General features: G+C 45.4%; 2 protein-coding genes across 4 annotated transcripts; one reads left to right on the forward strand and one right to left on the reverse strand.

Moving 5' to 3' along the window:
* Window positions 1–11396: 11396 nt before the first annotated feature.
* Window positions 11397–40704, forward strand: LOC143943286 (cholinesterase-like). 3 transcript variants are annotated; one of them, XM_077464934.1, is made up of 4 exons: window positions 11397–11486; window positions 33662–35180; window positions 37747–37910; window positions 39824–40704. In XM_077464934.1, exons 1-4 carry the CDS (start codon window positions 11441–11443, stop codon window positions 39928–39930), a joined length of 1836 nt encoding a protein of 611 aa, XP_077321060.1. In that variant the 5' UTR covers window positions 11397–11440; the 3' UTR covers window positions 39931–40704. The 3 variants fall into 3 exon arrangements, with proteins under 3 accessions (XP_077321060.1, XP_077321062.1, XP_077321061.1); XM_077464936.1 differs by lacking the exon at window positions 11397–11486 and adding an exon at window positions 25299–25328; XM_077464935.1 differs by lacking the exon at window positions 11397–11486 and adding an exon at window positions 31890–32015.
* A 20744-nt stretch (window positions 40705–61448) lies between these two features.
* On the reverse strand, window positions 61449–62351 carry LOC143942238 (taste receptor type 2 member 10-like). Its single transcript, XM_077463487.1, has one exon. The coding sequence runs from the start codon at window positions 62349–62351 to the stop codon at window positions 61449–61451; it is 903 nt and encodes a 300-aa protein (XP_077319613.1).
* Between the last annotated feature and the right edge of the window lie 9738 nt (window positions 62352–72089).

Consider the following 72089-nt stretch of genomic DNA (forward strand, 5'->3'; position numbering starts at 1 on the left):
TAATGTGTTAATGGTACATGATAATGTGGTGCCCAAAGGTACAGGTAAACCTGGTAATCAATTAGTGACTGCTGAGTCAGGTACCAGAAATAAGAGGTGGGTTTCCGTTCTAAACACTATAGAAATAGGCCCCCTACAGTCTCAGAACAGTACTGCTGAGAAAGTTTTGGGGAAACCTGGGAACCTGAAGCGTGGAGGCAGAAGGGTTGGTAGAAAGACCAACGGGAACCCATTAAGATTTCAGGAGAGGAAGTGCTTATGGAAATGCACTCGGAAGAAAAGTTGGGAAGGTTGCATCAAAGCTCATAGCAGAGTGACAGTAAGGCTTAGAGGGAGACACCAAAGGAGGCATTGGGTAGAGTTCCCCGTTAGGAGAAGCGAGGTTGGACAGGAGTGTACTTCTGTAAATGGTATCTGGCACAGAGGTGCCAAAAGTAACTTGGGGGTTCCGCCCTCTGGGTCGAAACAAAGGGGGGGAATGTTCCTGGAAGCACACCCGGAAAAAGGTTGGGCCTATGTGGCTGACAGCCAGCACAGAGGTGTCCCAACCATCATGATGGGTGCTGGTGTTCCTCCCTCCGGATCGAAACAAAGGGGGGGGGATATGTGACAGAGCGAGACTCTGTCCCTATAAAATTGGAGGAAAAAGGGATCTCCAACCCTGTGTCCAGGTCTGGATGATAACGAGCAGGGTGTGTGCCCAGCTGCAGACAGGCCATATAATGAAAGGATGTTGGGAGTAGAGTGTGGAGGATGGTGGAGTGGAGTAGCTTGAAGCTGTGTGCATGTCCAAAGAGCCCAAAGCTGTGTGCATTGAAGGGTTGAAGCTGTGTGCATGTCCAAAGAGCCCAAAGCTGTGTGCGTTGAAGGGTTGAAGCTGTGTGCGTCCAAGGAGTCCAAAACTGTGTGTTAAAGGGCTTGAAGCTGTGTGCGTCCAAGGAGCCTAAGACTGTGTGTATCCAAGCAGCTCGTTTGAGGAGCAAGTACCTATAGCAGCACTACTGCTGAAGAGTAGCCAGGTGGGCTAGCATTTTCGTTTGGATTTTTCTGTATTTAATTTAAGCTTGGACCCCTGCGTGGGATTACTGGATGGACTAATATTTAGTTTTTCTTATAATAAACGTGGGCTACCAGGCCCTTAACCATCAACGCCTGCCTGATGTGGACTAAAAAATGCATCTACCAATTGAGTTAAACACCCCAATGTTACAATATATATATATATATATATATATATATATATATACGTATGCCAGCATGGTTGCTGTCGCATTTTGCCTGCGCCTTCCCCTCTCTCTTTTTTTTTACCTGGGAAAGATAACGTCCAAGCTGGTGCAGGGTGGACCTACTGAACTTGACTGACCTGGAGAAAGAAAAAACAGATGACAACTGATGAGGAGCCTGACAAGTAAACTGATGGGTGGCGTAAACGGCTGGCTGATATGACCGAGGTACACCGGTGAGTAGACAGTTTTCCGCAGTAATTCTCTCATTTTTTTCCTTTTTTTTTTTTTCTTGCCTTTTTTTTTTTTTTGTATTCTCCTGTCCCAATCTGACGTGTCTTTGCGCAAAGGACGAAATGTGGGATGATCCATGTCAAGCGTGGGAGCACGAATAAGTGCTATAATTGTGAACGTAAAAATAAGACAACCTGTGGAAAAAGTGAAATGTGGCCGATCCATCTGGGGCATCCGGAAACGAATCGATGCACCACGGATGCTACTGGATTCGAATCGGAGCGCGGTAAGTGATAGTGAAATGAAGCATGATTGCCATGACAGAGGCACGAAATGGTCGTGTCGCCAGAGCAACAAACCGGACTCTGGAGCATGTACTGAAATGTGGGAAATAACCTGGGGCGGGCCGGAACGAATCGGTGCGTGTTTAGACACGACTGGATTCGAACCGGAGCGCGGAGCGTGACAGTGAAATGAAACTAACAACTTATGTCATGACAGAGGCCTAGATCGTCCAGCCGCGAACTGTGACTGGAAAACGAACTGGACTCTGGAGCATGCACTGAAATGAGGCTGAAAAAAATACCTGGGGGACGTCCAGACGAATCGACGCACAGGGATGCGATCGAATTCGAACGGAGCGCATTACGTGATAATGAAATGAAATGATATCCCATGATAGAGACACGAATCGAGGAGGTCGCAAAACCTGCGACTAACAACGAGCGGGCTCTAGAGCATGTACTGAAATGAGGCATACTCATAACGCAACTGGGACACGCCGATCGAACCTGTGCATTGCGAATGCGACTGGTTTCGAGTCAGGACGTAATAGGTGACAGTGAAATGATTCCCATGACAGAGACCCGGATCGATAAGCCGAAGGCTACGACTAACAACGAGTGGGCTCTGGAGCATGTACCGAAATGAGACCGAGCAACTTGGGGCACACCGGGACGAATTGGCGCATTGCGGATGCGACTGGATTCGAAATGGAGCGCAGTATGTAACAGAAATGAGTGAAATGTTTGAAATTATAAAATCAAATGATCCAAGTGAGCCAGCCATGGCAGAGGCACGAATCGTTGTGCCATGTGATGCGACTGGCAACGATTTGTCTGTGGAACACGGTGTCGAGGCAGACAATACAATAAGCTGCAGGAATAGTGCAATATTTTCAGTTTAAGCAATTCTACTGAAATGAGGCCCGTGCAATGGAGCAAGCTGCAATAATAGTGCGTTCGAGTGACTTAACGACCCGTTTTCACAACGAATGACCCGAGAGTTTAGTGTCGAGTTTCGGGTTTTAAGACACTCAATAGAAATGTTTTTAGTAGAGGAAGGTCAATCGAGACCCTTACCTGCGGCAGTCGAGCCAGAGACGTTGTACAAAAAACAGGAACGGGAACAAAAACCACGAGACTTCTTGTAGAGAGAAGTTTATCCGAATGGCAACGAAACTCGAGCAGTCGGCCTAGTGACGTAGTATTGCGCACAGGAAACCGACAAAGACCACAGGCGAGTGGGCTGGTTAAATACCCCCCGGGCTCCTCCCATAAATTCAGGCCACCATACTGGCCTTCTTACATATATATATATATATATATATATATATATATATATATATATATATATATATATATATATTGGTGCCTTGCAAAAGTATTCACCTCCCTTGGATTTTTATCTATTTTGTTACATTACAGCCTTCAGTTCAGTGTTTTTTTTAAATCTGAATTATATGTGATGGATCAGAACACATTAGTCTAATGCCGCGTACACACGATCGGACATTCCAACAACAAAATCCATGTTTTTTTTTTCCGACGGATGTTGGCTCAAACTTGTCTTCCATACACACGGTCACACAAAGTTGGTCGGAAATTCCGAACGTCAAGAACGCGGTGACATACAACACGTATGACGAGCCGAGAAAATTGAAGTTGAATAGCCAGTGCGGCTCTTCTGCTTGATTGTGAGCATGCGTGGAACTCTGTGCATTGAATATATAAAGAAAGTGTTGCGGTAAATACAATAAATATGTGCAAAGAAAAAATCTCTGTCCAAAATATATACTTATACCTATTTAACAGGTTGCCCCAATACTAATTCTATCAACTGTGTATATATATAAATATTACACATAAGTGAAATAAAATTAAAATAAAAACGTGCAAAAAAGAAAATGTAAATTGTTTGTCAAAGTCCTCAGGTGAAGGTTGGTGCAATATCTGCACGAGAGACCATCAATAGTCCCCCTCAACGTGAAGAATAGTGACAAATATCTTCCAGAGAATCCAAAAAATGTGCACAGTACACCCTTATGTGAACCTTGCTAACCTGGAACAGATTTTAGGCTTACCGGACGCCTGTGACCCAAACAGACATACGCCCGAAGGGTCTAAACGGCTTTGGTTTAAAACGGTTAAGTGGCCTCCAGGGAACCATAGAGCGTGGAACTGGTTGATGCAGAAACTCCTCCAAAACCAAACCTGATGCCAAATATCCTCCAATCAACAGAACAGATCACACTCCGCAAGACGATCATACAGAATAAAGGAATGGAACCAAAATAGCGTAATTCCGTAAAAACGTATACATTTATTTAAAAAGTATCAAACTTACATTTATGCAGTTGACAAAGCGCTTTCATATAAAAATAACAGCAGTGAGGTTCCACTGACGCATTTCGTCTCCTAGAACGTCGTCTGGGTGTCCCCCCACTGCTGCGGTACTCACTTATATAATTCTTTGTGTCAAATATTACTCCTCTGTGTGTCCCCACGGGTTACTTCCGGTTTCGGCCAAAATGGCCGCTACGCGTGTGTTCCAAGCCTCGCTTTGGACACTTTATATTACTACAATCATTAGGTTATTCCTAGATCAAAATAGGTTAGATCTTAGCCCACAGAACACAGGGTGATCACAATTATATTATCATGTGGAGTTACTCGAATCTCAGGTGCGGCTCGGCGTATCAAACTGATAGTAATCCGCTGAACCGCACAACGAGGGCGACGAACATCCAAAGCCGTTTAGACCCTTCGGGCGTATGTCTGTTTGGGTCATAGGCGTCCAGTAAGCCTAAAATCTGTTCCAGGTGGCGGTGTTCACATAAGGGTGTACTGTGCACATTTTTTGGATTCTCTGGAAGATTATATATATACACAGTTGATACAATTAGTATTGGGGCAACCTGTTAAATAAGTATAAGTATATATTTTGGACAGAGATTTCTTTCTTTGCACATATTTATTGTGATTAGCGCAACACTTTCTTTATATATTGATTGTACTAGAAATTTCCACTTTTAGTGTGTTAGCGGCTGGCGTGTTATGCCCCGTACACACAACCAGACTTTTCAACATCAAAAGTCTGACAGAATGATTCCGGCAGACTATTCGAACGTGTGTGGGCTGCAGCGGACTTTTGATTTGCAAAAGTCTGACAGACTTTAGAAATGGAACATGTTTCAAATTTTTCCGACAGAACTGCCGGACCCAGTTCCTACTGAGAAATCCGCTCGTGTGTGTGCTAGTCTGACGGACTAAAACCGACGCTAGGGCAGCTATTGGCTACTGGCTATGAACTTCCTTATTCTAGTCCAGTCGTACGTCATCACGTTAGAATCCGTCGGACTTTGGTGTGATTGTGTGTGGCCAAGTCTGTTCATTCGGAAAGTCCGTCAGAACTCTGTCAGAACTCCGTCAGAACTCCGTCGAAAGTCTGCCGGACTTAAGTCCTGACGTGTGTACGCGGCATAAGAGATAGTGCAGTGTTTTTTTCTATTTAAATTATAACTCTGTGCATTGGAATTGTGTACACACGATCGGAATTTCCGACAATGGATTTTTTTTGTCGGAAAATTTGAAATCCAGATCTCAACTTGTGTGTCGTAAATTCAGATGGAAAATGTCCGATGGAGCCTACACACGGTCGGAATTTCCGACAGCAAGCACCCATCAAACATTTTCCTTCGGAAAATCCTATCATGTGTACAGGGCATAAGTTAGTGAAGAAAAAATTAGAAAAATATATACATACATACAACTATTCTTCAGAAATAAAAAACTGATAATTGGCATGTGCGTATGTATTCACCCCCTTTGTCGTAAAGCCCATAAAAAATCTCTGGTGAAACCAATTACCTTCAGAAGTAACATAATTAGTGAAATGATGTCCACTTGTGTGCAATCTGCATGTCACATGATCTGTCATTACAGATACACACCTTTTTGAAAGGCCCCAGAGGCTGCAACACCTAAGCAAGAGGCATCACTAACCAAACACCTCCATGAAGACCAAGGAAATCTCCAAACAAGTAAGGGACAATGTTGTTACAAAGTACAAGTCAGGGTTAGGTTGTAAAAAAATATCCAAATCTTTGATATCCCTAGGAGGACCATCAAATCTAACATAACCAAATGGAAAGAACATGGCACAACAGCAAACCTGCCAAAAGATGGACACCAAAACTCACGGACCGGACAAGGAGGGCATTAATCAGAGAGGCAGCATAGATACCTAAGGTAAGCCTGGAGGAGCTGCAGAGTTCCACAGCAGAGACTGGAGTATCTGTACATAGAACGAAAATAAGCCGTATGCTCCATAGAGTTGGGTTTTATGGCAGAGTGGCCAGAAGAAAGCCATTACTTTCAGCAAAAAACAAAATGCCACGTTTTGAGTTTGCGAAAAAGGCATGTGGGAGACTCCCAAAATGTATGAAGGAAGGTGCTCTGGTCTGAAGAGACTAAAATTTTATGTTTTGGCCATCAAAGAAAATGCTATGTCTGGTGCAAAACCCAACACATCACATACCCAAAGAACACCATCCCCCAAGCAGTCCGGACTGGGAAACTGGTCAGAGTTGAAGAAAAGATGAATGGTGCTAAATACAGAGATATTCTTGAGCAAAAACTGTACTACTCTGTGCATGATTTGAGGCTAGGATGGAGGTTCACCTTCCAGCAGGACAATGACCCCAAACACACTGATAAAGCAACACTTGAGTGGTTTAAGAGAATTGGAGCTGTGATAGCCGCAAAAGCTGGCTCTACAAAGTATTGACTTTAGGTGGTAAATAGTTATGCACATTGACTTTTTCTGGTATTGTGTCCTATTTGTTGTTTGCTTCACAATAAAAAAAAATCTTCAAAGTTGTGGGCATATTCTGTAAATTAAATGATGCAAATCCTCAAACAATCCATGTTAATTCCAGGTTGTGAGGCAACAAAACACGAAAAATGCCAAGAGGGTGAGGGGGTGAATACTTTTGCAAGGCACTGTATATATAAAACGCTGTTTTATTGTTTTTGGAAGCCTTGTGTTGATTTAAGGTTTATGTCTGTATATCTTGGACAGCGCACCATTTTCTTATTTACATTTTATTGTTTTAGTGGTTGGAGTTCACTATAATAGTGGTTGCAGTAGTTCAGCAAACTTTCACAATAACCTTTGGCACATTTCTTTTACTTTTGTAGGAATATACCTTGTGATACACATAGCAGCACATTAGTATTTGCATAAATAATTCTGGAGATCTCCTGTGCCACTCTACCCGAGAGCGCTGCACTGCTAAACATTCCTGTTTAGGTGATGTGCATTCTGAGTGGTCCTGGAGACCACCCGTGACGAAGTCGGAAAGGAACGAAACGTATGTCGGGTGTAACTGGACGTGAGAGCTATTTGTGTTTCCCTGGATAGTTACAGTATCATCCAGCATGGAGGTGGTGAGACTGAAGGGGATCGATTGATTATGTCATGTGCTCTACAATGTTTGATACAAGATGTTTTAAATGTGAGTGGATTGGGTATTGTTTTTAGGTTAAAGATTGAGCTTTACAATATTACACTAATGGAGCCTTTCTTTTTCATGTACCCATGGATATGCACCATTTCTACAAGGAACTGTGGAGAAGTGGAATTGCTTATTAAGGAATCTTTGAACAACTGATTCTTATGGCTTACTAGCCTAACCATGAGAATGATGGACAAATATATTTGGTGAGTTTCAACCTGATGGGATCATCACATTTTTTTTGTTGTTTTTTGTTCGTCTTTTCGCTTTAACTGACAATTGCGTGGTCTTGCAACGTTGTACCCAAACAAAATTTATGTCTTTTTCCCCACAAATAGAGCTTTGTTTTTGGTGGTATTTGATCATCTCTGCATATCTATATATATATATATACACACACACACAGTATCTCACAAAAGTGAGTACACCCCTCACATTTTTGTAAATTGTTTCTAATATCTTTTCATGTGACAACACTGAAAAAAATACACTTTGCTACAATGTAGTAGTAGTAGTGAGTGTACAGCTTGTATAACAGTGTAAATCTGCTGTCCCCTCAAAATAACTCAACACACACCGCTGGCAACAAAAGTGAATACACCCATAAGTGAAAATGTCCAATTTGGGCTCAATTAGCCATTTTCCCTCCCAGTGTCATGTGACTCATTCGTGTTACAAGGTCTCAGGTGTGAATGGGGAGCAGGTGTGTTAAACTTGGTGTTATTGCTCTCTTTCTCTCTAAAGCCGCGTACACACGGGGCGGACTGTCTGGCCAACTTAGTCCGTCAGACAATCCGACGGACAGTCCGTCATACTTTCGAATGAATGGACTTGACCACACACACCACTTTTTGAGCGGACTAATACAGCGTACTATGTCCGCCATACTATCCGCCCTACTTTTAAAATGAACGGACTCGCCCACACACACAGAGGAAAGTCCGCTCATTTCGAGCGCGTCTCCAGGTAGGCGGGGCCCGCGAAGGAGACGTCGCTGACCCCGCCGCCTGGAATGGACTTAAAGGGGAACCCCAACGCCGAAAAAAATCGGCGTGGGGGTCCCCCCCAAGTCCACAACAGACCCTTGTCCGAGCACGCTACCCGGCCGACCAGGATAGGGGGGCGAGCGAGCGCCCCTCCTCCTGAGCCGTACCAGGCCGCGTGCCCTCAACATGGGGGGGTGCCTTGGGGAAGGGGGGCCGCACCAGGCCACCTCAAAGCACCTTGTCCCCATGTTGATGAGGACAAGGTCCTCTTCCCGACAACCCTGGCCGTTGGTTGTCGGGCTCTGCGGGCGGGGGGCTTATCGGAATCCGGGAGCCCCCTTTAATAAGGGGGCCCCCGGATACCGGCCCCCCACTATGTGAATGAGTATGGGGTACAATGTACCCCTACCCATTCACCTGTAAAATAAAAGTACAAAAAAAAACACAACACACAAGATAAAATACTTTATTGCACAGCTCCGGGGGTCTTCCGTCTTCGGGGGTCTTCTCGCCGGACTCCTCCGCTATCTTCTTGTAGCTCTTTTACTAGCGGAGGAGTCCGGCTTTCTTCTTCGCCGCCGGCCTCTTCTCCCGAACTTCGGGGGTCTTGTCCCCCTCTTCGGTTCTTCTGCCGGGCCACCGCGCCTTCTTATAGCTCTTTTACAGGCGGTGGCCCGGTCTTCTGTCGCCGCCGTCGCCGCCACCTTCCGTTCTTCTTCTTCTTCTTCTTCTCCAGGAGATGTTGCCTCAACGATCTCTCCGGCCAGAATGCCAGGGCCGCGCTGCGCGGCCACTTATATAGGGACAAGGGGCGGTGTCACATGGCTTTATGTCACATGGGTTGGTCACATGGGTTGATGTCACATGGGGACTATGACATCGTAAGGGGGCGGGGTCACCATGTGACACCAACCCATGTGACATAAAGCCATGTGACACCGCCCCTTGTCCCTATATAAGTGGCCGCGCAGCGCGGCCCTGGCATTCCGGCCGGAGAGATCGTCGAGGCAACATCTCCTGGAGAAGAAGAAGAAGAAGAAGAAGAACGGAAGGCGACGGCGGCGACGGCGGCGACGGCGGCGACAGAAGACCGGGCCACCGCCTGTAAAAGAGCTATAAGAAGGAGCGGTGGCCCGGCAGAAGAACCGAAGAGGGGGACAAGACCCCCGAAGTCGGGAGAAGAGGCCGGCGGCGAGGAAGAAAGCCGGACTCCTCCGCTAGTAAAAGAGCTACAAGAAGATAGCGGAGGAGTCCGGCGAGAAGACCCCCGAAGACGGAAGACCCCCCGAGCTGTGCAATAAAGTATTTTATCTCGTGTGTTGTGTTTTTTTTTGTACTTTTATTTTACAGGTGAATGGGTAGGGGTACATTGTACCCCATACTCATTCACATAGGGTGGGGGGCCGGTATCCGGGGGCCCCCTTATTAAAGGGGGCTCCCAGATTCCGATAAGCCCTCCGCCCGCAGACCCCGACAACCAACGGCCAGGGTTGTCAGGAAGAGGCCCTTGTCCTCATCAACATGGGGACAAGGTGCTTTGGGGTGGGGGGGCTGCGCGGCCCCCCTTCCCCTAGGCACCCCCCCATGTTGAGGGCACACGGCCTGGTATGGCTCAGGAGGGGGGGCGCTCGCTCGCCCCCTTTCCTGGCCGGCCGGGTAGCGTGCTCGGACAAGGGTCTGTTGTGGACTTGGGGGGGACCCCCACGCCGATTTTTTTCGGCGTAGGGGTCCCCTTTAAGTCCATACCAGGCGGCGGGGCGGCGGGGCCAGAGACGTCCCCCTACCTGGATACCCGCTCGAAATGAGTGGACTTTTCTCCGGGCGGGAAAAGTCCGCTCATTTCAAAAGTACGGCGGACTGGCACACACACGGGCGGATTGTCCGCCGAAATTCCAAAATACTTAGTCCGCCAGACTGCACGCTGAAAAAGTCCGCTGAAGCCCACACATGAGCGGACTGTCCGCTGAAATGTGTTTCGGCGGACTAAGTAGGACAGACAGTCCGCCCGTGTGTACGCGGCTTTAGTGGTAACTGGAAGTTCAACATGGCACCTCATGGCAAAGAACTCTCTGAGGATCGGACAAAAAAGAATTGTTGCTCTACATAAAGATGGCCTTAGCTATAAGAAGATCGCCAATACCCTGAAACTGAGCTGCAGCATGGTGGCCAAGATCATACGGTGGTTTAACAGGTTCTAAAGACAAGGTGAAGACAAGACAGGTGAAGACAAGCAGACTAAGGACATGGATTACTGGAACCATGTCCTGTGATCTGATGAGACCAAGATAAACTTATTTGGGTCAGATGGTGCCAAGCGTGTGTGGCGGCAACCAGGTGAGGAGTACAAAGAAAAGTGTGTACAAATACAGTCAAGTATGGTGGTGGGAGTGCCATGGTCTGGGGCTGCATGAGTGCTGCCAGCACTGGGGAGCTACAGTTCATTGAGGGAACTATGAATGCCAACATGTACTGTGACATACTGAAGCAGAGCATGATCCCCTCCCTTTGGAGACTGGGCCACAGGACAGTATTCCAACATAACGACCCCAAACACACCTCCAAGACAACCACTGCCTTGCTAAAGAAGCTGAGGGTAAGCATGTCTCCAGAACTCAACCCTATGGAACATTTTGTGGGGCATCCTCAAACGGAAGGTGGAGGAGCGCAAGGTCTCTAACATCCACCAGCTCAGTGATGTCTTCATGGAGGAGTGGAAGAGGACTCCAGTGGCAATCTGTGAAGCTCTGGTGAACTCAATGCCCAAGGCAGTGCTGTAAAATAATAGCAGCACACAAATTATTGAAAGTTTGGGCCCAATTTGGACATTATCACTTAGGAGTGTACACACTTTTGTTGCCAGCGGTTTAGACATTAATGGCTGTGTGTTGAGTTATTTTGAAGGGACAAATTTACACTGTTATACAAGCTGTACACTCACTACTTTACATTGTAGTAAAGTGTCATTTCTTCAGTGTTGTCACATGAAAAGATATAATACAATTTTTACAAAAATGTGAGGGGTGTACTCACTTTTGTGAGCTACTGTATGATGTAATATATGGTTTTGACATGCAGTATTCCTACCTATATCTGATCTATTAGCCTTGTCATTGATTAACAGTTTACAACCTTAAGTATTATAACAGTTCAATGAATTTTGCCAGTCAGTCATTGCTTATCAGCTTCATAGAGGATATAAAATGGTAAGAACAGAAACCGCTCAAACCTTCAAGAAACAACATCCTGGTAAGTGCTCACAATGGGTTTACAATAATGCTTGCTAAAAATATAAGTTGAAGGGAAAAAATGATCATTGATGAAGTAAGATCACAGTCTAGTGCAGTCAGATTCAATGTAAACATTGATTTACCGAACAATCTATTACCTTACTTAACTGTAGTAGTTACAGTTAAGTAACTTAGTTACTTAACTGTAGCAAAAAATAACATAAATTAGAAGTTTGAAATACTGCTGTAATTAGAGAAACTTTAATGTATTATACCTTTTAACATCTCTATGTATTTTCAGTTTCTCAGTTACAATTTAAGTAAGTATCACTGGGTTCTGTATATAGAACGTTATCATTAGTCCACTAAAGTACAGCTCTACTTTTACACAAAAAAAAAAAAAAAAAAAACACGGTTGATCTACTAAAGTCAAAGAGGCTGTTCGCTTTCTCTCCAGAGCTTAGTGAACAAGGTGAATTTTCACACACAAGAAAAATAAAAGATAGAACTTTTGCTGGCATGTGATAGGATGGTGGAAGTCAACAGTACTCCGTCTAATTTGTTAATCCTAGGAAAAATTCCCTTTCAAAGTGCAAATTCCCCTGCAAAATGGACAGCATATTTGTCTATGCTAAATCAACCTCAGTATGTGCATCCCCCCCCCCCCCCCTTTAACTAGGATATCAAAAAAAGGACCTCCCCTGGTCCATCAAAATAAAGGATGAATGGGCGAAATGAGTACAATGTTTAAATATGCAACACAAAAACCACTTGCTAAAACCACTATTTAGATATCATGTTATATATCTATGCTCTAGATTAGTTTCCTCCCTCTTTTTGCACCCCTGAAGAAGGAATGCACTATATCCCGAAACGCATTGGGTGTAATGAGGTTTTAATATGAAAACTCTTTATTATGGTATTATTTACTGACTGCGTTCAGTTCATCAATGTTTCATATGTGCATACCTTTTTAATCATGTTTGCTCTTTAATAAAAACATGTATTGTTATTATATTATTGTGACAGACCTTTACTCAGTTTCTCTGGTTCTCTTTAAAGTCCATCAAGGGGAATTTCTTCATTTTCTGATTCTGCATTCTTAAATGTGGCACCCAGAGAAACAAGCACACTTCTTGCCATTCGCCCCTTTTTCCTATTCAGATATCCATCCCAAAAGCCAGAGGAAGTTTCCAACATGTTCATTTACCTTAACAGCAGGTTGTCTCTATACGTACTGTATATTATATGTGTTACATTTATAGTATAGCTTCTAATAATAAGGATTTTTCAACTATATTATTTTTCATTGCAGTGGATATAACTGCACTTATTGGAACATCAAACTAAAAATGAATAAGATTAACCACTTGACCACTGGGCACTTAAACACCCTTAATAACCAGACCAATTTTCAGCTTTCGGTGCTCTCACATTTTGAATGACAATTACTCAGTCATGCAACACTGGACCTATATGAAATTTTTGTCCTTTTTTTCACACAAATGGAGCTTTCTTTTGCTGGTATTTAATCACCGCTGGGTTTTTTATTTTTTGTGCTATAAAAGAAAAAATACAGAAAATTCTGTAAAAAAATGAATTTTTCTTTGTTTCTGTTATAAAATTTAGCAGATTAGTAATTTTTTCTTCATAAATTTTGGCCAAAATTTATACTACTACATGTCTTTGGTAAAAATAAGTACAAATTGGTGGATATTATTTGGTCTTTGTGAAAGTTATAAAGTCCACAAGCTATGGTGCCAATATCTGAAAATTGATCACACCTGAAGTACCGACGGCCTATTTGAATTCTTGAGACCCTAACATGCCAGAAAAGTACAAATACCCCCCAAATGACCCCTTTTTGGAAAGAAAACATTCCAAGGTATTTAGTAAGAGGCATGATGAGTTTTTTGAAGTTGTCATTTTTTCCCACAATTCTTTGCAAAATCAAGATTTTTTTTACTTTTTTTTTTTTTCACAAAATTGGCATATTATCAGTTTATTTCTCACACAGCATATGCATACCACAAATTACACCCCAAAACACATTCTGCTATTACTCCCGAGTATGGCGATACCACATGTGTGAGACTTTTACACAGTGTGGCCACATACAGAGGCCCAACATGCAGGGAGCGCCATCAGGCGTTCTGGAGCACCCAGGACAATTCTGACATTTCTCCCCTACATGTAAAAATCATCATTTATTTGCTAGAAAATTACATCGAATCCCAAAACATTATATATGTTTTTTTAGCAAAAACCCTGGAGAATACAATGGTGGTCGTTGCAACTTTTTATCTTGCACGGTATGCTATGAGCGGCCGTTTACCGTGATCCGTGATGCGCCGAGTCCTGTGGACCCGGCGGTCACGGATGCTCTCGAGTGCGCGCCCCAGGGGGCGTGCGAGAGCGGAATTCTGGGAGGACGTCATATGACAGCCTCCCAGAGTTAAGAAACCGCCCTGTAGCCGTCATTCGGCTATAAGGCGGTTGTTAAGTGGTTAAAATTAAATTGCAAAAAGAAAGTAAGAGTTAGCATATGTAATCTCTATATTTGATATGTTAACTACTTACAGATCGGAATATTTTCCCCCTTAGACCCCTTTCACACTGAGGGCGTTTTGCAGGCGCTATAGCGTTAGAAATAGCGCCTGCAATCCGCCCTCAAACTGCTGCACCATTGTCTCCAGTGTAAAAGCCCGAGGGCTTTCACACCAGAGCGGTGCGCTGGCAGGACATCAGGAAAAGTCCTGGCAGCAGCTTCTTTGGATCGGTGAAGGAGCCGTGTGTTTACCGTTCCTTCACTGCTGCTCCCCATTGAAATCAATGGGGCAGCGGTGCAATACCGCTGGCAAAACGCCACTTTTGCAGAGTATTGCAGGCAGTTTTAACCCTTTTTTGGCCGCTAGCAGGGGGTACAAGCGCCCGCTAGCGGCCGAAATGCGCCAATCCGATGGTAAAATGCCGCTAAAAATAGCAGCGTTTTACCGCCGACTCTATGGGCGCAACAGTGGGAAAGGGGTCTTAAAGCGGAGGTCTCCCCACCACTGCAAAAATGAAAAGCCAACAGCTGCACATACTGCAGCTGCTGACGTTTAATAATCAAACACTTACCTGTCCTGGAGTCTAGCAATGTCGGCACCGCAGCTGATGTTTCCATCAGCTGTCGGGTGCATGCCGCCTCTATTGGAAGTAAGGGAACTCTACTGCGCATGTGCGAGGCTCCGCTCCTCTCTCCTAATGGCCCGGTAGCCGGGGAAGGATGAGGGTGGAGGAGGGAGCAAAGGTGGTGATGTTAATACCTGCAGCTGAGGCTCCCGGAAGTGGGAACAGAATACCTGTGAAAGATGGGTATCCTGCTTCCCCCAAAAGGTGACAAATGTGAGGGGGGAGGAATATAATGAGCGGAAGTTCCACTTTTGGGTGGAACTCCGCTTTACTGACCAGGCCATTTTTTGCGATATGGCACTGCGTAGTTTTTAACTGCGCGGTCGTGCGACGTTGTACCCAAACAAAATTTACCTCCTTTTTTTCCCCACAAATAGAGCTTTCTTTTGGTGGTCTTTAATCGCCTCTGTGTTTTGTATTTTTTGCACTACAAACAAAAAAATTGCAACAATTAAAAAAAAAAACAACAATATTTTATACTTTTTGCTGTAATAAATATCCCCAAGAAAAATAAATTTCTTCATCAGTTTAGAATGAAAAAAATCGCAATAAGTGCATATTGATTGGTTTGCACAAAAGTTATAGCGTCTACAAAATAATGGATATATTTATAGCATTTTTATTATTTTTTTTACTAGTAATGGTGGCGATCTGTGATTTTTAGCAGGACTGCAACATTGTGGCGAACAGATCAGACACTTTTGACACTTTTTTGGGACCATTCACATTTATACAGCGATCAGTGCTATTAAAATGCACTAATTACTGTATAAATGTCACTGGTAGGGAAGGGGTTAACACTACAAGGTGATCAAGGGGTTAAATGTCTTCCCTTGTGTGTGTTTCTAACTGTGGGGGGATGGAACTGACTGGAGGAAGAGACAGGTCACTGTTCCTGATTACTAGAAACAGCAGATCTGTCCTCTCCCTGTCAGAACGGGGATGTGTGAGTGCACACACACACACACATCCCCGTTCTGGCTCTCGAGCCCACGATCGCGGGTGGCCGGCGGATATCGCGGCCAGTGGCCACGCGCATTGGGTGCTCCTTCTGTGTACGCACCTGCTATCACCCTGAAATATGCCGATGTACACCTGCGGCGATTTTCGGGATCGTGCTGACTTGCCACCGTATGACGGCGGCTGGTCGGCAAGTGGGTTAACATATGCAACTCTAGATCTTATATAGAGAATATATAGAGAACATATAGAGAACATATTCCTGATTTTATCCATATAAATTAAGCTTTTAAATAGATTTATTTATTGTGGGTATTGGCAGTAGAAATAGCATGATACCAGGCAACACGGGAACACGATTGGCAGTCAAAGTAGCATTCCATTCAAATCTTAACTATACCTACCTATCCACCTAACCTATAAAGGAAGTCTCCGCTCTACTTCCTCCCAAAGGTGTTCTATCTGGTTGAGGTCAGAACTCTGTGCAGGCCAGTCAAGTTCCTCCACCCAAAACTCGCTCATCCTTGTCTTTATGGACCTTGCTTTGTGCACTGGTGCGCAGTCATGTTGGAACAGGAAGGGGCCATCCCCAAACCCAACAAAGTTGGGAGCATGAAATTACCCAAAATGGCCCTTCATTGGAACTAAGGGGCCAAGCCCAACCCCTGAAAAACAACCCCACACCATAATCTCCCCCCCCCCCCACCAAATGATTTGGACAAGTGCACAAGGCAAGGTTCATAAAGACATGGATGAGCGAGTTTTGGGTCCTGACTTCAACTCGATAGAACACCTTTGGGATGAATTAGAGCTGAGACTGCGAGCCAGGCCTTCTCGTTCACATCAGTGCCTGACCTCACAAATGCTTCTGGAAGAATGGTCAAACATTCCCATAGACACACTCCTAAACCTTGAGTACAGCCTACCCAGAAGAGTTGAAGCTGTTAAAGCTGCTAATGGTGGGCCAACTAAATATTGAACCCTACAGACTAAGACCGGGATGCCATTAAAGTTTATGTGTGTGTAAAGGCAGGCGTCCCAATACTTTTGATAATATAGTGTGTCTATACGTACTTATTCTGAGGGTGCTCCAGTCCAGTTACAGGAGTCCTACAGCTGTCAGAATAGGTAAGTATTGACATCTTTCCTTTACAGGGTAGCTAGAATAGACTTATGCCCTGTACACACGGTCGGACATTCCGACGACAACATCCGATGGATTTTGGCCCAAACTTGTCTTGCATACACATGGTCGCACAAAGTTGTGGGAAAATCCAATCATTCAGAACGAGGTGACGTAAACCACATACGACGGGACTATAAAGAGGGCAGTAGCTAGTAGTTTTTGTCTTTTCGTAATTTATGTCGTAATTTATTCTGAGCATGCATGGAACTTTGTCCGTCGTTATTGTCTACACACGATCGGAATTTACGGGATTGGATTTTGTTGTCGGAAAATTTAAGATCCAGCTCTCAAACTTTGTGTGTCGGAAATTCCGAAGGAAAAAGTCAGATGGAGTCCACACACAATCGGATTTTCCGATAACACGATCCAATCACACATTTTCCGTCGGAAAGTCCGACCATGTGTACAGGGCTTTAGAATTGGGTGGGAGCAGGTTTAGATATAGTTAGGATTTGACTGGAATTTTGCTTTAAAGGTGACCCTGGTGTGGTGATAATCAGGAGCACTGCTGCTTGCTACCCTGGTCTGGTGACATCAGCACTGGTGTGACGGTGATAAGGAGCACTGGTGTTGGCTGCACTGGCTCTGGTGACACTGGTATGTCTGTTGATCAGGAAAACTTTTGCTGGCTTACCCTGGCACTGGTGACACTATCACTGCTGTGAAGACAATCAGAAACACTGCTACTTACTGCACTGGTCTGCTGACACTGGCATTGGAGTGGAGGAGATATATTTCATCTAAAAGAGGGCACATTTTACTGGAGGTATGTGATGACCCTTGGGGGTAGGTTTACTAAAGGAAAATATACTGTGCACTTGCTCCAGAGCTTAGTAAATTAGGTAAAGTTTATTTGAAAAAAATAAATAATCGCATTCAAGGAAAATAAAAAACAGCATTTTTGTTTGTCATGATTGGATGATAGAAACCAGCAGATCTTCCCCCTCAGATCTAGAAAACTGCACAGAATATTTGCCTTTCATAAAGCAACCTCTTAGTGCCGATTCACACAGGGGTAACACGACTTCAGCGCAACTTCAACACGACGTTGAGCGACTCACAGCACGACTTCAAGTTGCCCCAGGACAGGCGACTTTGCCTGTGGCCAATCAGAGAATAATCAGCTCTCTGGGAGGGAGGGGTTTGCCTGCGTAATCTAATTTATTTTCCTGTAAATTTGCTTCAATATAGATGGAGAAGATCTGACTTAGAGGCGACTTCCATTGAATTCTATGGGTACAGGTTGTCTAGAAGTCACCTTGAAGTAGTACAGGAACCTTTTCTGAAGTCGGAGCAAATTCAGTAGTGTCCATTAAGACGGCTCTCATTGACTATAATGTAATTCCCAATGTCAAGCGACTTGGGGTGACTTGAGGGCTGACAAGTCGGAGCCCAAGTCATTGTAGTGTGAACCGACCCTTAGTCCTTAGTTTTGTTTTGTTTGTTTTTTTATGTTTATTTTTTGTGAACTTCGGCTCTAATTACTTAATTATTAATGGTGTTATCTGTCAATGCAAACATGAAAAATTCTGCAGATGTGCTTTTCCATTACACTTTCTTATCTGTAGCAAAGGACACCTTTACTGTTATTGTTTTATTATACCTATAGTAAACACTCATATTGTATTCTTGACATTCTTACTACATGGATAAAGTCGTTGTCTGTCTGGTTATTGAACTGTCTATAAACCGCAGCGAAAAACTGCAGTGGTTTGTTATATATTTTAATCTATTTGAAAACCAAAAGGACCATACATGTTACCTTTTTGGTTGCCCTTATGCCACGTACACACGACCGGACTTTCCAGCAGACTAGGTCCGACGGTCTTCCCGACGGACTTTCGGCTGAGTTCCAATGGACTTTCCAAATGAATGGACTTGGCCACACATGAACAGACTAAGTCTGTTCGTTTTGAACGTGATGACATAAACGGGACTAAACAAGGAAGTTCAATAGCCAGTAGCCAATAGCTTCCCTTGCGTCGTATTTGGTCAGTCGGACTAGCACGCAAACGGTTTTCCCAATTTTAGTCCGTCGGAATTGAGTCCGTTGGATAGATTTGAAACATGTTCTATCCCTAGGTCTGTCAGATTTTTTTTTTTCAAAAAACGATCGGACTAGCCCACACACGATCAGATTGTCCGACGCACTAATCCCTTCGGACCTAGTCTGCCGGAAAGTCTGGTCGCGTGTACGTGGAATTACAGCAAATTTTTCAGGACAAGCCATCCCCTTATACCTCCTCCTTCTATGGTCCAAGCAGTACTTTATTTAAAAATGTAAGATTATGTTCACATTAGCCCTCATGGTAATACAGATTGTTACAGAAAATTTCCCAAAGATAATAGAATTCTCTAGACCAGGGGTGTCCAAACTTTTTTCAAAGAGGGCCGGATTTGATGAAGTGAACATGCGCGAGGGCCGACCATTTTGCCTCACATTCTTTGAATCGTTAAAATTCGGTCTAAGTGTGTTCGTTCGAGCTCTAATACACTGCCCAACAAGAATTCTCTTGCCTTTGTGGCTGTGTGTGGGAAGAAATGAGCTTGGGCGTATTTGTACATACTGTATTAATTGGCGTATAACACACACCTTCACTTTAAGAGGGAAGTTTCAGGAAAAAAAAATGTTTAAATAAAGAACTGTGAAGCAAAATAATGGTCAGTGCCCACCAATGCAGCCTAATCAGTGCACATCTGCAGACCCACCTTTGCCAGGAACACACCCACCACAGCCAGGAATGCCCCCACCATAGCCAGGAATGCCCCCCCCATAGCCAGGAATGCCCCCCCCATAGCCAGGAATGCCCCCCCCCATAGCCAGGAATGCCCCCCCATAGCAAGGAATGCCCCCACCATAGCCAGGAATGCCCCCACCATAGCCAGGAATGCCCCCACCATAGCCAGGAATGCCCCCACCATAGCCAGGAATGCCCCCACCATAGCCAGGAATTCCCCCACCATAGCCAGGAATTCCCCCACCATTGCCAGGGACACAGCACCATTGCCAGGGACACAGCACCATTGCCTGGGACACAGCACCATTGCCAGGAATGCCTCCCCAAATGCCTCACCATTGCCAGGAATGCCTCCCCAAATGCCTCACCATTGCCAGGAATGCAGCACCATTGCCAGGAATGACTTACCATTGCCAGGGACGCAGCACCATTGCCAGGGACGCAGCACCATTGCCAGGGACGCAGCACCATTGCCAGGGACGCAGCACCATTGCCAGGAATGCCTCCCCAAATGCCTCACCATTGCCAGGAATGACTCACCATTGCCATGGACGCAGCACCATTGCCAGAGACGCAGCACCATTGCCAGAGACGCAGCACCATTGCCAGGGACGCAGCACCATTGCCAGGGACGCAGCACCATTGCCAGGGACGCAGCACCATTGCCAGGGAAGCAGCACCATTGCCAGGGACGCAGCACCATTGCCTGGGACGCAGCACCATTGCCAGGAATGCCTCCCCAAATGCCTCACCATTGCCAGGAATGCCTCCCCAAATGCCTCACCATTGCCAGGAATGCAGCACCATTGCCAGGAATGCAGCACCATTGCCAGGAATGACTCACCATTGCCAGGAACGCAGCACCATTGCCAGGAACGCAGCACCATTGCCAGGAACGCAGCACCATTGCCAGGAACACAGCACCATTGCCAGGAACACAGCACCATTGCCAGGAACACAGCACCATTGCCAGGAATGCACTGACGAGCGCCAAAGGAGAATCTCCTGTTTACACGGCGGCTTCTTTAATAGAAAGTCCCGCCTCCTTTGATGGACAGAAAAGTCGTCCAATGGCAGTGCAGGAGAAGGACTTCCTATTACAGAGGCCGCCCGTAAACAGGAAATTCTCCTGTGTACGGCGCTCGGTCCTGTCCTCCCTGTACCTTCCGAAGCATATATATCAGGGGTAATGAATTAAAATTAAAGGAGGTCCGGTCGCCAAAATTTTCTTTGGGCCGAGGTCCGAATCTCAAGTCTGTGCTACGACTCAGAAATATTGTAGTAACTGTATATCTATCAAAACATGAGAAATGTACAATTTCCTTAGCATTTCAACAATATTTATTGTCAAGTTACATCTGGTAATCCCAGATCAAGTTAAATCTGGTGTCCCCATCACAGTGCCCCTTTAAATCAGGTGTCCCCATCACAGTGCCCTTTTACATCAGGTGTCCCCATCACAGTGCCCCTTTACATCAGGTGTCCCCATCGCAGTGCTTCTTTAAATCAGGTGTCCCCATCAGTGCCCCTTTACATCAGGTGTCCCCATCACAGTGCTTCTTTAAATCAGGTGTCCCCATCACAGTGCCCCTTTAAATCAGGTGTCCCCATCACAGTGCCCCTTTACATCAGGTGTCCCCATCACAGTGCTTCTTTAAATCAGGTGTCCCCATCACAGTGCCCCTTTACATCAGGTGTCCCCATCACAGTGCCCCTTTACATCAGGTGTCCCCATCACAGTGCCCCTTTACATCAGGTGTCCCCATCACAGTGCCCCTTTACATCAGGTGTCCCCATCACAGTGCCCCTTTACATCAGGTGTCCCCATCACAGTGCCCCTTTAAATCAGGTGTCCCCATCACAGTGCCCCTTTAAATCTGGTGTCCCCATCACAGTGCCCCTTTACATCAGGTGTCCCCATCACAGTGCCCCTTTACATCAGGTGTCCTCATCACAGTGCCCCTTTACATCAGGTGTCCCCATCACAGTGCCCCTTTACATCAGGTGTCCCCATCACAGTGCCCCTTTACATCAGGTGTCCCCATCACAGTGCCCCTTTACATCAGGTGTCCCCATCACAGTGCCCCTTAACATAAAATGTGCACATCAGGATTTCCCTTAACATAAAATAAGTGTCATGCTGATGGGCACATTTTATATTAAGGGGCACTCTGATGGACACAACAAAACATGCCCCTTAACTTAAAATTTGCCCATCAAAGTGTCCCTTTTAATATAAAATGTACCTATCAGTGTTGCTCTTAAAATAAAATCTGCCCATCAGCGTGCCCCTTAACATGAAATAAGGGTCACACTGATGGGCACCTATTATGTTAGGAGGCATTCTGATGGACAATTTTTATTTTAAGGGGCATGCTGATGAGTATATTTTTAATGTGCACATCGATGGGCATATTTTGTAGGGCACATTTTGTTGTACCCATCAGCGTGCCCCTTAACAAAATATGCCCATCGATGTGCACATTAAAAATATACCCATCAGCGTGCCCCGTAAAATAAAATTTGTCCATCGGATTACCCCTTAACATAAAAGGTGCCCATCAGCGTGACCCTTATTTTATGTTAAGGGGCACGTTGATGGGAAAATTTTATGTTAAAGGGCACTCTGATGGGCACATTTTATTTTAAGGGACACGCTGATGGGTATATTTTTAATGTGCACATCGATGGGCATATTTTGTTAAGGGGCACCTTAACAAAACATGCCCATCAGTGTGCACATAAAAAATATATCCATCAGCGTGCCCCTTAAAATGAAATGTGCCCATCAGAGTGTCCTTTAACATAAAATTTTCCCATCAGCGTGCCCTTTACAAAAAAAAAGCCCCTTAAAATATGCCCAACAGTGTGCACAACACTGATCACTAATAGATAACTAATGTGCCCACATACCTTAACTGCAGGAGTGTGGGCACAACTGAAGCTGCCTCGCGATGAGATCCAGGACCCGGGAACCGCGGGCAGCAGGGGGGCGGGGCGCGCACGTGACAACACACCCCTACTGCCCGTGTCTCTTCAGCTCCGAGAGACACGGCCAGGAGCAGGGGGCGGGCGCATGCGCGCAGCGTCACTGGTTGCTGGGGAAACCCGCGGTCCCAGCAAACCAGTGATTGCTGTCGCTTGCTACACTGGCGGCATGGCGGTCCGGGCAGAAGCGCTGCTCGGTCCGGACTCGGACCGCGGGCCGCCATTTAGTGACGGCTGATATATATCTTTTGTGGCCCCGGCGCTGGGAGATCGTCGGGGGCCACAAAAGATATGTATGTCCAAATAACCAGGCGGGCCGTTCAAAACCGGGCCACGGGCCGCAAGTGGCCCGCGGGCCGGACTTTGGACATGCCTGCTCTAGACAGTTGTCCCCAGTTAAAGTTCAGGCAGCAATGAAAATGTATATAGAAAAAACATGTTGCGCTGTCTAAATTAGTGAATCAACCTTCAAATATTATGAATAATTCTCATATAGAACAATAAAAATTAAATGCAAAAGTCCTTTAAAGTGGTTGTAAACCCTTACAAACCACTTTGACCTACAGGTAAGCCTAGATTGAGCAGGCGCACTGAGCGCGGCATTTCCAACAATGGAGCTGCCGCGCGTGTTGGCTCCCATGAGCGGGAGTGACGTCATCGCGGCTTCGCCGAATGACAGCGGCGGAGCTGCGAGACCCCACCGAGAAGATGGATGCGCTGGACTACAGGGGACAGCGGTGACTTCGCTGGCTCCTGTGTCAGGTAAGTGACACATAATGGGCTACTATGCGATGCATAGTAGTCCATTATGCTTTGCCTTTGCAGGGAATGAAAGAGGAAGTAAACTCATCAGGGTTTACTTCCTCTTTAAACGAGTGTGACACCCAGTGCTTGAATAGATAAGGCAAAATGCGGCCGGTCGGCAAGTTCCCGCAAATCGCCGTAGGTGTCCATCATCACCTTTAAGAGCGATAGCAGATGCGCACGCGCTGCACAGCGGGGGACCCGATGTGCGTGGCCATGATGCCTGCTGGCCACCCGCAATTGTGAAATCGAGAGCCAGAAAAGAGATTTGTCAATGTAAACAGACAGATCCCCATTCTGGCAGGGGAGGAGAGAGAGATCTGCTGTTTCTAGTGATTATGAACAACGATCTGTCTCTCCTCATCCAGTCAGCCCCATCCCCCCACAGTTATGCTGGCCATAATGTATACGAAAAATTAGCCGACATTCAGTCATTTAAACAGTTTGTTCGTTTTTTGGCCAGTTAATGGGCACAAAATCGATAAGCACTGGGACGTTTTTGACCTGAAAAAACGAAGGACAAGTTTGGAAATTTTCTACCAAATGATCGATAAATTGAAAGGTTAATGTGTTTCCCAAACTGAGCTGTCTGCACTAGGTAGATGTAAAAAAACAAACAAAAAATGCATTCATTTATGTCCACTGAACGATTTATCGGCCATTACATCGTTTGCGCTCACGAATGTTGGAAAATGGGTTCAGCTGATTTTCCCTATAGTGTATGTCCAGCATTAGAAAGACCTCCTAGGGAACACATTTACCCCTTGATCGCCCCCTAGTGTTAAACCCTTTCCCTGTAAGTGACATTTACACGGTAATCAGTGCATTTTTATTTTATTTTTATTTTTACTGTATAAATGTCACTGGTCCTAAAAGTGTCCGATCTTCCAATAAAAATCACAGGTCACCACCAATACTAGAAACATTTTTTAAAAAATGCCATAAATCTATTCCCTATTTTGTAGATGCTATAACTTTTGCGCAAACAATCAATATATGCTTATTGCGGGTTTTGTTTTAATTTTTTTTTACTAAAAATATGTATAAGAATATATATTGGCCAAAACATTTTTTGGGGGGGATATTTATTATAGCAAAAATGTTAAAATATTGTTGTTGTTTTTTTTTTCAAAATTGACACTCTTTTTTTTGTTTATAGCACAAAAAATAAAAACTGCAGAGGTGATCAAATACCACCAAAAGAAAGCTCTATTTGTTGGGAAAAAAAGGACTTAAATTTTGTTTGGGTACAGAGTCGCATGACTGTGCAATTGTCAGTTAAAGTGACGCAAAAAAAAAGGGGGAAAGTGGTTAAAAAACGACTTACAGCAAGACTGTAATCACAGGCATTGAACAATGCCTGTAATTAGAGTCTTGTTGTAAGTAGTTTTTTAATAAGTTGCTGTAGACAGCTTTCACACCAAGCCGCCCATAGCATCGGCGGTAAAACGCCGCTAATTTTAGCTGCGTTTTACCATTGGATTTGCAGTGCATTTTGGCTGAAAGTGCTTTTACCCTCTGCTAGTGGCCAAGAAAGGGTTAAAACCACCCACAATACGCCGCAATAGCGGAGTTTTGCCGGCGGTATTGCAGCGCTACCCCATTGATTTCAATGGGGAGCAGCGGTGGAGGAGCGATAAACATACCGCTCCAAAGAAGCTGCTGGCAAGACTTTTCCTGACATCCTGCCAGCCTGACAGCTTTCATACTGAAAACAATGGAGCAGCAGTTTAAGGGCAGATTGCAGGTGCTATTTCTAACGATACAGTGCCTGCAAAACGCCCTCGATGTGAAAGAGGTCTTAATAAAAATGTTTTTTATCTGGATGCTGCGCAATGAGTTTCCCTTTTTTTCTTATAATCACTGATTGATTTGGCTCCTGAGGATATCCTGTGGCCACATCTTTGGCTCGTTTTCAACAACGATCCCCTGCTGGGAGGCTGTATAAGTCAAGCTGATCTGAACCTAATGTGAAAGAGCATGCAGAGGCAAGTATAGGCCTTTGGATCTGGTAAGGAAACAATGTTGGCTGATCTATTCAAGAAAGCACTGGGTGCTGCACTTGGTTTTAATGGCTTTTGCACTTTATTATTATGGAATTTATTGTTCTATAGGAGTATTATTCATAACATTTGAAGGCTGATTCACTCATTTAGACAGCGCAACTTAATATATATATATATATATATATATATTATGTGTGTATGAATGATGTAAGTGCTGCTGTTTATCATTTATTATTCATTCTTTTTATTTTCATTTCACACATACACCAAGTGCAATATATTTTTAATCCAACAATGAAACTTTGACAGATGGTCTAACCCTCCAACTAGGGATGAGCTTCGTGTTCGAGTCGAACATACGTTCGACTCGAACATCGGCTGTTCGCCCGTTCGGTGAATTCCGAACGTTATGGGCCGTTCACGCCAAATTCGTGTGGCGCTCACGGCCCACAATGCACTGCGTCATCGCAGTGCATTGCTGGCTCATGATTGGCAAAGCATGCACTGTGACCCCCGCATGCTTGGCCAATCACAGCCCCAGCAGCGAGGAGAGCCATGATTGGCCACAGGCAGGATGCCTGTGGCCAATCATAGCTCAGGCTGTGTAGTACACGCCCCACACTATATAAGGCTGCTAGTGCGGCGGCCTAGTGTAGTGTGTTGGCGTCTGAAGCAGTTAGTGGGTGTTCTGTGTACCTTCAACACAGTACACACCGATCGTTATCGGCCGATTTTTCGATCTTGCTCTTCTGTAGTGGTTGTTGTCTGCTTGCCCTGACCGCAGTATACACCGCTATATTCACCTCACCTATATAGCTAGTGATCTATCTTTTATAATAGAGCTTGCAGTCAGTAGTGTTAGGAGCTTGTGCGTGCTCTGTACCCAGTACACACTGCTATATCCACCTACATAGCTCTTCTCTATTTGAGCCCACTTGCCATCTGCAGGAGTTATTGGAAGTTGTGTGTGTGTGTGTGCCTCCAGCACAGCACAGTATACATCTGTATATACCCCTTTATCTCTGGTGTTCTATAATAAAGGCATCTGCAGGAGTTAGTGGGTGTTGTGTGCCTCCAGCACAATATACACTACCCAACTGCTTTTTTACCCAACTCCCTTCAGGCCATTACCATGTCTGGAAGGCCAGCAAGGAGAGGCAGACAGGCGCGAGCCGATAAGAGGGCAAGCAGGCTCTGTGTCTAGAGACAACAGTGCTGGTCGTGGACGCGGTGCATTGTCATCAGCACGTGGCCATGGGACACGCTTGTCCTCCTTTTCGGCAGCTGGACATGTTGAACCGCAACATGCCAATGACTTGGTAGAGTGGATGACCAAGCCCTCTTCATCCTCCTCATCCTCTCTCACCCAGTCTCAGGGTAGTAGCAAAGCAGCTGCCAACGCATCGTCTTCCCTCCTCTCAATGTCATCATCAGTGACTCCTTCCCTAGACCCACCACGTCCACCTGAGGAGTCTCCTGAACTCTTTGAGCACAGTGTTGGGTACATGCTTCAGGAGGATGCCCAGTGTTTTGTAGGCTCTGATGACACTCAGCTAGAGGAAGGCAGTAGCGTGAGCGCAGGGAGAGGGGATGCTCAAGGACAGCAATCTGGCAGTCATGTTCCACAAGCTGCAGCATACTGCCAGGTTTGCTACAGCGATGAAGAGGGAGGGGATGATGAGGGCACTGACTCCACGTGGGTGCCTGGTAGGAGAGAGGAGGAGGCACATGTCCAACGAGGCAGGATGCCCTCCGGGGGCCAGCTTAGGGGCAGCACACCGACTGAATCACACCGCAGAGCTCCGCCTGTGCAGGGCGCTGCCTCTGCGCGTTATTCTAAAAGTTCTTTGGTGTGGGCCTTTTTTGAGACGAGTGCATCAGATCGCACCGCTGCTATTTGCAACATATGTCTCAAGCGTATCTCGCATGGCCAAAACATCAGCCGCTTGGGCACCACATGCTTGACCAGACATATGTTGACCTACCATGCAGCTCGTTGGCAAGCGTACCTCAAAGACCCACACCAAAGAACAAAGTGGACCTCTCCTTGCGCCTCATCAGCTGGCATCTCCAACCCCACTAGACCTTCAGTAATCTCTGAAACCTGCTCTGAGAGGAATGAAGGTGTAGAATTAGGTGTGTCACAGCCAAGTGCTTCCGGGCACTCTGCTAGCAGTACACCCACGTCCGATTATAGCAGGCAAATGTCCCTGCCCCAGCTGCTGGACCGGCAAAAGAAGTTCACTCCCAGCCATCCACATGCCCAGCGGTTGAATGCTAGCTTGGCTAAATTGCTAGCACTTCAACTGCTGCCTTTTCAGTTGGTAGACTCGGCCCCCTTCCGTGAGTTTGTACAATGTGCAGTTCCTCAGTGGCAGGTCCCCAAACGCCACTTTTTCTCACGGAAGGCGATTCCGGCTCTCTACTGGCATGTGGAAGGCAATGTCCTTGCCTCGCTGGACAGGGCGGTCAGCGGTAAGGTGCAGATTACCGCTGACTCATGGTCCAGCAGGCATGGACAGGGACATTATCTGTCTTTCACGGCCCATTGGTTCACTCTTCTGGCAGCTGGGAAGGATGCAGGACAAGGTGCAGTAGTGTTGGAGGTTGTTCCGCCACCACGCCTCCAAAATGCTACTATTGGTTGTGACACACCTATCTCCTCCACCCCCTCCTCTTCTTCTTCCTCCATGGCCTCTTCCAGTGTTCTGTCCTCAGAACCAGCAGTGCTCCGTAGGCGTTCCAGGGGCTACGCAAGTATGCAGGCAAAGCGATGCCATGCCGTGCTTGCGCTGGTTTGTTTGGGGGACAGGAGCCACACTGGAGTGGATGTTTTGTCAGCTCTGCAGGGGCAGGCCGAGAGGTGGTTGACGCCATGCCAGCTTAAGCCAGGAATGGTGGTTTGTGACAATGGCACCAACCTCCTCTCCGCCCTCCGACAGGGACAACTGACCCATGTGCCCTGTGTAGCTCACGTCCTTAACCTGGTGGTGCAGCGGTTTTTGGGCAGGTACCCCGGCTTACAGGATGTCCTGAAGCAGGCCAGGAAAGTCTGTGTGCATTTCCGACGATCATTTAATGCCTGTGCTCGGCTGGCTGAGCTCCAAAAGGAGTTGAACCTGCCCAAGAACCGCCTTATATGTGACATGCCCACCAGATGGAACTCAACGTTGGCCATGCTGCAGCGGCTGCACACGCAGCAGAGGGCCATCAATGAGTATCTGTGCGACTACGGCACCAGGAAAGGGTCAGGGGAGCTTGGTTTTTTCTCACCACGCCAGTGGGGCATGATCAGGGATGCATGCATTGTCCTGTCACCGTTTGAGGAGGCCACAAGGATGGTGACGGTGCATGCATCAGTGACACTGTACCTCTTGTCCACCTCTTGGAGCATACGCTGCGTGGAATAATGGACAGGGCACTTGAGGCAGAACAGAGGCAGGAAGAGGAGGACTTCCTTGCCTCTCAAGGCCCCCTTTATCCAGACAGTGTTCCTGCTGTGCCACCCATCACACAGGAGGAGGAGGAGGATGATTGTGTCAGCATGGAGGTGGAGGCTGGCAATCAGTATCAGCAGCAGCAGTCTTGTAGGGATGATATACAGTCCCAAGAAACACGTGGACTTGTATGTGGCTAGGAGGAGGTAGCTGCGGATCATGTTGTCCTTAGTGACCCAGAGGACTCCGGACCAAATGCCTCAGCTAACCTACGCTGCATGGTCTCCCTGATCCTGCAAAGCCTGCGGAAGGATCCTCGTATTCTTCGGATCAAGGAGAGGGACCATTACTGGCTGGCTACTCTCCTTGATCCACGGTACAAGGGTAAGGTTGCCGACCTTATCTTGCCATTGCAGAGGGAGCAGAGGATGAGACATCTCCGGGAGGCCTTGCAGAAAGGTCTGTGCAACGCGTTCCCAGAGACTGGGAGGTTACAAACTCCTAGTCCTGGACAACGTGTTGCTGAGGCATCGGTCAGGAGCGGTGGAGAAGGTGGCCGTCTGACTGATGCTTTCAGACAATTTTTTAGTCCGCAGCCCCAAGGTATGATCGGTTCCAGCAACCATCGCCAGCGTCTGATTTACATGGTGCAGGAATACCTAGTGGCAAGGTCAGACTTGGACACCTTTCCCACCGAAAATCCTCTGGCTTACTGGGTCTTGAGGATGGATAACTGGCCAGAGCTTGCACAGTATGCAATTGAGCTACTGGCCTGTCCTGCATCCAACGTTCTTTCGGAACGCACCTTCAGTGCTGCTGGTGGCTTTGTTACCGATCACAGGGTGCGCCTGTCCACTGAATCAGTTGATCGACTGACCTTCATCAAGAAGAATCAGTCTTGGATCACCCAGAGCTACCAAGCACCTGAAGCTGATGTAACCGAATAATTTTTTTTGAAATATCACATCCCTTCAAGACTGCCTATGCTGATGCTGAGTGACTGTCCTGTTATGTTGATTGTCTATCCTCTTCCTCCTCCGCTGATATGTTGGAAGAACATTTCTGGTTCTGGGTGATGCCATCAGCCCAATTTTTCTGCCCCTGTTTAACAGGGACATGTAATTACAATTCTTGATATAATATTTCACAGGAGGGCCCGTTCCTGTGCCCACCCAGAGTAACTGTGAGGACTTCTAGTGTTGTGGCACCAGCACCACAACCACCAAAGGTCAATTTTTCTACCACTGTTCGACAATGGCATGTAATTACAATTCTTGATATAATCGTTCACAGCAGGGCGCTCCAGCGCCCACCAAGAGTCACTTTGAGGGCTTACAATGTTGTGGCAAAACCAACACCTTGTTCCGCCATTTCTGCAGAGCATATAGGGCAGGCCCCTACTTTCAAACATACAACTTACAAACATCTCCTACTTGCAAACGGAAGGAGACAACAGCAAGTGAGATGAAAAAAGATGGACGACAAAACAAATTATACAGGGGTGATAACCCTTCCCTATGTTTTCCAAAAAGCTTAAAAATATTTTTTGACTGGAGCTACACTTTAAAAATGTACCAGTTGAAAATTACAAACAGATTCAACTTAACACAACAAACCTACACAGTCCCTGTATACTGCTGTTCTGAGTATATAGGGCCTGGGGGCCACACGCATTTCCTTTTTTTTAATATAGGTACGGGGTTCCCCTTAATATGCGTACAAGACCCAAAGGGGCTGGTAATGGGCAGGGAGGGCTACCCATGCCATTTTTCTCAATGATTTTCAACCATATTGCAGGAACCAGATATAACATTAAAACCGCAAGCAGTTTTCAATGATGTTATTTCTGTTTAATGTCATTTTGTGCAGGGACTGTTCTAAACACGGAAAACAAGTGGCACTTCACAGGCATACTACAGGCACCATATTTAAAGGAATATTTCACTTTTATTTTTTCACTTTAATCGTCATTAAAATCAGTGCTCCCGCCAAAACGGCCATTTTTAAAAACCTTTTAGACATTGACCCATGTCCCCTGGGGCAGGAGCCAGGTCCCCAAACCCTTTTTAGGACAGTATCTTGCATATTAGCCATTAAAATTAGCACTTTTAATTTCGAACGTTCGAGTCCCATAGACTTTAATGGGGTTCTAAAGTTCGTTCGAATTTGGGGTCCGTTCGAAAGTTCTGGTGCAAACCGAACCGGGGGTGTTCGGCTCATCCCTACCTCCAACATATCACTCAGAACAAAAAAAAAGGGGGGATTTAATTTGAGATGTTTAAACACCTTCCTACTTAGACCAAGATTGAGCTTTCAGCGCTGTCGCACTTTGAATGACAATTGCGTGGTCATACAACACTGTACCCAAATTAAATTTTTATATATATATATTTTTTTTCCCCCACAAATAGAGCTTCCTTTTGGTGGTATTTGATCACCTCTATGGTTTTTTTTTTTTTTTTTTTTTATTATAATAATATAAAATTTTTTTTTTTTTTTTTTTCCCCAAAACTTTGAAAAATACCTTTTTTTCATCCTTCACTGATGGGTGACATGGATGGGCACTGATAGGCGACATTGTATTGTATTGTTTTGTACTGATGCATGCCAATCAGTGATGCCCACTGTGGGCACTGACTGGAATCCCTGGTGGTCCAGTGTGGGCATCCTCAGGGGGGCTGTGCTGATAATCGATCAGCACAGACCAACACCCCGCAAACATCGACCGCCGCGATGCGCGCCCCCCAGGTGTGCGCAGAGGCTCAAAATCCTGAGGACATCCTATGGGTCTTTATTATAGCAAAAAGTTCAAAATTGTTGCTATTTTTTTTTTTTGTTTGTTTATAGCGCAAAAAATAAACTGCATGGGTCATCAACTGCCACCAAAAGAGCTCTATTTTTGGGGTGAAAAAGGACATAAATTTTGTTTGGGAGCCACGTCACGCGACCGCAATCGTCAGTTAAAGCGACGCAGTGCCAAATCACAAAAAGTGCTCTGGTCAGCAAGGGGGTAATTCTTCCGGGCTGAAGGGGTTAATAAACAAAAATGGGTGGAACTCCACTTTAGGAATCCTGTCTTGCGTCTCTGGAATGTAGAAAGATAGACTGGCTATACCACTTTGTCTCTGGATACCTGACATTTAACCGACTTGCTCTGTACCTTTTGAGTTAGCTGAAGCTGACCCAGCAATTCCACTCCGTCTCTGAGGTAGCCGAAGTCGGGTTGATTCTGATTATTTCCCATGAACCACTGGGGTAAGCCACGCGGGCACTCAGATGCCACACACTCTGCACTTTGTTCCCACCTCGCTCTTATTTTTCAGTCTGGCACCAAGTGCCTCTGTTTTCTTGGTCCGCTTTACAAAGTGTATGTATGCCCTGATCCCCCTCCTTCAGCACATTCTCCACTCTGGCACCTGATCTGGACCAATGAAAGTCATTAGAAACTTAATAGATGGACATGCTGGGATTTGCTCTCCCACAACAGGCTGATGTAGTTCAGGTAAACAATACTTAGAGACTTTTTGCCAATACCAGGCTACAATTAAAAGTATGGGGATTGACATTTTTTTTAAGAATCATACTTTCCTAAGTGGATTCAGCATTGGTCTGAGGCTCTAACACTGAGAGCTGAGTGATCAAACCCCACTGGTTGTTTTCTCCTGGCTCCCTGAGCAGAGCTCTCTGCTCTCTACCCCCCGCGCTCACTGGAGAACCAGGCTGTGGAGGGGGCAGGAACAGCTGGCTCAACCTTTTAGCGGTGGCTGAGCCAGGTCCCGGCCCAGGCATGTGGGTGGATCCAACCATATGGTTGTGATCCTTCCCAACCCTGGACCAGCCCAGTGATGTCAGCCAACAGCAGAATTTAGCCCACTGTCTGCTGAAAATTGGTTCACAGGGGTGCATAACGAACTGCACTCTTGTGATCCACAGGAGAGGCCAAACAAGCTTCTCCTCCTTTACTACCACTTTGGCAGTCTCTCACACTCATTGTTATTTTTTGATAAAAGATATGTAGCGATAGCCCTTAGGAGCCACTGCCTCTTCCTCCTCCTCCCTCCTAGGAGCTCGATGTCACCTGTGTGGGTGTGTTTTTTATTTTATTTATTTATTTTTATTTTTTTCAAAGTCCCACTTTGTAGGAGCTCTGTCCCCTTGAACAAAAATACCAGCACACCTAGCTAGGGTATTTGATTCCAAGGTGAAGGATTGGGTAAGCAATAAACGGTCTCCTGAAGTCTTGCCAAGAACCTGCAGTTAGCAGACTTCTCCCTTTATATGCCCTGGGGGTTTAGATGCACTCTCACACACTGTCTTTGTCTTGCAGCTATGGATAGAATTGCATTTCAGCCTTTTGCTGAGCTGGTTCCCTTCTAGACTAAGCAGGGTGTACTCCCCCCCCCCCCCCCCCCCCGTGGAATACAGGGCAGTGGAGCTCCCTCCTTCAGCTTGCCTCCAGCAGACCCCCCCCCCCCCCCCCCCCCTGCCCCTTATCTGGGTCTCTACCCCAGGCTACATAGCAGGACCTCAACTATCCATCTTACAGGGACTCCCCTGCTGGCCAGGCTCCTCATTTATGGGCTGGTTCAGCCACCCTGCCAGGCCTCCTTCCTGGGGATTGGCCAAATTCCCATAAATATTCAGATCAGCACCTTCTGGTCTGCATCAATTAACTTCTAGAACCAGGGGACAACATGCTGCAGCTCTTTGTGAGAGCTCTGCTACTTATGTAATGTCACCAGACTCTGTCCCAAATAATTTTTAGTCTTTTAGAAACTTTGAAGTAGTCAAATACACAAAGAGGTGTGTAGAAGCGCTGTAATATATTATATTTGTGAGTGTGCTTTTATTATGATATGCTATTATGACTTTGCTTAATTACTATAATATTTTAATTCTAGGAATAAGTATGCCGGCAATCGGAAAGATTAAATCTCTTGTCTATTTTCCTATTTACATTTTTGTAATACTTCCCTCGCTTTTGAGTGCAAGCAATGAAGACACCGTAGTAGAAATAAAACAAGGGAAAGTCAGAGGATTCCATCTACCAACACTCTCTGGATCAGTTATAGCTTACTTGGGCATACCTTATGGTGAAGCTCCAACTGAAATGCAAAGGTTTAAAAAGCCAGAACCACGAAACCCTTGGCAAGGCATTTATAATGCTACTAAATATGGAAAATCCTGTCACCAATGGAGGGATGAGACCTTTGCTAGTTTTGCAGGTGCAAATATGTGGCAAGTAAACAATGAAATGAGCGAAGACTGCCTCCATCTAAATGTTTGGGTTCCATCATCCAAGCCAAAATCGGCTCAAGTCATGGTCTTCATCTACGGTGGGGCTTTTCTTTCTGGCACATCTTCCTTGGAAATATATGACCCAAGCATCCTGACTTTTTCTGAGGACATAATCGTAGTGTCAATGAACTATAGAGTTGGGGCCTTTGGATTTTTGGCATTACCAGGAAACAAGGATATTCCAGGAAATGTTGGCTTGTTTGACCAACAGTTGGCTCTTAAATGGGTTCATGAGAACATTGCTGCTTTCGGTGGAGATCCCAACAGTGTTGCTCTCTTTGGACACAGTGCAGGAGCTGCATGTGTAGGCTTTCATTTACTTTCTCCTGGAAGTCAAAACTACGTCAAACGAGTCATTTTACAAAGTGGCTCTGCTAGTGCAGCATGGGCAATAAATACTCATAAAAGGTCAAAGAGGTTAACTTTGAAACTGGCAGAACTCCTAGGATGTCCTATTAATGAGAGTGCAATGGTAGATTGTCTTAAAAAAATGGATGCTACAAAGATAGTTGAAAAACAGTTATATGTTGAAACCATACACCCCTTTGCTCTTACTCGCATAATACCCATTGTTGACTATGACTTTATTAGTGATACGCCATCTAATGCTATAAAGGAGGGTTTAAAGAAAACAGAGGTTTTAATAGGTGGGACTAAAGATGATGGATATCCTTTTGTAATATCAGGTGCTCCTGGCTTTAGCTTGGCACATGACAGCCTCATAAGTACAGAAGATTTGGTCAAGGGAATTACACGATTTTTTCCAACAGTTGGAGATCTTGGAAAGGAATTCATTTTATTTGAATATAAAGACTGGGAAAATAAAGACAGTAAAGAGAAGAACAGAGACGCCATGGCACTTATTTTACGAGATTATTACATGATTTGCCCAATGAAGCATTTTTCACAGGCGGTATTAAAACACAAACTCAACGTATATTTCTATGAGTTTGATCATCGATCTTCGCAAGAGGTCTGGCCGGAATGGATGGGAGTCCTCCATGGAGCCATATTGCCATTTATGTTTGGGAAAGCCCTTATCCAAGAGAGAAATTTCACTGTTGCTGAACAAAATCTTAGCAAGCGAGTTATGAAAGTGTGGGCCAACTTTGCAAGATATGGGTATGCTGTTTGTTTTTTAACTAAACAATATAAAGTTTAAAAAGCACAGGACCATTTCATTCTGTATTAGACAAGCATGTAGGGGAGAAGGCTGTCTTCCACAAGTTCAAGTAGAACAAAGGCAAACTTTCTTCCCTTTTTCAAAAAAACAAAAAAGAATTTTACACACACTATAAAAATGTGTGCATTTGTTGTAATTTAAAGTGTTACTAAACCCAAGACCCTGCCTCTACTATATCGGCTCTCCCACAGAACATGGACATGCAATTTTAGTAAATATAAACTGCTAAATGCCCTTTCGCTTCATCATAATATAGCAGCAGGGCTGCTGATAGGCCAGTACAACTGGCCCTGCTGTACCGGGCCTGACCAGCAAGGGGGCCTGGGCAACCTGAACAGCAAAGTAAATTTTCATGTGGGTGGGGGGGGGGGGGGAAATTCTCCAGCCACCGATCATCCCATCCCCCACATTCTTACCCTGCCAATACTCTGCAACACGTACCCAGCAATAATCTGCAATACCCTGCCAATACTTATTATGTATTGCATATAGATATTAAAGAGGTCTGTTCTCATCTGAAAACAGTATTTCTTTTGGATAATCAAACCTATAACTGGCTGGAGAAAAACAAATATCACTTGTAGACAAACCTACACTTTGTTTCAAGGCGGGGCCTGGGGAGGGGCAATGGGTGGGGCTGAAGGAGGGACCAGGGGTGGGGCCAGGGTGGAGCTGAAGGGAGGGGGGGGGGGGAAGCCCGTCAGGTAGGCTGTACAGGGCCCCATGTTTTCTATCAGCGGCCCTGTATAGCAGTCTTGTGACTTCTATAAGTGTCTGGTTACAGCTTGAAGGAGTAGTCATTCTTCTGACTGTCCTATGAGGCTGTTAAAATAAAACAATGGCGTGGGCGCACCAACCTTATGAATTATAAATATAAAAACAAAAATGGACAAAAAGCAACCAGGTCCAACATGGCGGAGGACCTTCTGGATGGCTGATGCATTCAGATCAGGGGTCTCAAACTGGTGGCCCTCCAGCTGTTGCAAAACTACAAGTCCCATCATGCCTCTGCCTGTGGGAGTCATGCTTGTAACTGTCAACCTTGCAATGCCTCATGGGACTTTATAGTTTTGCAACAGCTGGAGGGCTGCAAGTTTGAGACCCCTGATTTAGATGGAAGGGGCAGGGGGGGGGGGGGATCACCTCTTCCTCAGCTCTGAGTCAGCCATGGAAGGTCCTCCAGCGTGTTGGACACCGTCCTGGTGATGGTTGCTTTTTGTCCACTGTGGACTGATGCTCTTACTATCCACTTGTTTGAGTGTTTCATTTTTTGATTTCAATAAATATTACTTGGGTAATGTGCAAGGTTGGTACACCCCTCCCCATTTTATTTTTATTTTCTCCAGTGCTGGAGGGCAGCAAGGCCTGTGCATGTACTTATAGCATAGGAATATTGGGCTTCTTCCATTGCACTACTTTTGAGCGCAGGAGATTATAATTTTTTTTTTTTTCTGGGTTTTATGAGGCTGCAGGACCCCTGAACCTCTGTCTGCACAGTGCTGATTGGCCCTGTGCTGATCACATGCACCCTCCCAAAGAAGGGAGGAAAAAAAACTGAGCATGTGCAGATTGACTCCAGAAAATGGATGGGGGGGGGGGGGGGGGGGCTTTTTACAGTATGTGGTGGATTAACCCCATTAGGTTACACAGTTGGTATAACAAGCATGCGTTTACTGCATATACAGACTGATTTTACTGTTGTGGGTTTAGTAACACTTTAAATATTGTGCTGCACTATTATGAAGCAAGAGGGATCTAATTTTCACACTGGTTTCTTCATGCACAGTGATTACATTGATGGTTCACAATTTTTTAATACTGTTTGTACTGGTGACCATTGTCACTGAGCAGGTGAAAGAAATCCAAAATTTTTAGACGTATTTGACGTAAGGGGAAATCTTGAGGAACAGCTGTTTTTTAAGTCAGTAATTGCCCTTACTTTGACTTTTATTTGATCTTTATTTTGCAAATTATTATGGTAGAGTAGCAATAAATTCCCCAATAAAACCCATCCAAACCCAATAACAAAACGAATATATTTACAGCTAGCTGGTTCTTTTGGTCACTCCGGGGGGGGAGGGGGGGGATGCTGTACTGGATACATTTGCCCTGTGCTATAGGGCAGTGATGGCGAACCTTGGCACCCCAGATGTTTTGGAACTACATTTCCCATGATGCTTAGGCACTCTGCAGTGTATTTGAGCATCATGGGAAACGTAGTTCCAAAACATCTGGGGTGCCAAGGTTCGCCATCATTGCTATAGGGCATAGAAGGGTGTTAGTTTACTAATTTCCCTCAAGCTACTGTAGAGCTGGCTAGTGCCATAAAGAACCCCTGGCCCAAGCAGAGTTAAGGGACAAGCGGCAACTATAACTAATATGGTGAGAGTTTGTATATTTGCAGCAAAGATTTACACTTTTTTTTTTTTTTCTCCTGTTATCTTAAACACAACTTATTGCAACAATGGGTTATCTGTCCAAAGAGTCATCACTTTTATTTTTCAGAACACCTCACAATCCTGAAGATAACTTCACCTGGCCTCTTTACACCGACAAAGATGAAAAATATGCAGTCCTAAAGACCGGTTCCTGGGAAGTTAAAAATAATCTTTATTCTAAACGTTGCCAGTTTATGAATTCTGTCCTTCCAATACTTGCCAAACAACTAGGTAATGTATTTATATATTTTTGAAATAACGTTGCCAAATTTTTAAAATTGAGTAGGAAGCTCAGTGAAAGTCAGTTGGTAGAGAAACCTGCAGTAGTTCTAATGAATAACTTTATTTTTTTTTTATTTTTTTTTTTTTCATATGCTTTATGTACACCATTGCGATCATTTCTCTTTACAGCTGATCCCAGAGGCACAGCAGGTAGTTTGAGAAATATCAAAGACAGTTTTCACAAATACATGCCCCAGTGGAAGATTTTTATGTAACCTCTTCTGCTGACAACTGTAAAATGTTGGCTTTTCTCTTTCCTACTTGGTGACAATGTCCACCAGTACAGATAGAGGGGTTATTTATTTTTTTATTATTTTTTTCTCATGACATGGCTGACACATCAGGCAATTGACACCTTTTTGGGACCATTGGCGTTTATACAGAAATCAGTGCTATAAAAATGTCACTGGCAGTGAAGGGGTTAACTGTGTTCCCTGGGAGGTGCTTCTAACTGAAGTGAGAGGGGACTGACTAGAGGAAGTGATGGCTCGTGGTTCCTAGCTAATGGGAACACACAATCTTCAGCGCATGGATTTGTGTGTTTTACACACACTTCTGTGTTCTATCGCTCATGGCCGGCGACTGTCAGCCACAATCCTGCGAGCTGATGTATAGCTATGACTGTTCGTGGGATCGTGCCGACCTGCCACAGTAAAATGACGGCGGCTGGTCGGCAATTGGTTAACCACTTGCCGCCCGCCCTATAGCAAATAGACGGCGGCAAAGTGGTTTCATAATCCTGACCGGACGTCATATGACGTGATCAGGATTATGAGCCGCTGCGCGCCCCGGGGGCGCGCATCGCGGCGATCGTTGTTGCGGGGTGTCAGTCTGACACCCGGCAACTACGATCTCGATAAAGAGTCTCCTACGGAGACTCTTTACCATGTGATCAGCCATGTCCAATCACGGCTGATCACAGTGTAAATAGGAAAAGCCGGTGATCGGCTTTTCCTCACTCGCGTCTGACAGACGCGAGTAGAGGAGAGCCGATCGGCTGCTCCTCTGACAGGGGGGGGGGGGTCTGTGCTGATCGATTATCAGCACAGCCCCCCCCGAGGATGCCCACACTGGACCACCAGGGACGCTACCAGACCACCAGGGATGCCAAGGACAAGGTATGCCACCCTAGACCACCAGGGATTTCAGTCAGTGCCCACAATGGGCATCACTGATTGGCATGCATTATTGATTGGCACTAATTGGCATCCATTAGTACAATATATTATAATACAATGCCGCCTATCAGTTCCCATCTGTGCCGCCTATCAGTGCCTACCCGTGCCCACCTGTGCCACCTATCCATGCCAATTTGTGCCACCTATCAGTTCCCATCAGTGCCACATATCGGTGTCCATCAATGCCACCTCATCAGTGCCACCTCATCGGTGCCCATCAGTGCCGCCTTATCATTGCCCATCAGTGTAACCCCATCAGTGCCCATCAGTGAAGGAGAAAACTTACTTATTTGCAAAGTTTTGAAACTGAAACAAAAAAAAACTTTTTTTTTTTTTTCAACATTTTCGGTATTTTTTTATTTGTTTAGCAAAAAATAAAAACCGCAGAGGTGATCAAATACCACCAAAAGAAAGCTCTATTTGTGGGAAAAATGATAAATTTCATTTGGGTACAGTGTAGCATGACTGCGCAATTGTCATTCAAAGTGCGACAGCGCTGAAAGCTCAAAATTGGTCTGGGCAGGAAGGTGTTTAAGTGCCCGGTATTGAAGTGGTTAATTATACTTGGATAATCATATGTGCCCTTATTTAGCTTACAACGTTTACCCTGCATTGTTTTAAACACACTATATACATTTTTTTTTTTTTTTTTTTTTTTTTTTTTTTTTTTTTTTTTTACTACAGGGACAACTTTTGATGGTAATTTGTGGAGTGAGATAATTAAATCAGAAGACAGTTGCTATAAGGATGAGATTTCAGGAGAAGTGTCATGCCAGTCAACATTGGATTGAAAAGTCTTCAATAATCCTGATTTCCCCCCCCCCTTTTTACTTTTGTAGTACACAACCTCCTTGTCATGGCTAAAGGAGAATTCCAGGTATGGATATTTTATAAATGGGACACTTTTTTTTTTTTTTTATTATATATGCCTTTGTATAGCTTGGACCATGCAAGTAACATACCTGGCTGTGACAGGAGGTCACATGAATGCACCTAGAATCTGGAAATCACTGAAGTAGACAATGCTAGTCCAAAGATCTCCACCAGCTTCTGAGTCCCATCCTGAGTGGCTGCATTCTGATCACAAGGGATCAGCTTAGTACAGATGACACTCAGGGAAGGCTTTGCATTTTACTGATTAAATGGGAAGGGTTCTCTGGATGAGGTGGACAGGCTGGGTGGTGATGCCACTTTCTCCAACTCCTGCTACCAGAGGATGGTTTGCAGTGTCTACGTCAGTGATTTCTGGGTTCTATTGGTTCAAGCTATACCAATGTAACTATGGATAAAATATCCATACCTGGAATTCTTTAAGGCCTGAGGGATGTTCCCTGGGTAGAGACCTCACCCAATACAACTCAGCTTGATAAGGGAACTCTATTTCAAATATCCCCTCTGAAAGGAATGCTAATCATTGGTGTTTGCAGTATGGTCATGTGAGGCAATTTGAAGTTTCCATATTTGTACTTGTTGCTCCCTGTTTTAAGATGTGTACTCTTGTATATCAGTCTGTTGTACTCAGATTACATAAAACTTGTTCAATAAAGATTTAATGAAACGGAAAACCTTTAATTTTTTAGCGTTCATTATAACATACATATTGGATGGTTTCATATCCTTTATCCCTTCTAAAGGACCTGTATGCTATATATGCTGGATAACAAAAGGGATGAATTTAAAAGTAACTTTACCCATAATCATTATCTTGTATTACTAATTTTTACTTAGAAATCTGCACTACTCACACATTTATTCAACATTAATTTCTATGTGTAGCACTAGCAGGGCAGGACTTAGGGTGGTGGGGGGCCCTGGGCTTGGGTCACTTTCGGGCCCTACCTTCTATACGTTACTTTAAATAGAACAAAAATGATACATACAGAAGCTATGTATTATAGCTACACAATTCAGGATAAACTGAGAATAAAAATAGAGATCACGATTCTGAACAAAATTACAAAATTTATATTAATTGCTGAAGTCTATTAAAAAAATGTTAAATTAATCTCAATAATTGTCATTGTAGGTTATTTCTCTCACATGGCATGTGTATACCACAAATGACATCCCAAAATACATTCTACTACTCCTGAGTATTACGATGATACATGTGTGGGACTTTTCCACAGCCTGGCCACTTAGAGAGGCCCAACATGCAGGGAGCACCATCACGTGTTCTAGGAGCATAAATTACACATCTAACTTCTTGATTACCTATTACACTTTTGAAGGCCCTGGAGCACCAGGACAATGACACGTGGCACTAATGACATCTTACACTGATGTGGCACTAATGACAGATGCCACAGATGACACTAATACGTGACACCGACAGATGACACTAATAGGTGGCACTGATGACACGTGACACTGATGTCAGATGGCACTTATACGTGGCACTGGGGACATGTGGCACTGTGAGCACTTTATTTTCCCCCTTGGCTAGAACGCAGACACCTAGTGTTTAAAACTTAAAGATACAGTATTTAAAATGTAAACAGGGGGGCCCACGGGGCCCCCTATTGGATGGGGCCCATGGGCTTTAGCCCAGTCAAGCCCAATGGTAAGTCCAGCCCTGAGCACTAGTATTAATACAGACGCTATAAATGGAAATTTAGTTTAGCTCAGAATGCCATTATTGTAAATTCTGGTTGTGTGGTTCCCCTTGGCCTATGGCGCCTTATTCGGCCAAGGTTGGAAATTGCAACAAGCTGGGTGTATTGAGTGCCTCTTTGCCTGGAAACCGTAAGTGGGTGTGGTCTGCCTGCTGTGCATTCTGGGAGAGAGTACTTAAGGGACAGACCCCGTGACAGAGTTCTGACCTGATGGCCCTCCTGGCCTCAGGTGTGTTGCTGCTGCTAAATTGCCTCGGGGCCGGCTGGCTCAAGGTGTCGTTACTGAAGAGGTAGGCCCAAAAGTCTTGGGGCCTAATGATCCAGGGGAGGCCTTTTCAGAGAGGACTGAGCAACAAGGCCGTGCCTCTAAAAGAGCCTGGAGACTCAGTTGGAGGATGCATCCCGGGTCAGCAATCACTCAGTACCAGTTCACGTCTTCTGAACCTACGGTACTATGTGATCAAGCCTTGACATTGCAAAAAGTCGCTAATTACCCAATCCTGTGGCAGAGGATTATGTAACAGTTCTATTGAATCTAAAAGTCTGTGGCAGAGACTTTGTCCGAGCATCTCATTGGTTGCTAGGTCAGTGAGAGGCCTATCCAGTGGTTGCCAGATTCAGCCTGTGGAAGCTTTGTCCTCCTGGATCAAGAAAATGCCTCTAACCTGCAATTACAAGGTACCTGAATCCCCCCCCCCCCCCCTCCCCCCCTTAACTCTCTAAAATTCATGTTCTTTAGAAAAAGGACTAGTGTCGGAGCTAACATTCTTTAATCCACTCTACAATGGGACCCCCTAGGATGGACACAGTGATGTAACGGTAAGCCCAACAAAAACCAGCAGCTCCTTCAGGGGTCAGTGCTACATATGCATGACATCTGAAGTGTATTTAGTTTGTACAGAGTACATGGATTATAGGGTGTACAAGGGATTTCCTAACCACGAAATGCATGGATGTGTTAATGTTTGGACATTGGGTTTTTTGAAAATGAGTAGATAAATATAATTCAATATTTTTCTTTATCTTGGGTCTCTTAATTCCTGGCTGTAAGTAAGAAATGCTAGGAGTGCATTGTTAAATAACTTGTACATGTCCCTGCACATAGGCCACTTTTTTCTATACATACAAGGGTTTTCATTTCCCTACATGCTTTTCCATTCCTTTAACCACTTCCCTACCCACCCATAGTAAAATGATGCCCGCAGATGGGATCTCCCATCCTGGGTGGGCGTCATGACGTCCTCCCATTCCCGGCCGTCTAGAAGGTGCGCACGCCCGGGGCATTGCTCGGGACCGGTGCACATGCCCGGCGGCCACGATGTCCGCCGGGCACCCGCGACTGCCTGGGAACACAGCAGGACCGTGGATGTAAACGCACAGATCCACATCCTGTCAGAGGAGAGGAGACCGATGGTGTGTTCCCAGTACAGAGGAACACCGACCGCGCCCCCCCCCCCCCCCCCCCTACAGTTAGAATCACTCCCAGGGAACATAATTAACCCATTCCCTGCCAGTCACATGTACACAGTAATCACTGCAATTTTATAGCACCGATCGCTATGTGAATTGTCTGTCTGTCACAATGTTGCAGTCACGAAAAAAAATTGCAGATCACCACCATTACTAGTGGGGGGGGGGGGGGGGGAGGGGGGGGAGAAGAAATGCCATAAATCTATCCCCTATTTTGTAGCCGCTATAAATTTTGCGCAAACCAATCAATATAGGCTTATTGCAAAATATTTTTTTGGGGGGGGGGGGATTTTATAATTTTATTTATTTATTTTTTTTCTTCTTCCCTATATTAAATATCCCGTGTTGTCAGTGATGGCTAAAGAAGGTAACTATATGGGTGCATAGATAATACCTGCAAAGCACTGGAATTGGGTACATAAGGGTATTGCAGTATCTTATGTCCTAAAATTAAGAATAAAGACAGCAGGCTTAAAAGATCTTAACGTCAATAAGCTATAATCCTTACTGCGTGATACTCAATGGGACCAAATATTTGCAACAAAGAGCAGACAAGGCAAGCGGGAGTGTTTTAACCACTTCAGTCCTGGAAGATTTGTCCCCCTTAATAACCAGGCCATTGTTTTTGCGATACAGCACTGCGCCATTTTAACTGACAGTTGCGTGGTCATGAAGCGTTGTACAAAATTAACTTTACATGTGCCCCGCCCCCATTGACATTTATACAGCGATCAGGGCTAAAAAATGGCCACTGATTCCTGTATAAATGTCACTGGCATGGAAGAGGTTAACATCAAGGGGTTTGTTTGCTGACTAGAGGTGACAATAGGTACAGATGATCTGTCTCGTCTCCCCTGGAGACAGATTGTGTGCCTGGCAGTCATCGGGGGACGCGCAGCAGCTCTGGGGACACTGTGTGTTCCGGCCTGCTACAGCGCCTCAGAGCCAATGCACAGCTACAATGGTTTGGAAAGGGGTTAAAGATGAAGCAGGTGAATTTGTCATTGAATGCAATTGGGTAACAAGCATAAAAGAACAAAATTGAAATGCTTATGTGGCCAAGTTCTAGTGCAGTAGTCTCCAACCTTTCTAAACAAAAGGCCATTTTATTGTCTGTCAGACTTTAGGGGGCCAGACTGGCCAGTAAGAGTGGGAGTTCACATCACCGTATTTGGGGAGGATTATTGTTTGTATCAGTTGGAGAATAGTAGCCCAAGGGCTGGATAAAGACCGACAAAGGGCCGCATATGGCCCCTGGTTTGGAAACCACTGTTCTGTTTTAAAAAAAAAAAATGAGGGGGGGTGGGTTCAGAGAGAAATGGGCCTTTAAGGCCTCGTGAACACTGCAGATGGTAAAACTGACATTTGGGAGCATTTGGATGAGCGAGAGAATGAAAAGAATATATTCTGGTAAAATTATAAAAGATGTTATGCGGGTTAAATGGATACCTAGCATGCTTTAGACTTCTGCCAGTCAGGAGAATGCTTTCAGGTGGCTGCACTGCTCCCTGATTGGCTCTACGCCTAAAATACCTTTCTGATTCTGCCCTCCCTCCTGTAAACGGCCAGTTTATCATGGCTGCTGAGCCCTGACACCGTGGTCAGTTTACGTGCCTCTATTATCCACAGCTCTCCCCCCACCCCTACCTGCCTGTCAGAACGATGCTAGAAGGGGAGGGGTGGCTCACACACAGAGCTGAGTAGTATAAAAAAAATAATAATTACTGCTCACAAAGACTGCCAGCCCCTCTGCTAGGATAACATGTAGTATACAGTGTGTGCCATTTTTAATAAATACGTTATTTCTCCTGCCGATCAGTGGTCACATGACCACCCTTTGCTCTCTTCCTCCAATCTATGTACTACAGAGGAAGGTCACGTAACCTCCTGGCAGATGTCAGAGGGAGTTCTAGGCTTCTCCATCTGTAATATATACATCAGAGGAAGAGAGCACCGGCGGTCACGTGGCTGCTGATCAGCAAGGAGAAATTAGGTGTTAAGAAGAATTTTAAAGAACGGCGTATACTACATGTTATCCTAGTAGAGGGGCTGGCAGTGATTGTGAGCACTGCCTTTAGAACCCCTTTAAAGAAGTAAAATGAGGAAATAACTCTTTAAAAATTTAAAGGGGTTATTGTATATCAGGGTGTGTTTTTTTTTTTTTTTTTTTTTTTTTTTTTTTTTTTTGCAAGAAAATACTTTGAACCCCAAAGATTATATATCTCTTTAAAACAGGTCCTACGGAATAAAATGGTGGGTGTTGCAATGGTTTTTGTCACACAGGGAATGTAAATATCCCCTGTGATCGCAATAGGAAGTAACAGGTACTCTTTTCTGAGAAATATTGGGTCTATTAGATTCTACAGCACTCCTCTGCCCTTAAAGCATTTGACCACACCAAAACAAGTGTGATCAGATGCTTTCCCAATTTAAAAATGGTACTGTTTATATCTGGTGAAACCTACGTGGTTAAATGCTCATAGATTGCCATTTCTTAGACCAAAGAGATGATTGGAGCCATTGCGGTCTCCAATCAACTGGCTGCATTCTTGGGATTCCCTGGTGGGAGAGGAGAGCCTCCCACCGCTTGTAAAAAAAAAGCAATCTAGTGGCTAATTAGCCTCTAGTATTGCTTTTACATGAAGCTAACCGTCGGCTGAAAGAAAAGATACCAAGATGATGCCTACACCTGCAGGCATCATGTAACCACTTGAGGTCCAGAGACACACCCGTATACAGTTGAGAAGCTAGACATTCTTTCACCTGGGGCAAAAAAAAATCCGGCGCAAGATTAGGCAAGAAAGTGAGACACTTCCAGGCTATAGCTGTTGAGTCAGCTGTCTGTTTCTCCCCCCCGGCTCCTCCATTCCCCCTACTCTTCTGGTACCACACATGCTCCTCTGTTCTTCCCCCCCCCCCCCCCCACATGCTCTTCTGGTCCCCCACCCCGCAGCACCCACCTCCTCTCCCTGGCTAACTGTGCAGTATGTGGAACAGGCGGAATACAGACATGATCCTCAGGAGTCAGCCCTGAGAACACAAATGGAAAGACAAGCAGCCACTCAGAGTTGTAACATAACCTTCCCCGGGAATCATTCTCCTGCTCTTTCCTTCCCCTCCCTTCTCCATCCTGTCTGCTGCCGTGGAGAATCTAGAGCGGGGGAAGGCAAGAGCAGGAGAACGAGTGCTAGGGACAATTATGTTACAATTGCGTAACATAAGAAATCTTTACCAAAAAAAAAAGGAAAAAAATGACAATGCCAAAGCACGGGGGAGCCACCCACTGACCACCCCCAGACCCCATGCATATACGTTTGTTTGTTTTTTAATGCAGAGGAGAAATCTCCTACAGCAATGTAAACACTGACGTATGTATTCTGAAAGCACACCCTGCTGCTGCCAGAATAAACAGATCAGTGCTGCAGCTAAATGGCATTCCTGCAAAGCAAACAATAGTTAACCATACAACACAGTAAGAACAAAACACTAACTCAATAAAACGACAACTATTTTTGGCTCATTAAACTTTTTTTAAAATTTTTTATATATATTTTTACTTAATTTGTAACTTTCCTGTAACTGTGAAAAACTGTAAACTTTCCAGGCTAGGATCTCTCAAAATGCAATAGACAGTTTCCTGACTATCTAACATCTTTCATGTTGCCATGCTGTACCCTATATTAATACTCCACTAGTGTGTGGCAGCGACAGAAGCAGTCTTTGAGGCAGAGAACAGGTTGACCAGGACAGGAGGGGCAAAAAAAATAAAAAAGTGGGTGTCTCTTCTTATTTTTTGGGGTGACTTTTAGGTCAGGGTACCAGGAATGAAATCCTAAAAATGCCTCTCGTGCAGCCAGCTCACTGCATCTGGATTGGGAATTCGGGCCACAGCACCTACTGGATACAGAAGGGCAGTTATCTCTTCCTGAAATTTTAGGAAGGATCCACTTCTTGATGCTTGGTGTAGTACAAAAGCATTGAATATGGCCAATTTAAATAAATATACAGACACTTTCTTGTATCAGCAGCTGGCTTAAGTACAGTGCAAACATCTGATCATTAAAGTTAAATCCTCCCATGTTAAGGTTGTAGTCATGGACACAGAGGGGCTTCTCAACAACACCAGTCGCCGTTGTAATTTGGACTCTGTCTGCGTGAATGGAAGATGGGGTGAAAACATCCCATTTGTCCTTCCACTTCACTGCAACCAATTCATCATTTCTCAAGCAGGCTTTCTACCCATCCAAGTGGGGTATTTACAAACCATTGGGGGAAGCCTTGGTAATTAGGTCGCACAGTGCCACATGAGGCAATTTCTAGTTCAAAAAAGTGTCTAAAAAGTGGTACATTTGTATAAAAGTTGTCCACATACAAATAATACCCTTTATGGAACAAGGGAGACACCAAGTCCCAAACAATTTTACTGTTTGGGAGCAAGGAGGCCAGAAAAATTAATGAGGGACTCATTTAGGATCACCCTGAGGATGACAGAGTTTATTGTGGACACTAGTATAGTTCTGATCTGATCAAAGATCTGGATCTGCACACTGTACTAATGACACTGTGACAAGGCAGTAAAAGGATTAACTGGGGGGAATCGGGGTCAAAATTTATTAGAATATGTGGTGGGTAAGCTGACGCTATCTAGGGTTGCTGCTAACTGCCACTAACGTTATCTAGTGTCACCAGTGACGTTAATGCAGTGATCAGCAAAATATCTGTTCACTGTATCTAACGACACTGTGACGGGAGTTAAAGGGTTAACTGGGGGGAAGATTAAGGGGTTAAATGTGCTCCCTATGTGGCCTGGTGTCAGTGTAGTGCTTTTACTCACTATCTGAGGATCTCTCTTCTGTCCTGGAGCCCTTTTCGGTTCCAGCATGGAAAGGATTACATCAGTTCCTGCACCTGCGTTTTGTAAACACTGGCACATGCTGATTCGCCAGAACTAATCCGTAGGTCCAGGCCAGAAGTCATTGGCCTGGTCCTGATGATGGATCGGTGCTGGATCGAATCACAACATGAGCAGGTAGGCCTCTGGCTCGAGACCCTCGGGAACACGGAGGGAGCGCAGCCTTTTTTTGTGATTGCACTGCATTGCTTTAACTGACAATTGCGTGGTCATGTGACGCTGTACCCAAACAAAGTTGACATCCCTTTTTTCCCCACAAAGACACTTTTTTTGGGACCATTGACATTTATACAGCGATCGGTGCTACAAAAATGCACTGATTACTTTATAAATGTCACTGGCAGGGAAGGGGTTAACACTAGGGGGCGAGCAAAGGGTTAAATGTGTTTCCCTGGGAGGTGTTTGTAACTGTGGGGGATGGGACTGACTGGAGGAGGAGACATATCGCTGTTCCTAATCACTAGGAACAGCAGGTCTGTCTCTCCTCCCCTGTCAGAACAGGGATCTTTTGTGTTTACGTACGCACATCCCCAAAATTAGTTTTTGCAAAAGTTACACCCAAGCACATAACCCCATTCCCCCCCAAAATTTTTGAGGCCCCCCCCCCACCCTCACATTTACGCACATAAATGAATGCGTCAGGTGCCTACATGTGAAAACGTTGATTGCAAAACATACGTTACATATCGTCGTGCATGCCAGAGTGGGAGCACGAGGCCTCTTCTGTAAACCGATGACCTACTTTTGAAGCATCGCCTATAGAAAATATATACTGAAGTATGTCACCATATCAGGGGCGCACACAAATTTAAGGGTTGACATGTTGGGTATCTGTTTACTTGGTGCAACCTTGTCTTTTATATTTTACCAAAAATTTGGGTCGTTTATTGCATTTGTATGCCCTAAAGTTACCTTTAGAGCCTTTTCACACTGGGCGCTTTTCAGGTGTTTTAGCTCTAAAAATAGCACCTACAATGCGACTGAAAGCGCCTCTCATGCCTCCCCAGTGTGAAAGCCCAAGTGCTTTCACACTAGGGCGCTGCACTTGTAAGACAGGAAAAAAAGTCCCGCAAGCAGCATCTTTGAGTCTGTGTGGGAGCTGTGTTTACACCTCTCCCAAAATGCCCTGCCCATTGAAATGAATGGGCAGCGCTGCTGAAGCGCCTGCAAAGCAAAAACGAAAAACCAAAAAGTGCTGCTATAACAGCGGCTCTTTACTGCCCCAGAGTGAAAGTACACTTAGGCTAGGTTCACACTATTGCGATGCGGGAACGCCGCGAATCCGCGGCGTTTTCCCGCATCGCTCACCTCCCGCCGGCAGTTCACACTGCCCTATGCGGACGGCTGGGGGTGTCAATGTTATGTTAATGACACCCCCAGATCCGTCGGCATATCGCAGTGCGATCTGCCGACTCGCACAGGAATCGGATCGCATGGTGTGAACCCCCATGCGATCCGATTCCGTTGCGGACCCAAAAAAGGGTCCTGTGCGAGTTTGCTGCGGGACAGCTGCGAGTTCAGCCATACTATCTGTATGGCTGAACTCGCAGTGCTACGGAGATCGGATGTGATTTGCTGTGCGAATCACATCCGGATCTCCCCCCGCAGCAGTGTGAACCCAGCCTTAGTGTGTTTTTTTGCTGAAATTAGATCTTAGACCTTTGCGGTAATATCAAGTGACATAAAAATTCGGAACTACCACTTTTTTTTTATTTTCTAGTCTAGGGTTTCTGCTTTCATAAAATATATAATGTTTGGGGGTTTTATGTAATCTTTAGGCCTAAAATTATTTTTTAAATGTGTGTAAAAAAAAATGCAAAAACGGCTCTGACAACGAAAAGGTTAAAAGGATTTGTAGGTTTCCAGTTCAGAGTTTAACAGGAGACGTGGGGCTGGAATTTTCACTCTCACTCGGATATTCAGAGCGATACCACACGTGCAATCCTATACACATATGTGTGTGGGACCTATGTATGTGTTTGCATTTGTGTGTGAGCACTGGGGGAGGGGGAGGTGTTTTAAAAAATGTTTTATATTTTATTATTTATTTTATTCACATTTATTTTTTTTAAATGTCTCTTGTATAGGGATGAGCCCAACACCCCCCGGTTCGGTTCACATAAGAACTTTTGCATGGACCGCAAATTCGTACGAACGTTAGAACCCCACTGAAGTCTATGGGACTCGAACGTTCGAATTATAAAGTGCTAATTTTAATGGCTAATATGCAAGATACTGTCCTAAAAAGGGTTTTGGGACCTGGCTCATGCCCCAGGGGACATGGGTCAATGCCTAAAATGTTTTTAAAAATGGCCGTTTGGGCGGGAGCACTGATTTCAGGACACCGATGCATGTATTCCAATGCAGACGGGCTGTTTTTTTGAAGCACCGATTAGAGCCAGAGGCTCTAATAGGCTTCAATATAGAGGGGACTCGGGTCCAAGCCCACCCAGGTGTGTTAGAACAGTGAATTAATATTTGCTGTTGTAACACTGATCCTCCTCCTGGCTAATGAGGAAGCGGGTTTTGACACTGGTCACCAGATTGGCTAAAGGCACAGGCGATCCTATTGGATGCCTAGGAGGAGGAGGGAGTACCGCACAGCAGAAGGCACCGTGATGCAGAGAGGACACAGGAGCCTGCAACCCACTGCCCATTATGGCGCCCACCCACCTGCAACCGATGGGGTAAGTCTCAGGGTAGGGTAGGAGGTACAGCTGACCGACCGGGAAGGATTGTTTGCCGCCCCCCCCCCCAAAAAAAAATCAAACAAAAAAAAATACCAGCCACCACTGTTCTAATCCTTCTCCACTCTGTCCAAAACTGAAACAAAAATGTTTGCCTTTAGATATACTTTCAATAGTTACTGATCTGTGTTAGTTTGCTGGAACATCTGCTGTTCACATTATTCAAATAATTTTTATGTACAATGTGGCAATAGAGCAGATTGTGGAAAGATGCAAATGATTAAAGTGGAAATAAAATAAAATTCAAAAGACCTAACATCCAAAATGACTTATTGTGAAGAATGATAAATAGCATTTTCAGGTAAAGTATGAAAACTATATATACCTGATACATTATACTTGTTAATGTTACCATATGTTGATCTTTCAATAAAAACCTTTGAATGAGAAATTTTGATATATCTTTATTTAGACCTGTGCAAGGTTAGAGATAAAGCCAAAATAAAGTTGGTGCACATAAGGCCACGTACACACACGACCAAACTTTCCGGCAGACTAGGTCAGAGGAAATCAGTCCATCGGACAATCCGTTCGTGTGTGGGCTAATCCGATCGTTTTTCACATAAAAAAATCCCATAAACCTAGAAATAGAACATGTTTCAGTCTGTCCAATGGACTCAATTCCTATCAGGAAAACCTTTCGTCTGTATGCTGGTCTGATGGATCAAATACGACGTAAGGGAAGCTTTTGGCTACTGGCTATTGAACTTTTTTAGTCCCGTCTTATGTATCACGTTCAAAACGAATAGACTTTCGAACGGACTTAGTCTGTTTGTGGGTGGGCAAATGCATTTGTTCGGAAGGTCCATCGGAACTCCGCTGAAAGTCCGTCGGGAAGACCATCGGACCTAGTCTGCCGTAAAGTCCAGACGCGTGTACGCGGCATCACCCTAAAACATAGACATTGTGTAATCTTAGCCTGTCAACACTAGGGATGAGCCGAACGCCCCCTGGTTCGGTTCGCACCAGAACTTTCAAACGGACCGAAAATCCGTATGAACGTTAGAACACCATTAGAGTCTATGGGACTCGAATGTTCGAAATCAAAAGTGCTAATTTTAATGGCTAATATGCAAGATATTGTCTTAAAAAGGGTTTGGAGACCTGGCTTCTGCCCCAGGGGACATGGATCAATGCCATGTTTTTTTTTTTTTTTAAACGGCCATTTTTTTTGGGAGCACTGATTTTAATGATGATTAAAGTAAAAAAAAAAGTGAAATATATTCCTTTAAATATTGTGCCTGGGGGGTGTCTATAGTATGCCTGTGAAGTGGCACATGTTTCCCGTGTTTAGAGCAGTCCCTGCACAAAATGACATTTAACGGAAAAAAAAAGTCATTAAAAGCGCAAGCAGTTTTAAATGTCATGTCTGGACAATACGGATGAAAATCATTGAGAAAAATGGCATGGGTAGCCCCCCTGCCCATTACCAGCCCCTTTGGGTCTTGTATGGATATTAAGGGGAGCACCGTACCCAAATTAAAAAAAGTAAAGGCGTGGGGCCCACAGGCCCTATATACTCAGAACAGCAGTATACAGATGGTGCAAACAAGACAGGGACTCTGTACGTTTGTTGTGTTAAGTAGAATCTGTTTGTAATTTTGAACTGGTACATTTTTAAAGTGTAGCTCCAGTCAAAAAATCAATTTGTAAGCTTTTTGGAAAACATGGGGAAAGGTTATCACCCCTTTATAATTTTTTTTGTTTGTCGTCAGTCTTTTTTCATCTCCCTTCCTGTTGTCTCCTTCCGTTTGCAAGTAGGAGACGTTTGTAAGTGGGATGCTTGAAAGTAGGGGCCTGCCCTATATGCTCTGCAGAAATGTGGGCCTAAGGTGTTGTTGTTGCCACAACTCTGTAAGCCCTCAAAGTGACTCTTGGTGGGCGCTGGAGCGCCCTGCTGTGAACGATTATATCAAGAATTGTAATTACATGCCATTGTTGAACAGTGGTAGAAAAATTGGGCCTTTGGTGGTTGTGGTGGTGGTGGTGCTGGTGCCACAAGACTAGAAGTCCTCACAGTTACTCTCGGTGGGCGCAGGAACGGGCCCTGCTGTGAAATATTATATCAAGAATTGTAATTACATGCCCCTGTTAAACAGGGGCTGACAAATTGGGCCTTAGTCACTGGTGCTGGTGCCACGACACTGCAACCTCTCCCAGATACTCTAGTTGGAGTGCAGGAACGAGCCCTGCTGTAAAGCATTGCATCAAAAATTGTAATTACATGCCCCTGTTAAACAGGGACTAAAAAATTGGGCCTTAGGCACTGGTGCTGGTGCCACGACACTGCAACCTTTCCCAGATACTCTAGTTGGAGTACAGGAATGAACCCTGCTGCCAAGCATTGCATCAAAAATTGTAATTACATGCCCCTGTTAAACAGGGGGTGAAAAATTGGGCCTTAGCCACTGGTGGCGTCACCCAGAACCAAAAATGTTCTTCCAAGCTATTAGCAGGATCATTGAGGAGGAAGAGGATAGTCAGTCAACATAACAGGACAGTCACTCATCATCAGCATAGGCAGTCTTGAAGGGATGTGACATTTCAAAAAAATTATTCGGTTACATCAGCTTCAGGTACTTTGTAGCTGGTGGTGATCCAAAACTGATTCATCTTTATGAAGGTCAGTCGATCAACCGAGTCGGTGGACAGGCGCACCCTGTGATCGGTTACAAAGCCTCCAGCAGCACTGAAAGTGCGTTCCAAAAGAACGCTGGATGCAGGACAGGCCAGTATCTCAATTACATACTGTGCAAGCTCTGGCCAGTGATCCATCCTCAAGACTAAGTAAGCCAGAGGATTTTCGGTGGGAAAGGTGTCCAAGTCTGACCTTGCCCCTAGGTATTCCTGCACCATGTAAATCAGACACTGGCGATGGTTGCTGGAACCGATCATACCTTGGGGCTGCAGACTAAAATATTGTCTGAATGCATCGGTCAGACGGCCACCTTCTCCAGCGCTCCTTCTGTGACTGACCGAAGCCTCAGCAACACGTTATCCAGGACCAGGAGTTTGTAACCTCCTAGTCTATGGGAATGCTTTGCACAGACCTTTCTGCAAGGGCTCATCAGATGTCTCATCCTCTGCTCCCTCTTACGACGGCAAGATAAGGTCTGCAACCTTACCCTTGTACCATGGATCAAGGAGAGTGGCCAGCCAGTAATGGTCCCTCTCCTTGATCTGAAGAATAAGGGGATCCTTCCGCAGACTTTGCAGGATCAGGGAGGCCATGCAGCGTAGGTTAGCTGAGGCATTCGGTCCGGAGTCCTATGGGTCACTAAGGACAACATGATCCGCAGCCACCTCCTTCCAGCCAATTACAAGTCCACGGGTTTCTTGGGACTGTAAATCATACCTAAAAGACTGCTGCTGCTGAGTGCCAGGCTCCACCTCTAGCTGACAAAATCCTCCTCCTCCTCGTCCTCTTCCTGTGTGATGGTTGGGATGGCAGGAACACAGGATAAAGGGGGCCTTGAGAGGCAAGGAAGTCCTCCTCTTCCTGCCTCTGTTCTGCCTCAAGTGCCCTGTCCATTATTCCACCCAACAAGTAGACAAGAGGTACAGTGTCAGTGATGCATGCACTGTCACTGCTCACCATCCTTGTGGCCTCCTCAAATGGTGACAGGACAGTGCATGCATCCCTGATCCTGCCCCACTGGCGTGGTGAAAAAAAAACAAGCTCCCCTGACCCTGTGCTGGTGCCGTAGTTGCACAGGTACTCATTGATGGCCCTCTGCTGCATGTGCAGCCGCTGCAGCTTTGCCAACGTTGAGTTCCACCTGGTGGGCATGTCACATATAAGGTGGTTCTTGGGCAGGTTCAACTCCTTTTAGAGCTCAGCCAGCCGAGCACAGGCATTATATGATCAGCAGAAATGCACACAGACTTTCCTGGCCTGCCTTAGGACATCCTGTAAGCCCCGGGTACCTGCCCAAGAACCGCTGCACCACCAGGTTAAGGATGGGAGCCACACAGGGCACATGGGTCAGTTGTCCCTGTCGGAGGGCGGAGAGGAGGTTGGTGCCATTGTCGCAAACCACCATTCCTGGCTTAAGCTGGCGTGGCGTCAACCACCTCTCGGCCTGCCCCTGCAGAGCTGACAAAACATCCGCCCCAGTGTGGCTCCTGTCCCCCAAACAAACCAGCGCAAGCACGGCATGGCATCGTTTTGCCTGCGTACTTGCGTAGCCCCTGGGACGCCTACAGAGCACCATTGGTTCTGAGGACAGAGCACTGGAAGAGGCCATGGAGGAAAAAGAAGAGGAGGGGGTGGAGGAGAGAGGTGTGTCACAACCAATAGTAGCATTTTGGAGGCGTGGTGGCGGAACAACCTCCAACACTACTGCACCTTGTCCTGCATCCTTCCCAGCTGCCAGAAGAGTGACCCAATGGGCCGTGAAAGACAGGTAATGTCCCTGTCCATGCCTGCTGGACCATGAGTCAGCGGTAATATGCACCTTACCGCTGACCGTCCTGTCCAGTGAGGCAAGGACATTGCATTCCACATGCCGGTAGAGAGCCGGAATCGCCTTCCGTGAGAAAAAGTGGCGTTTGGGGACCTGCCACTGAGGAACTGCACATTGTACAAACTCACGGAAGGGGGCCGAGTCTACCAACTGAAAAGGCAGCAGTTGAAGTGCTAGCAATTTAGCCAAGCTAGCATTCAACCGCTGGGCATGTGGATGGCTGGGAGTGAACTTCTTTCGCCGGTCCAGCAGCTGGGGCAGGGACGTTTGCCTGCTATAATCGGACGTGGGTGTACTGCTAGCAGAGTGCCTGGAAGCACTTGGCTGTGACACACCCAATTCTACACCTTCATTCCTCTCAGAGCATGTTTCAGAGAGGACTGAAGGTCTAGTGGGGTTGGAGATCCCAGCTGAGGAGCAAGGAGAGGTCCGCTTTGTTCTTTGGTGTGGGTCTTTGAGGTACGCTTGCCAACGAGCTGCATGGCAGGTCAACATATGTCTGGTCAAGCATGTGGTGCCCAAGCAGCTGATGTTTTGGTCACACGAGATACGCTTGAGACATATGTTGCAAATAGCAGCAGTGCGATCTGATGCACTTGTCTCAAAAAAGGCCCACACCAAAGAACTTTTAGAATAACACGCAGAGGCAGCGCCCTGCACAGCCGGTGCTCTGCGGTGTGATTCAGTCGATGTGCTGCCCCTAAGCTGGCCCCCGGGGGGGCATCCTGCCTCTTTGGACATGTGCCTCCTCCTCTCTCCTACCAGGCACCCACGTGGAGTCAGTGCCCTCATCATCCCCTCCCTCTTCATCGCTGGAGCAAACCTGGCAGTATGCTGCAGCTTGTGGAACATGATTGCCAGATTGCTGTCCTTCTTGAGCATCCCCTCTCTCTGCATTCACGCTACTGCCTTCCTCTAGCTGAGTATCATCATCAGAGCCTACAAAACACTGAGCATCCTCCTGGAGCATGTACCCAACACTGTTCTCAAAGAGTTCAGGAGACTCCTCAGGAGGACATGGTGGGTCTAGGGAAGGAGTCACTGATGATGACATTGAGAGGAGGGAAGACGATGCGTTGGCAGCTGCTTTGCTTATACCCTGAGCCTGGGTGAGAGAGGATGAGGAGGATGAAGAGGGCTTGGTCATCCACTCTACCAAGTCCTTGGCATGTTGCGGCTCAACATGTCCAGCTGCCGAAAAGAAGGACAAGCGCGTCCCATGGCCACGTGCTGATGATGACGATGCACCGCGTCCACGACCAGCACTGTTGTCTCTAGACACAGAGCCTGCTTGCCCTCTTTTATTGGCTCGCGCCTGTCTGCCTCTCCTTGCTGGCCTTCCAGACATGGTAATGACCTGAAGGGAGATGGGAAAACCAGCAATTGGGTAGTGTATATTGTGCTGGAGGCACACACAACATCCACTAACTCCTGCAGATGGCAGATGGCTCAATTAGAGAAGAGCTATGTAGGTGGATATAGCGGTGTATACTGGGTTCAGGGCATGCAGACAGCACGCACAATCTCCTACAACTGACTGCAACCTCTATTTAAAACGAGCAAGATAGCTAGCTATATAGGTGGATATAGCGGTGTATACTGGGCTCAGAGCACGCAGACAGCACACACAATCTCCTACAACTGACTGCAAGCTCTATTAAAAAAGAGCAAGATAGTTAGCTATATAGGTGGATATAGCAGTGTATACTGGGTTCAGGGCACGCAGACAGCACACACAATCTCCTACAACTGACTGCAAGCTCTATTTAAAACGAGCAAGATAGCTAGCTATATAGGTGGATATAGCAGTGTATACTGGGCTCAGAGCACGCAGACAGCACACACAATCTCCTACAACTGACTGCAAGCTCTATTTAAAACGAGCAAGACAGCTAGCTATATAGGTGGATATAGCGGTGTATACTGGGTTCAGGGCACACAGACAGCACGCACAATCTCCTAACACTGACTGCAAGCTCTATTTAAAACGAGCAAGATAGCTAGCTATATAGGTGGATATAGCTGTGTATACTGGGTTCAGAGCACGCAGACAGCACGTACAATCTCCTACAACTGACTGCAAGCTCTATTTAAAACGAGCAAGATAGCTAGCTATATAGGTGGATATAGCGGTGTATACTGGGTTCAGGGCACACAGACAGCACGCACAATCTCCTACAACTGACTGCAAGCTCTATTAAAAAAGAGCAAGATAGTTAGCTATATAGGTGGATATAGCGGTGTATACTGCGGTCAGGGCACGTAGACAACAACCCCTACAGAAGAGCAAGAACGCAAAATCGGCCGATAACGATCGGTCTATACCGTGTTGAAGGTACACAGAACACTCACTAACTCCTACAGATGCCAACACACTACACAAGGCCGCCGCGCTGGTGGCCTTATATAGTGTGGGGCGTGTACTACACAGCCTGAGCTATAATTGGCCACAGGCATCCTGCCTGTGGCCAATCATGGGTCTTCTCGCTGCCGGCGCTGTGATTGGCCAAGCATGCCGGGTCACAGTGCATGCTTGGCCAATCATGAGCCAGCAATGCACTGCGATGGCGCAGTGCATTTGGGGGCCGTGAGCGCCACACAAATTTGGCGCGAATGGCCCATAACGTTCGGAATTCGCCGAACGGGCGAACAGCCGATGTTCGAGACGAACGTATGTTCGACTCGAACACGAAGCTCATCCCTAGTCTGTAATATAAAGCTTTTATTTCCCTCCAGCTTGGACACCCACAGACGACTACATAGGTGTGATGTAAACTGATATTCCTTTTAGTTTAGTTATTTATTTATTTTTCATCAAAAATTGTGGCCATTACTGTACCTGATTTCTCTTGATTGCTCGAGCAAAGGCTGCTGGCTAGTAACTTTCCTAGTCCAGCAATTGGCTTCCCTATATAAACTCATACAGGAAAGTCCTATTGTAAAATCCATTCAAGGTTCTTATTATAACTGAAGCCCTGATGAAGGGGGAGTCTCTTCCGGCCCCCAAAATGTGTTGGATAATTGTTTTAATGTAAACCAGTAAATTAATTTGGACTCTTTTATCATTTGGTCTGGTGCTCCTTCCATTGGCGCATGGTAGCCAATACCTCAAGAAAATAAATAAAATGAAGACTGAAACAGATGTAAAGCATAATGTCATGGTTTTATTAAATACATAAACTAATGATTACGTTAAATAAATGATGCGCTCACCACAAGATTACTAATACACCAAATAGAGTTCCTAGCTGATTAAATACGAAATAAAGTAAACTGAAAACATTATTATATTTACAATATAATGTATGTTTATGACAAAACAGTTTTCTAATGAGGTTATTATTAGTGAGCAACAAGCGCGATGGACTGGCCGAATTTTTCCAAGTAGGATACTTACGAATTGCGAGTGAAGCATTTAATTTTTTTTTTCACATGTCTATACACTATGATGGGACACTATTCCTCCCACTGCCACTCTATACACCTAAGCTAGCTGTAGGGGCTATCTTACCAAAGAAACACGTGTGTGTGTGTGTGTGTCACTCCACTCAGCAGGGCCACCAGGTACTCACGAATCTGCCGTTCCTGGCCGCCATAGTCACCACCGCATCAGTACAGGCTGGAGCAACTTCCAATCCAGTCCTCAGATCAGCATCTGGCTCTCTCTCTTCACAGCTCCACCCTTCCAATTTGTAGAGTGCGCCAATGCTTGGACAAGATCATCCAGTGCCCAGGGCAAACTCCTCACCCCCATATGCCCCCTTCTAGCACAAATACCCCCCCAGCACAAATCCTCACTCCTCACCCCCCCCTACAACATAAATCCACAAATTCTCTTACCCCCCAATCCCCGCTCTCAGCACAGACCCCCATCCCCTCCATCTCTCCCTAGCATCCTCATATAACCCCTTCCAGTACTAACCCCCTTCTCAGCACAAACCCTTGCGTTCTCCTTCTTTCCTAGCACATATCCTCCCCCATCTCTTCCTACCAGCATAAATCCTCCCCCATCTCTCTCTCCCAGCATAAATTCTCCCTCCCAGCACAAATCCTCCCCCATCTCGCCATCCCAGCATAAATTCTCCCTTTCATCACAAATCCTCTCATCTCCCCCTCTCGGCATAAATTCTCTCTCTCATCACAAATCCTCTCTCATCTCCCCCTCTCAGCAACCCCCCCCCCTCAGCAAAAATCCCCCCATCTCAAACCTGTTCCTCCTTCTCTCCCCTCCCAGTACAAATCCTCCCCCATCTCCCCCTCCCACCATATATTTCCCCTCTTAGAAAAAAAAACCTCATCTCCCAGCAAAAATCCCCCCTCTCATCACAAATATTTCCCCATCTCAAACCTGTGCCTCCTCCTCTCCCCTTCCAGTACAAATCTCCCTCCCAGCTCCTTCTCCTGTTCTATAAGAGCAGCTTGATATGCTGGGACTTGTAGTGCCCTAGATTATAGGGGACTGAAGAATGTCAGCCTACTCTTCTGGGACTTTTAGTGCCCTCTGTGAGGGTCTGAGGATTCTTCAGTTTCCCCACAGTCTAGGGCACTACAAGTCCCAACATAGGTAGCTGCCATATCTCAGCCCCCAACAGAGGGCACTACAAGTCCCAACAGAGCGGGCTGCCACCAGTTCTCCAAACACAGCATGAGGAGAATGCACAGCCTTTCACCCCCATACACTCCTCCCCACTCTCCCCTTACAATAGTGTCCTCGGCTCCTGGCTGCCCCTCTCCAGAGTCTGGGCGGCATGTCCCACTGCATGGTGGGGCAGTGGGTGGGATTTTCCCATGTCAGACACGTCTCCCCTCCCAGACTCCGGTGTCCTATCACATACTGTTCCCCATCAGATAGTGTCCGCTGTGTACTGTGCATGCGCAGTACACAGGACAACCACATTCCGAAAATAGCTGAAGATGAATGGCGCCTGCGACGTGAGTCCAGGTTCTAGCCCCACCATCCAAGTGGACAAAGAGTGAGAATAAAAAGAGTTAGAATAAAAAGAGCCTGCAAGTGGCTCTCTAATATGTGCAGCCCTATGTCCACTTGGATGGTGGGGCTAGCACCTCGACTCATGGCGCAGGCGCCGTTCATCTTCAGAGATTTTCCGAATCTCCTTCTGCTCCGTACTGCGCAAGTGCTGCGCTTGCGCAGTACGAGGCGGGCACTTTTAGATGGCCGGACGCTATATGTCAGAACAACGGCGCAGCACACAAGGCTGGATATCACTCTCAGCGGCTGTGGGCAGTAGCAGCCGGATCTACAGACTGGGCATCAGCAGATGCGGCTGCTGACTTCCTCATAGAAAAAAATATATCAGCGGGCAACAGATGGCCTCCGGCCGTTTTACATATGTCCTTCACTATGTCCTTCCATCCTTCACTATGTGGCGATGCTAGGCATCGCCACTTAGTGAAGGATCGGCTCAGGTGGCTCTAGTCTTGCAAAGGGAATGGCGTTCCTGCTGTGAAAAAAGTGCAGGGATGCCGTTCCCACACGTTCCCGAAGGACTCGAGCCTTGCATACATGCCATTGTATTTTATCACCATTTTACACAATTAACAGGTCTTGTTTGCACTTATTAGACTGATATAAACAAATGAATTCAATTGTGTATTTAGAAGACCAAAAAAGCACAAAATATGAGAAGTTCTTTGTTAGGGTTTACACTCACTTCAAATATCTTCTTAGTCTGTGATCACTGAAGTTCCGGTGTTCTGGGGACAAAGTCTTTAGATCAACTGAGCTGCAATCCTCTTCATAATTTGTTTTGAGTATTTTGCAAAAGGCTGATCCTAATTTAAATTTAGGTGCACACACACAACTTGCATTTAAGAAAATATATTTCATGATGTATTTATGAATACAGAACTGCTTTAATGTGTGCCATCTTTCTTGGTCTGGAATTCAGTTTTAGGTGTTGGGTAGATGTCAGAGGTTCAGATCCACCCATTAACTAACTCGTGTCTGTTTTAGACTATAAACTCTTTTTTCTAATGAAGACAATGGGATGGAGGAGCTTGAAGAAAAATTCACTAGTGAAAAGTGATGAGAAGCTTGACATTGATTCATCCCACCAGAACTGACCCAAAACTGAAATTTCACCTTTGGGTTGACTTTGCATTAAACAGTTTGTAAAACATCTTTTCAAGTTTACTGTTCCCTTTTATAAGGATTATTGGAGAGAACAAAAAATATATGGCTACACTTGTACATGACACATATTGATAAATGTCTCGAAATTTAAGAAAAAAATACGAAAGGCCAGCTACAAAATAAATCAGATTAATGGTAAGGAGAAACATAATCGTTTTCATAGCTTTAACATGGGCTTCCACACTTGGGTATCTTAAGCCTTCAGCATTTTTTTTCAAATGTTTCATATGTTTAAACAGAGAAATAATAACAGTCAAAGCTGAAAAAGATAAGATAAGGAAGGACAATAAAATAGTGATTCGAGAAATGTCAACAAAAAATAAGTGTTTGCCATACATGGTTAGCGTAGGCTTATCATCAGACAAAGTGTTATTGAATGTAGAGCCGTTTGACGTGCTCCAAAAAGAAACAAAACTCAAACTAAATGAACCAACAACAGTTGAAATAAAAATCCATTTAAAGGTTCTGGGGAATATTTTCTGTAGAAAAATGTAGAATTTTTTGTTTATATTCACAATTTTCAGACAAAAATGCATACAGAGCCAGGCGGAAAAGTAGGAAATGCATAAATAAGTGGCCATGTCAAAAGCTAAAATTAGTTTACTGGCAGTAGCAACAGAAAACAAGCCATATTCTAATAAGACTAGGATGTTCTCACAGATATGTGGAAATTGCCCCAAAATGTTGAATATTGTGATGCCACAAATAAGCTGGTAACTTACATGAAACTTTTTTGATTTGGCTACATCCAGAATAATCACATTGAGGATGAATATATTAAATGGGGTGGAAATCAACAGAGTGACAAAATCAGCAGATGCAGTGAAGATAAAAGATCTTGATACCATCTTGTTTGAAAGGTTTGTAAAGGCAGTGTTTCCTGATAAGTTTTGGATTAAAATTCTGTCACCGAGTTTATGTGCTTTCGGTGTGTTCTATGCCATGTAATATAGTAAGGATGAAATTGTAGTACATGCAAAACCTATCTACCTTTCCTGATTTATTTCTATCTACAGTGCTTTGCAGATATTTGCTTTATTTCAAAGAATGTTCCTTCCTGTTGCAAATAATGTGCTGACAGTAAAATTACTCATTTGCTCTTTATTAAAAGAAGTATGGGCTTTAAAAAAACAAAACATTATACTCACCTAAGCTGGTGCAGCATCAATCTGCCAGCATCTGTGTCTGTCCCCTGCCAGCTCTGAAGTGAGAACTGAGCTATCAAACACCACTGATTACTCAGTTCTACCCTCCGTTCTGAGCAGAGAGCAGGGCTGCCAGTCTCTGGCTCTCTGCTCGGCCCCTCCAGCGCTCACTGGAGTGCTGGGCTGTGGATGGTCGGGAGGGGCTGGCCCAGGCTCATGAGATGGCTGAGCCAGGTGCCGGTACAGGCTTCTGGGTGAATCCTGACCATATTGTCAGGTTTTTTTAGAGCCTGGACTGGCTCTGTGATGTCAACTGACAGTGGGCTTCATCCCGCTGTTGGCTAAAAATGGGTCACAGGAGTGCAGAACAAACTATACTTCTCCTTTAAAATCATTAGAATAACCAACCACTAGTGACTGCTGTTAAAACTAGGGACAAGCTTGGGTTCAGATTGAACACGAGTGTTGACCTGAACTTTGCCTGTTTGCAGTTTGGCTTACCATCCAACAAACTGTTCATATTTGGCCAATTCACATGCTCAGTTCTCGGGCTGGTGTTTTTAACAGGCCAGGCAGGAGTCAGTCATTTAACAGCAGTAGCACTACCTCCAAAAATGACAGATCCACAACCAGCTTCTATTTGGAAATAAACTAGCTGGGTGTCCTGGGTGATGTCATTGTCCAAAATATGGTTAAAAGATCATATCTGGTCAGTTATGTCAGCCAGGATCCCCTACTGGTTTGCAGAGGATTTGTTATTTTAAAGCAGAAGTGCAGTGGGGCAACATCCTTTTTTTTGTCATGATGAAGTCCTAGATAAAAAAAACCTAACAAAGTCATTAAGCTGCACATGAAATGCATATAAAGAGATGTATATAGAATTAATTGAAAATACAAGAAACTTTACTATTATTCTTTGTCTTTACAAAGTGTCCGTGGTTCTACAAGCAGATGGAAAATTAACATCATAAAAAATACACTTGTATTTACAGTTAGGAATTAGAAATCCGCTTTTAAAAAGCCTCAGTGCTATTAAATGTGATAGCTAGCTACATAGAATAGATCACTTAGGTACTGAACACTGGAGCTTTGATATTGGAGTGTTAAAGCATATTCAAACACAAAAATTTCATATATTGCAGCTAACCAGCCCATAGATTTAGTGGCTGCAATGTTTTTCTTTTGCAGGCTTGTTTCCGTTTTTTTCAACTGGTAATCCTGCATATAACACACTTTCTATCCCTTTGTGGCTACACTTATTTCTCTATTATATCTTTAGAAGGAACCATGGTTGTTACACAGTTGGACTTAATACATATCTGCCTTTGTTCATATGAGATTACAATTGAACCTCGGATTGCGAGTAACACGTTTTACGAGCATTTCGCAATATGAGCAATTAAAGAAAAAAAGCCTGACTCACTTTGCAAGCGTTGTCTCACAAGATGAGCAGGATTCAAGCTGTTGGGTGTGCAGTACCCCATTTGGCCAGAAGTGCGGAGGCGCTGGTGATGCTCGGAAACACTTGGAGATGTTCGGAGACACTTGAGCGTCTCCAAGTGGTTTACGAGCGTCTCTGAGTGTCTCCAGCACCCCCTACACCTCTGGCCACATACGGTACTGCATAGACAAGCAGTGGCTGTAGAGCAGATTATATGAGTTTCCATTATTTTCTATGGGGAAACCGACTTGGATATACAAGTGCTTTGGATTACAAGCATTTTTCTGGATAGAATTATACTGGTAATCCAAGGTATTACTTTACTAGTTTTTGCTTTCTTTTCAGCTCACAGGATGTAACATGGGCACAGGGATACAAGGATTTACTAAAACTGCAGCTCTGCATAGAACCAATCAGCTTCAAGTAGTCAAAGCATCAATGAACAAACTGAAATTAGAAGCAGATTGACTACCAGGCACAGCTGCACAGTATTCTGAGTGGTCCCGTTTGAAATCTCCCAATGTGTTTATGGAAAAAGCAACTGCTGTTTTCTGTACTTGATGAAAATGTTCTTAGTCTTAAAAATAAAAAGTAAAGCAGCCACTACATCCAAGAACTGATGCAATATACACAGTTTGTTTTTGCTGAATATTATATAATATATAAAGTATACTGTACAAATCATTTTAGATTGTAAACTCTAAAGAGCACAGTCCTCTGTATTGAATTGTATTGTAACCGTACTATATATATATAGAAAGGGTTACTCTAACAAAAAATGTATGAGAAAGTAATCAGTGAATTGGTATCAAAATATGAAAGTCTTGTAATCGTGAAAAATAGTCCACAAAGATAATAGTGAAAGGTGTTTTGTTCCAACATCCAAAGCTCGAAGATGGATGCCATCTCTTTTCCTCCACTATAGAGGCCAATCGCCAACACCCAAATCAGATGCCCTCTTACCAGAGCTGGAGGACCCCCTAAAAACAGGTGGGTCAAACAGGCATTTTGGGACTTTTTCCCTCTAGCAATACTCTGGAATCAAACAGCGATGGGGATAATGTCTCTGGATAAATTCCAAAAAAGCTAACATGAGCTCCCAAATGCGTTGTACATATGAATATAAAGCACTAAATAGTGTAAAACATCAATGTTCTCTGAATTCTCAAGAGGAGCGCTGAAGACCCTGATATTAAGATTTGTGCCGCATTCAGTTTCTGGGTCATGCTCCTCTCCTCTCTATGACTTCATTTAATGCTTAAGTCAAAAACACACTGGGAGCGGATCAACTGCTAGACCTTATTATAAGTTCCAGTAGGTTTAGCAAGAACTACGGTATATCATGAAAGAAGCCTATATTGAATGTTTACTTGTAAAAAAAAAGGTTTCATATAAATAATGAAAGAAATAATATACTGTAAATAATCGGTTTTAAACATATAAACTTTGAAAAAAAAAAAAACAAATAAAAAAACCTAAAATCATTATATTATCACTATAAAGGATCGGTCCAATACACTTGATGTAATGGTTTTGGATAATAGTCACTCATCATCAATATCCATATTTCAGAGATATTAAGGGGATAGATCCTGAGACGATCAGTGGAACAAATTGCAGAAAAGGATAACATGGACAATGCACTGTACTTGTGCCGAGCTCTTTGTAGCAGTGTCCCTCTCACAGAGAGGCAGGATTCGTCTGGTAGTTCAGAACGGCAACTTGGGGATCCCAGGACCAGCCTCTGCTCTGAAAACTATGGTGATTGGCTGTAGGCAGATGAGCACCCTACAGACACCAGAGACACGTGCCAAAGTGTGCTTTAACCACTTGCTTACTGGGCACTTAAACCCCCCTCCTGCCCAGATCAATTTTCAGCTTTCAGCGCTGATGCACTTTGAATGACAATTGCGCGGTCATACAACACTGTACCCAAATGGTGGCACTAAGGGGCACTGATAGGTACCACTGATAGATGAGACTGATGGGCACTGATAGGTGGCACTGATAGGTGGCACTGATGGGCACTGATGGGCGGCACTGATGGGCACTGGTAGATGACACTGATGGGCATGGATATGTGGCACTGGGGTGCAGCACCGTTGTTGAGGCAGATTGTGGGCACTGATGGATGGCACTGTGGGCACTGATGTGTGGCACTATGGGCACTGCTGGGTGGCACTATGGGCACTGCTGGGTGGCACTGACGGGGGGCACTTATTTATTCCTGAGGTGGCACTGGCAGGGGGCAGGTGGGCACTGGTAAGCTGGCCGTGATCGGGACTGATGTCCCGATCACGGCCGCCGGTGATCGGCTCTTTTTTTTTCTCCTTGCGCTGTCAGCGCGAGGAGGAAAAATAGCCGATTACCGGCTCGTTGTATCACATGATCAGCTGTCATTGGCTGACAGCTGATCACGTGGTAAGGGGTCGGGATCGACCCCTTGCTCGGATCCGTGATCAGGCGAGTCTCATAGACTCGCCGATCACAGAGCGCGCCGTGCAGGCTGCATGTGCACGGGACGAAGTCTATAGACGTAGTCCCGGCAAAGGAGGTCCGCGCTGTAGCCGTCATTTGGCTAAAGCGTGGATCTCTAGTGGTTAAGGTCATTGGGACTAGACAGGAAGTTGCATACTGTTGTGCTCCAGCTCTGCTGCCCAGACACTGGGAATAATGGAGGAAGACCTGACACCTGGTGACAGTACATGGGCCCAGTCAAACCTGATCAATCAAGCGCCATCACTATGAGTGCCACATGATGGGAGCTAACAAAATGTTTATTTCCTGGGCAGGAGGTGGAGAAAACACAGAGGACAGCAGGAGCCCAAGAGACTGTAGGGAGTATAACTAAATGCAAAACTTTTTGCTTAGTTTTGGAGTGGAGATGGATTAGAGCACGTTATTACTGCCACCTCTGCTCCATTAGGGAAATTCACCCTATTTGTCCTGTTTACCACTATCATTGAAAGTGAAAAGAAAATCACCAAATTTGAGTGGTCCCCGCATTGGAAATCTTCCAATGGGGGATGGGGGGGGGGGCCTTACCTTCACTTCCTGTCCCATAGCCAAAACAGGAAATGTCCCCAATGAGACACAGATGGCAAAAAAAATAAAAAAATAACTGACAGGGGTTATAACCTTTTCTTTCTCTATCCAAAGTGGAAAAAGTTTTTGCTTTAATTCTACCTTATATTGGTCTGTGCCTGCTAATCAGCAAAGTGCATAAGAGGAACCTCACTAAACCTGCAATATAAAGGATCAAAGCTCCATGGTAAAATTTCAGTCAAGTGCTGTGAAGAGGGAGCCAGGGACAGGGCTGAGCCACTTCATGTGTGTCTATAGTCGCACACATTGCAGCTCAGCATTGAGCCCACATCTCCCCACATTGCAAATGGTTTGCTATGGGGGCATACACAGAAGAGGAGGAGCTGATAGAGTGGGAAGGGGATCCGAGAAGAGAAGTCTCTGTATCTTTTAGAAACACTTTCACAAAAGAACTTCATTAAAATTGTCAGAAACTGCTTAGCAACCAACAACTGTTGAGACAATAATCACTTTGGTCACTGGCATGGACCACAAAAGGGGACATGGCTCACTGTGCACTCACGGTGCACACTGGATTTAAAAAGAGGCATCACTAAAATGTGTAGACAAAAAGAAATAGGGTAGTTGCACAACCAATTAGGTAAATAAATAATATCACAAGTCCATTAAATTAGTCCTTTGAGCAGGAGAGCTTGGTGTAATTAAGAAAAACAGTCCATGTGTCAGGGCCAGCCTTATGGCGGAAGTAAGAGCAAGCTCCAATCATATGAAAAGAAAAAGAGAAAGGCACATTAAGACTTGAGGTTCAGGAGAGTAAGCACATGGAGGGTTAATTGGATTTTATAAAAATCGATGATAATAGATGTTAGAGGATAACTAAGTACATGTACCGAGAGAAAAAACTTTTATATAAAAATCATATATATTTATTAATAGTGATGGACGAACTTCCGACGGGACGTTTCGCGAACGCGGCCGATAGTTCGCGAACCGGAACGTTCGCGGCGGGCCCCATTGACTTCAATGGGAGGCGAACTTTGCAAACCTACAGGTCAAATTTGCAGCCACAAAATAATTAATAGCTGTGCAAACATAGTCCCACCACATGGCCAATGACATAACACATGTATCAGGTGAATCTGGGATCGACAACTACAAGCATTCTTTTTTTATATGGGAAATTGTTGTGACAATTCAGGACTGTGGAGCGCATGAAGGCAATGGAGGAGAGGGAAGGTCAGGGTAGGCAAAGAAGAGGGTGCAGGAGATGATCACCAGCAGCGTGACATACAGCAATGACACCTGCACCGTGATAGAGTCATCTGACACCAGCACCGTGATAGAGAGCACTGACATCAGCAGTGTGACAAACAGCAATGACACCTGCACCGTGATAGAGTGATCTGACAACAGCACCGTGATAGAGAGCACTGACATCAGCAGTGTGACATAAAGCACTAACACCAGCACCATGATATACAGTGGTGTGAAAAAGTGTTTGCCCCCTTCCTCATTTCCTGTTCCTTTGCATGTTTGTCACACTTAAGTGTTTCGGAACATCAAACCAATTTAAACAATAGTCAAGGACAACACAAGTAAACACAAAATGCAATTTGTAAATGAAGGTGTTTATTATTAAAGGTGAAAAAAAATCCAAACCATCATGGCCCTGTGTGAAAAAGTGATTGCCCCCCTTGTTAAAACATACTATAACTGTGGTTGTCCACACCTGAGTTCAATTTCTCTAGCCACACCCAGGTCTGATTATTGCCACACCTGTTCACAATCAAGGCATCACTTAAATAGGAGCTGCTTGACACAGTAAGGTCCACCAGAAGATCCTTAAAAGCTATACATCATGCCGAGACCCAAAGAAATTCAGGAACAATTGAGAAAGAAAGTAATTGAGATCTATCAGTCTGGAAAGGGTTATAAAGCCATTTCCAAAGCTTTGGGAATCCAGCGAACCACAGTGAGAGCCATTATCCACAAATGGCGAAGACATGGAACAGTGGTGAACCTTCTCAGGAGTGGCCGGCCGCCCAAAATTACCCCAAGAGCGCAGTGACGACTCATCCAAGAGGTCACAAAAGATCCCACAACAACGTCCAAGGAACTGCAGGCCTCACTTGCCTCAGTTAAGGTCAGCGTTCATGCCTCCACCATCAGGAAAAGACTGGGCAAAAATGGCCTGCATGGCAGAGTTCCAAGGAGAAAACCACTGCTGAGCAAAAAGAACATCAAAGCTCGTCTCAATTTCTCCACAACACATCTTGATGATCCCCCAAGACTTTTGGGACAACATTCTGTGGACCGATGAGACAAAAGTGGAACTCTTTGGAAGGTGTGTGTCCAAGTATATCTGGCGTAGAAGGAACACTGCATTTCATAAAAAGAACATTATACCAACAGTAAAATATGGTGGTGGTAGTGTGATGGTCTGGGGCTGTTTTGCTGCTTCAGGACCTGGAAGACTTGCCGTGATAAAAGGAACTATGAATTCTGCTGTCTACCAAGAGATCCTGAAGGAGAATGTCCGACCATCTGTTCGTGTACTCAAGCTGAAACGAACTTGGGTTCTGCAGCAGGACAATGATCCTAAACACACCAGCAAGTCCACCACCGAATGGCTGAAGAAAAACAAAATGAAGACTTTGGAGTGGCCTAGCCAAAGCCCTGACCTGAATCCTATTGAGATGTTGTGGTATGACCTTAAAAAGGCCGTTCATGCTCGAAAACCCTCTAATGTAACTGAATTAGGACAATTCTGCAAAGATGAGTGGGCCAAAATTCCTCCAGGACGCTGTAAAAGACTCATTGCACGTTATCGCAAACGCTTGGTTGCAGTTGTTGCTGCTAAGGGTGGCCCAACCAGTTATTAGGTTTAGGGGGCAATCACTTTTTCACACAGGGCCATGATGGTTTGGATTTTTTTTCACCTTTAATAATAAACACCTTCATTTACAAATTGCATTTTGTGTTTACTTGTGTTGTCCTTGACTATTGTTTAAATTGGTTTGATGTTCCGAAACACTTAAGTGTGACAAACATGCAAAGGAACAGGAAATGAGGAAGGGGGCAAACACTTTTTCACACCACTGTACAGCACTGACAGTAGCACCGTGATAGAGAGCACTGACATCAGCAGCGTGACATACAGCAATGACACCTGCACCGTGATAGAGTCATCTGACACCAGCACCGTGATAGAGAGCAGTGACATCAGCAGCATGACATAAAGCACTAACACCAGCACCGTGATATACAGCACTGACAGCAGCACCGTGATAGAGAGTACTGACATCAGCACCATGATAGAGAGCACTGACATCAGCAGCGTGACATACAGCAATGACACCTGCACCGTGATAGAGTCATCTGACACCAGCACCGTGATAGAGAGCACTGACATCAGCTGCGTGACATAAAGCACTAACACCAACACCGTGATATACAGCACTGACAGCAGCACCGTGATAGAGAGCACTGACATCAGCAGCGTGACATACAGCAATGACACCTGCACCGTGATAGAGTGATCTGACACCAGCACCATGATAGAGAGCACTGACATCAGCAGCGTGACATAAAGCACTAACACCAGCACCGTGATATACAGCACTGACAGCAGCACCGTGATAGAGAGTACTGACATCAGCACAGTGATATACAGCACTGACACCTGCACCGTAAGCAGCCACAGGAGCATAGCACAGGGATGGTGGGAGCCCCTCATAATATGCACAGCAGAGGTACAGCCCCAGGAGGAAGTCAGCACAGCACAGGGATGGTGGGAGCCCCACATAATAAGCAGCCCCAGGAGGATGTCAGCATAGCACAGGGATGGTGGGAGCCCCTCATAATAAGCAGCCCCAGGAGGATGTCACCATAGCACAGGGATGGTGGGAGCCCCTCATAATTAGCAGCCCCAGGAGGAAGTCAGCACAGCACAGGGATGGTGGGAGCCCCTCATAATAAGCAGCCCCAGGGATGGTGGGAGCCCCTCATAATATGAACAGCAGAGGTACAGCCCCAGGAGGAAGTCAGCACAGCACAGGGATGGTGGGAGCCCCTCATAATAAGCAGCCCCAGGAGAATGTCAGCATAGCACAGGGATGGTGGGAGCCCCTCATAATAAGCAGCCCCAGGAGGATGTCAGCATAGTACAGGGATGGTGGGAGCCCCTCATAATAAGCAGCCCCAGGAGGAAGTCAGCACAGCACAGGGATGGTGGGAGCCCCTCATAATAAGCAGCCCCAGGGATGGTGGGAGCCCCTCATAATATGAACAGCAGAGGTACAGCCCCAGGAAGAAGTCAGCACAGCACAGGGATGGTGGGAGCCCCTCATAAAAAGCAGCCCCAGGAGGAAGTCAGCACAGCACAGGGATGGTGGGAGCCCCTCATAATAAGCAGCCCCAGTAGAAATATGACACAGCTCAACCTCTTCAAACAGGAGGGTACGGGCATATAGTACGGTGTGCTTTTTGTGGACAAGGAAGTGAGCCAAATGAAGAAAGAAGGTCTGTGTGCTCGATTTAAAAAATTGTTTATAGACATATACATGGTCACTGGTCACAGGAGCAACAGCTCAAGCCTGTTGCTCCTGCCCTACCCCTACCACTTCCTCTGCCTGTCATTTTTTAAATGACCCTGTCACAAAACTCTCAGTCCCTATACTGATGAAGGACTGCTGCAGTATAGGGCAGCGGTCAGCAGTAGTGCACCTCAACCCTATGTATTGTGGACCCATACCAGTCCTTATGGAATAGCAGACTGTACCTCACTCAACCCTATGTACTGTAGCACCCTAGACCAAGTTACCAGTCCTTATAAGGACCTTTGTGGAACAAGTAGGTTGTGTGTGACTGATTAGCAGACTGTACGTCAGTCCCTATACTGATAAAGGACTGCTGCAGTATAGGGCAGCGGTCAGCAGTAGTGCACCTCAACCCTA

Source organism: Lithobates pipiens, unplaced genomic scaffold (genome assembly GCF_037356315.1).
Source record: "Lithobates pipiens isolate NorthernLeopardFrog02 unplaced genomic scaffold, aLitPip1_a1.2 Scaffold_30, whole genome shotgun sequence".
Classification (NCBI taxonomy): domain Eukaryota; kingdom Metazoa; phylum Chordata; class Amphibia; order Anura; family Ranidae; genus Lithobates; species Lithobates pipiens.

Excerpts from the sequence above, each read along its gene's own strand:
- LOC143943286 (XM_077464934.1), top strand. The coding sequence starts at position 11,441 with ATGGTAAGAACAGAAACCGCTCAAACCTTCAAGAAACAACATCCTG. Across the intron at positions 11,487-33,661 it reads CTTCAAGAAACAACATCCTG|GAATAAGTATGCCGGCAATC; the intron begins GTAAGTGCTCAC and ends TTTTAATTCTAG. Across the intron at positions 37,911-39,823 it reads AATACTTGCCAAACAACTAG|GGACAACTTTTGATGGTAAT; the intron begins GTAATGTATTTA and ends TTTTTACTACAG.
- LOC143942238 (XM_077463487.1), bottom strand. The coding sequence starts at position 62,351 with ATGGTATCAAGATCTTTTATCTTCACTGCATCTGCTGATTTTGTCACT.